Source organism: Dreissena polymorpha, chromosome 2 (assembly GCF_020536995.1).
Source record: "Dreissena polymorpha isolate Duluth1 chromosome 2, UMN_Dpol_1.0, whole genome shotgun sequence".
In the NCBI taxonomy this organism is placed as follows: Eukaryota; Metazoa; Mollusca; class Bivalvia; order Myida; family Dreissenidae; genus Dreissena; species Dreissena polymorpha.
In genome coordinates this window covers 71,925,701-71,997,789 of record NC_068356.1, presented here as the reverse complement: position 1 = coordinate 71,997,789, position 72,089 = coordinate 71,925,701, and the positions used below count along the sequence as shown (strand labels likewise).

The 72,089-nt window shown below is 35.7% G+C and overlaps 2 protein-coding genes across 2 annotated transcripts; one reads left to right on the top strand and one right to left on the bottom strand.

Moving 5' to 3' along the window:
* The first annotated feature begins 28,718 nt into the window (after positions 1–28,718).
* LOC127867570 (macrophage mannose receptor 1-like) lies at positions 28,719–51,371 on the top strand. Its single transcript, XM_052408843.1, has 17 exons — positions 28,719–28,802; positions 28,897–28,985; positions 29,445–29,516; positions 30,308–30,425; positions 30,537–30,631; positions 31,852–31,926; positions 32,508–32,578; positions 33,795–33,964; positions 37,670–37,852; positions 38,195–38,280; positions 39,128–39,275; positions 39,746–39,846; positions 43,237–43,348; positions 44,862–44,990; positions 46,713–46,811; positions 48,918–49,109; positions 49,726–51,371. The coding sequence occupies exons 1-17, from the start codon at positions 28,748–28,750 to the stop codon at positions 49,947–49,949; spliced, it is 2,019 nt and encodes a 672-aa protein (XP_052264803.1). The 5' UTR covers positions 28,719–28,747; the 3' UTR covers positions 49,950–51,371.
* Positions 51,372–58,385: 7,014 nt separating this feature from the next.
* Positions 58,386–61,038, bottom strand: LOC127869804 (uncharacterized). The gene has a single exon (XM_052412463.1). It carries the CDS (start codon positions 61,036–61,038, stop codon positions 59,008–59,010), a length of 2,031 nt encoding a protein of 676 aa, XP_052268423.1. The 3' UTR covers positions 58,386–59,007.
* Between the last annotated feature and the right edge of the window lie 11,051 nt (positions 61,039–72,089).

Genomic DNA, 72,089 nt, shown 5'->3' with positions numbered 1-72,089 from the left:
TTCTCTTACCAAAACCATTCTGTCACCAGCTTCAGTGTTTTGACAGGAGAAAAGTTAACTTTACTGCCCTTCCATTACTTCGTTTAACTATACTAGGTAAGCATCAAACATGTGGCTAGATAATTAAACGATTTCCCTTCTTAAGTTCTATTACAGACACTATTCTATTTTGCTTGCTTTGTCTCGCAATGCCAGACAAATGGCAATTACCGTTAGGTTTTCATTAATTTCTTTCCCTATTATTCGTGTTATTTTATACCTTGAAAACAATACCATGTTATAAACATAAGGCGTTTTAATAGTATACATGTATATTGTCTTCCTCTGACGATTAGCAGACCCAGCACGGACCCTGAAAGTCTTTGGGATGAAATATATCTGTCATGCGTTATTGCGACTGAGCCAAAATGAACATGCAGAGAGTTGTCCACATTTCCCTACACGGATTTGTGTTTCATCCAATACTAAAAAGACACAGTGATGTTGCCAAATCAGCCAATGGAATATATGGAGTGTATTCATTCTGGTCTGCTGGCGTTATTTCAAGGCCATTTAAAGCGTTAAGCTGGGTTAAACAGCTACGCCAAAAAAATGTGGTAAGCAAGGGATATAATCAAAATCAAACAGCAGTAAACAAAATGCTTGAGTTAGCTCCCTTGAATTTGAGCAAAGTAAATACATGTTATTGAGTAAAGACACCGAAACGGATAAAACATTACCAAAATTTATTTCATAAATTATGTAAAACATTTTTTCAGTAAATTGTCCACATATTCTTCTGCAAGCAGCATATCCGGAAACAAGGAGATGCTTCAATTGACATTAGAAAACTGCTTATAACCTGAAAACAGAAAAGAAATGAATATATTGTATAATGAAAAGTTTTATTTACATTAATATAATTGGCTGTCCGGATGCACATTTGTTAATACAATGTACATGCTTTTTTGCTAGGCGACCAGGGTTCAATGTTCACTTCAAGTACTTGCTAGCTTGTTTGTGGTTGTATTGGGGTACCCCAGAAACTGGTACAGCTAAAAACCACACCAAAATTGAAAACCTCTCACTTAACACTACAAAGCTAGAACTTGCAGCCATAAGTAAAAAAACAGTGGCCCAACTTTCCATGACCTCTACCTAATTAAACAACTAGACTCACCATATTTGGGACAAATTTTGAATAAAACTGCAATATCCAGCTGTTAACTTGTTACTGAAAGATTCTCAGTGTTAGTCTTGTGGAGGGGAAGCTGAATAATGCGTATTCGGTAAGGTGTCCATAAACTAAACTTAAATGCCTCCAGGAATTGGGTTTGAACCCAGATCGCAAAAACAACAAGAAATGTGTTTGTCGGAAACACTATGTCCCCTTTTGCGCCGCTTTGAAATATATTTTTTTGACCTTTGACCTTGAAGGATGACCTTGACCTTGAACTTCACCACTCAAAATGTGCAGCTTCATGAGAACGCCGCTTTGAAAAAACAAGAGGGCCATGATGGCCGTGCATCGCTCCACTGTTTTTTCTTTGCGAAAAAAACGTGTAATGCGCATGGGTTGAAATGTACTCAAGCGAATTGTGACTTTCTCTTTCTATCCCTCGTCCCACTGGGCGCTTAAAGTTGGAAGGATGAGCATTTTTATATATGGAAAAAGTTACTACCGTGTTAACTAAACAGACAAAAAAGCCTGGGAATTGTTGCACAGGTCCTTTGCTTATAACGTAGGTACATTAATCTCTCCAAAATATATTGTCGTTCTTTCTATTTCACATATTTTTAGATGCTGAAGATCAAATCTACGCATTTGATTTAAAACAGATTCACAAGACCCATAGGAATCAAAATTCCTTAACCCTTTACCAAACAACACATTTTGGACTTTCCCAATTTGAAAGAGGTTGCAGACGTCAATTGAATTAAAATGGAATATGAAGGAAATGATCAGGTAGGGTAGAAATAATTGTGATAAAAGGAGAAATTGCTCATCAACCCACACATCCCTAAGACCAACAAGCCTGAGAATATTATGATAATCTAAAGATTATTTCTTTATATTTATAAATGTATTTAATTAAGTAATACATTTGACTTCTAAGATCAATTCATAACTAATATTAAGAAAATTATAAAATGGTTAGAAAGATATATGGATTGTTGAGCAATTGACAATCATTTCATCAATTCATGATCAGTCACGATTCACAAATGGAACAATGAATCATTAGTTATTAAAAAGCAGCATATACGATAGTTAAGACATTGCACTTCATTAATTTCAACACCTTCTCTTCGATACAAAGTTTGAGTTTACCGTGCAGTATCATATATTGACTTTCCTTGAAATAATTATGTTCATGGAAGCTGTGTTTTTAAAATCAATAATATATTATTAAACTGGTTTTAACACTAAAAAAAAAGACATGAAATTAACATGTCATCCAAAATATTTTCATCCGGATATATGGTCACTTTCGACATATTTAAATAAAACCCGACTTTTTTCAGTTTATAAGAAAAACATTCATAACACATGTTCTTACTTCAATGCCTTTGTAAGCAGTCACCATCTGACCTAAAATGGCACTAAATGACAGGGTTTTATCTCATGTTTACAAGATGTTGATGTTGTTGTTGGTCACAGCCAAACAGCCGCAGTAATCTCCACTGGTAAACGTCATATGTTCAGTTTTGTGACCCCCGGGGCCGGGTCAAATTTGAGCCCAGGGGAAAAATTTGAACAAATTTGGTAGAGGACTATAAGATATCACTACATACCAAATTTAGTAGCCCTAAGCTCTATAATTAAGAACAAGAAGATTTTTAAAGTTTGCACAAAAAAGGCCTTATTTAAGCATATGTTCATTTTTGTGACCCCTGGGACAAGGTCAAATTTGTTCCTAGGGGCATAATTTGAACAAACTAAGTAGAGAACTATAAGATGTCACTACCTACCGAATTTGGTAGAAATAGGCCCAATGGTTATGGACAAGAAGATTTTTATAGTTTGCACAAAATGGGCCCGATATAAGCATATGTTCAATTTTGTGACCCCTGGGGAACGGTCAAATTTGATCCCAGGGGCTTAATTTGAACAAACTTGGTAGAGGACTATAAGATGTCAGTACATACCAAATTTGGTAGCCCTATGCCATACGGTTATGGACAAGAAGATTTTTAAAGTTTGCACAAAATAGGCCTTATATAAGCAAATTTTTGATTTTTTGACCCCCCAGGGCAGGGTCAAATCTGACCCCAGGGGCATAATTTGAACAAACTTGGTAGAGGACTATTAGATGCCACTACATACCAAATTTGGTAGCCCTAGGCCCAATGGTAATGGGCGAGAAGATTTGTAAAGTTTTCACAAAATAGGCCTTATATAAGCAAATTTTCAATTTTTTGACCCCCCGGGGCAGGGTCAAATTTGACCCCAGGGGCATAATTTGAACAAACTTGGTAGAGGACTATAAGATGTCACTACATACCAAATTTGGTAGCCCTTGGCCCAATGGTTATGGACAAGAAGATTTTTAAAGTCTTCACAAAATAGGCCCGATATAAGCAAATGTTCAATTTTTTGACCCCCCGGGGCAGGGTCAAATTTGACCCCAGGGGCATAATTTGAACAAACTTGATATAGGACTATAAGATGTCACTACATACAAAATTTGGTAGCCCTAGGCCCAATGGCTATGGACAAGAAGATTTTTAAAGTTTGCACAAAATAGGCCTTATATAAGCCAATTTTTAATTTTTTAAACCCCCGGGGCAGGGTCAAATTTGACCCCAGGGGCATAATTTGAACAAACTTGGTAAAGGACTATAAGATGTCACTATATAGCAAATTTGGTAGCCCTAGGCCAATTGGTTATTGACAAGAAGATTTTTAAAGTTTGCACAAAATAGGCCTTATATAAGCAAATTTTCAATTTTTTAACCCCCCGGGGCAGGGTCAAATTTAACCCCAGGGGCATAATTTGAACAAACTTGGTAGAGGACTATAAGATGTCACTACATGGCAAATTTGGTAGCCCTAGACCCAATGGTAATGGACAAGAAGATTTTTAAAGTTTGCAGAAAATAGGCCTTACATAAGCAAATTTTCAATTTTTTAACCCCCCGGGGCAGGGTCAAATTTGACCCCTGGGGCATTATTTGTACAAACTTGGTAGAGGACAATAAGATGTCACTACATACCAAATTTGGTAGCCCTATGCCATACGGTTATGGACAAGAAGATTTTTAAAGTTTGCACAAAATAGGCCTTATATAAGCAAATTTTCAATGTTTTGACCCCCCGGGGCAGGGTCAAATTTAACCCCAGGGGCATAATTTGAACAAACTTGGTAGAGGACTATAAGATGTCACTACATACCAAATTTGGTAGCCCTTGGCCCAATGGTTATGGACAAGAAGATTTTTAAAGTTTTCACAAAATAGGCCTTATATGAGCAAATTTTCAATTTTTTGACCCCCCCAGGGCAGGGTCAAATTTGACCCCAGGGGCATAATTTGAACAAACTTGGTAGATGTCAATACATACCAAATTTGGTAGCCCTAGGCCTAATGGTTATGGACAAGAAGATTTATAAAGTTTGCACAAAATAGGCCTTATATAAGCAAATTTTCAATTTTTTGAATCCCCGGGGCAGGGTCAAATTTGACCCCAGGGGCATAATTTGAACAAATTTGAAAGAGGTTCACCACAGGAACATTCCTGAGAAATTTCAGATTTGGACCAGTAGTTTAGGTGAAGATGTTTAAAGAAAAAGTTAACGCATGCACGCACGCACGCACGCACGGACGCACACACGACGGACACAGGACCATGACATAAGCCCCGCTGGCCTTTGGCCAGTGGAGCTAATGAGTGTTTTTTTTAACTTTGACCTTGAAGGATGACCTTAACCTTGAAGGATGACCTTGACCTTCCACCACTCAAAATGTGCAGCTTCATGAGAAAGCTGCTTTGAATATTTTTTTACCTTTGACCTTGAAGGATGACCTTGACCTTGAAGGATGACCTTGACCTTGAACTTCAACCCATCAAAATGTGCAGCTTCATGAGAAAGCTGCTTTGATTTATTTTTTACCTTTGACCCTGACCTTGAAGGATGACCTTGACCTTGAAGGATAACCTTGACCTTGAACTTCCATCACTCAAAATGTTTATCTTTATGAGAATTCGCTTTGAATTTTTTATTTTTTTGCCCTTTGACCTTGAAGGATGACTTTGACCTTGAAAGATGACATTGACCTTCCACCACTCAAAATGTGCAGCTTCATGAGAACGCCGCTTTGAATTTTTTTTTTGACCTTTGACCTTGAAGGATGACCTTGAATGATGATCTTGACCTTGAACTTCACCACTCAAAATGTGCAGCTTCATAAGAACGCAGCTTTGATATATTTTTTTTACCTTTGACCTTGAAGGATGACCTTGAAGGATAACCTGACCTTCCATCACTCAAAATGTGCAGCTTCAAGAGAACACCGCTTTGAATATTTTTTTTGACCTTTGACCTTGAAGGATGACTTTGAAGGATGACCTTGACCTTGAAGGATGACCTTGACCTTAAACTTCCACCACTCAAAATGTGCAGCTTCATGAGAACGCTGCTTTGATATATTTTTTTTACCTTTGACCTTGAAGGATGACCTTGACCTTGAAGAATGACCTTGACCTTGAAGGATGACCTTGACCTTTCACCACTCAAAATGTTCGGCTCCATGAGATACAAATGCATGCCAAATATCAAGTTGCTATCTTCAATATTGCAAAAGAAGTCATAAAATGAGCTATTTTGGCCACATATATTTGACCTCTGACCTTGAAGGATGACCTTGACCTTGCACCACTCAAAATGTGCAGCTCTATGAGATACACATGCATGCCAAATATCAAGTTGCTATCTTGAATATTGAAAACGTCATTGCAAACGTTTAAGTTGGAGCAAACAGACCAGGGAAAAACAATATGTGCCCCACTATAGTGGGTGGGGGACGTAAAAAGCATGTGTACTTCTCAAATCCACTAGGTACATGTACATGTACTTGTTTTATGTGTCTATTTCTTTTTATAACGTGACCTACGCTCCAGGAGTGAAATAAATTAATGCTCAATTTTGTTTATTACACGGGTGTTATTACACCAGTTATATAACTCTGAAATGACGTCCTTTTGTTGACGAAATGACGTCATTATTCCAGTTAATTCAGTTAAACTCTTTTTTACAATGTGAACAAACGGTGTAAATAGCATACCGTATATGTCCTTATTGACGCTCATGCCCTTATAGATGCGCAGGCTGTCTTATCTGGGGTTCAACGGAATTTATCTGAACCATAAGACTTATGTAGCCCGTAATCCATTAACGAGTGGCACATAACATCTAACAAGATGTGTTTGTGAAACACAATGTCCCCCTATATGATGTTTGACATTGTAGGATGACCTTGACCTTGTGAATGATGACCTTGACCTTTCACCACTCAAAATGTGCAGCTCCATGAGATACACATGCATGCCAAATATCAAGTTGCTATCTTCAATATTGCAAAAGTATTCATAAAATGAGCGATTTTGGCCACATATATTTGACCTCTGACCTTGAAGGATGACCTTGACCTTGTCCTTTCACCACTCAAAATGTGCAGCTTCATGAGATACACATGCATGCCAAATATGAAGTTGCTATCTTCAATATAGCAAAAGTTATTGCAAAATGTTAAAGTTGGCGCAAACAGACAGACAGACCAACAGACAGACAGGGCAAAAACAATATGTCCCCCACTACTATAGTGGGGGACATAAAAACATCGTTTTTGGGGCCATTTTGTTTGCAACAGGGTGACACCGTAAATATGCTACCATGCAAATATATTACATAGAATACAAACCAACAATAAGTAGTGCGTAGTATCAAAACTTGGTGATCGTGATCGCGTACATTGTTCATTATTGATTATATATTTTGTTGATGTATATTCCTTGAGGACTCGTGTAACTCTGGTGCTAGGCAGCAGTGAAAGGGCGTTATCATGGGTGACAAGTGTGCTTTATGCCAATGACGCCAACTGTATGGTATTGAGCGTTCGGGTGTATTGTTTGTCACACTATCAATACTTATCAACTAGATGCAGTGAGGGCGCGAAATACCGGGTCAAACTGGATTTAATGGTGAGCATCTCTTAATAGGGAAATATTTTAATTGATGAAAAATAAAATTTAATTCACAGCCGATGTGCATTAAATTGGACATCGCAATGTTGAAGGTCTGCAGCAGACTATGTCATATGATTGGATTAAACAATGTTGTGAGCGGCAGGTAATGAAAATGTTACACTGTTTAAATGTGAGGAATAGGTAATAGTGGTTCGAATTAAACGCGCAGGTGACTTGAAAAAACACGCGCAGTGCGCGTCAATAAGGACATATACGGTATTAAAATAAAAAGAAAATTTGTTGGTCATGTTATAAATAGAATCTTAGATTCGTGTTCGTTTTGTATTAAATTTATTAAGCTCGTCATCTTTTGTTATTATTATTATTATTATTAAGATGACTCGTTAAGTAAATTCAATACAAAACTACCACTCTTGCAAGATCTTATATTTATAAAATTTAAGTTGATGTTAAAGTCACTATTAACAGATTTTAAAGCATACTAGTAAAAAATGTAAGTGGTGGAAGAGGAAAATTTATCAATGTTCATTTATTTGTTAATCACAGTCACTGTGCAGTCTGCACAGGCTAATCAGGGACGACTTTTTTCACATGTATGGTATTCTTATTAAACAAACTGCCTATTCTTTGCAGAAATCCAGTTGCGGGAGAAAGTGTCATGCCTGATTAGACTGTGCCAACTGCACAGGCCAATCTGGGATGCCACTTTACCACCACGCATTAAACCCCCTTTTCACAGAGCGCGGCCCATATAAATAAGTGTGCAACTTAGTAAATCATGAGAAAGAGGCATGACCTGCTTTTGTATGCTGCTTGCTGAAATCTAAAGCGGCCCATCCACAATCAAAATAATTGTCAATTTTATTGTCAATAATAAAGATTGACAATAAAATTGATAGTTAATGGATGATATTGAAGATTGAGTCAATGTATTGAAGAAAATCAGAGATCTCAAATATTTATTGACGGATTGTCAATTGTATTGACGAGTGTTTTGCACCCTTCAATAATATTTAATCAATATTTATACATTTCTATATGTAGTCTCGTCAAAATTTCCATACAGTCAACATGGCTAAAGGACAAAAAATATTCTGTCAATATTATTGAGTCAGTGAAATTGACAATTATATTGTGTGTGGATGGGCCGCTTTAAAGGGCAAAAAATATTCTTTCAATATTTTTGAGACAATAAAATTGACAATGATATTGTGTGTGGATGGGCCGCTTAACAGCCATCTAAAAAAAACTTCCCATAGCTTTATCAAGATTGAATGACCAGAGGGAGAAAATGTCAATTGAATTAACTCAATTCAACAAAACTGTACGTGTTGTTGAAGTACGAGAACCCAAATGTCCCAATGACACAAAAAAGAAACAATTAAGACAGAAGTTGATTCTATAATACTAAATCTTAATTGAGGGTCACCCAAGGAGCATTTAATTAAATTTTCAAATTGGTGGGCTGCCTCAGATACAACAAATGTAAGATTTTGAGTTTCTGATACAAGAACCACATCATAAATTTATATTAAACTATTATAGCTGTACTGCCCCAAGAAGCCATGATTGTTATGAATCCAAATGCCTTCATTTTATTGCATCATTCTTTTCTATTTTCTTAATACAAAGAGTGACAGAATCTTATATTGCTTAACCTCTTTTTTTAAGTCTCTATAACGCTCAAAATCAACGAAAATTTCGTAAAGTATTTCGTAAAATAAAGTTAACACCTAAACAATCAGTGTTCCTTATAGCAATAGCAACAATTTCAACGCTAGATTGGTATGATTACATGTACATAGATTTTTATAGATACAAAATGCTCGTTTTTATTTATTTGTGACCACAATAAATTCCATGCTAATTTCCTGCGAATATATCTATTCATACGACACACGAACACTAAAATGGTACCATGTTAAAACCATAATAAAAACGAGCATTTTGTATCCACAAACATCTATTTTACCAGACCACATCTGGTGTTGAATTTTCTGCAATTGCCACAAGGAACAGTGATTTTTAAATGTTTAACTTTATTTTACAAAATATTGTAAGAAATTTTCGTTGATTTTGAGTAGTTATGTTACTTTAAAGAAAATCTTACAGCATCATGTTCACACTCCACAAAGCAGTTTTTGTCTAGCAAAATCTGTCAATGTTTAACCTGTCCATTCATGCTCGGGGACTTAAAGTAAAACTAACTCTCGTTACAAATGTATTACTTTGGGCATATGATTTTTACTTATTGGGCATATAATTTTGGCCTATTTTTAGAGGACATACACTTGAAATTCAACTTTAGCCGGCAGCTCGTGCTCGCTCCATCTTGACTTTGCAGATGTAGAATGGCATGCCAAGACCAGTCCCGCAGAAGATTCCAAACGTCACAGCAAATTTCAAGGGGCTGCTGGTGTCGTACATCTGGTTCTGTAAGCATACAAGTAGCAACCAATGCAGTGTCCATTTGTTATTGTTTGAACTAGCCTTACTGTGTTCAGATATGTGTCAAAAATATATTATTTTCCTTACAATGCTACTTACATTGCTAAAAGTAAGTTAGGTTAAAAACTCCAGAAAAAATTAAAACGAGACCCAAGAGGGCTGTAAGGCCCACTTCCGAGTCCAAGGCCGCCTGAAGCTCCTTGAAGATGGCTTAAAACAACAATACCTGAACTATTTTAGCAGTGTACTTGATAGTGATGTAAAATTCTTATAAAAGCCACTAGCCCTGCAGTGCTACCAGCTGACACAAGTCAGGTTGCAAATAATCTTATTGTTATCGCGTAGAGTTTCAAGTTCGTCACAGTCCCTCCTACCATAAAACAATTTTTATTCAAATAAAGTGTTAATATCAAGCTGGCTGGAACTTATCTGGAAACAAGAGATGTGTTTGTCAGAAACAAAATGCCCCCTAATGCGCCACTTTGAAATTTTATTTTTTGACCTTTGACCTTGAAGGATGACCTTGACCTTTCACCACTCAAAATGTGCAGCTCCTTGAGCACATGCATGCCAAATATCAAGTTGCTATCATCAATATTGCAAAAGTTAGGACCAACTTGAAGGTTAAAGTTTTGGGACACATACAATGACACAGACAGACAGACAGACAGACAGACAGACAGACAGACAGACAGACAGACAGACAGACAGACAAACAGACAGACAGACAGACACATACAATGACAGACAGACATACGGGCCAAAAACAATATACCCTTGATCATTCGATCCGGGGGCATAAAAAACACTAAAAATTATCCTAACGTGTACTGAACTTAGCTGCTTTAATGTTACAAACGTTATAATGGACACTATACACAGTATCAAACATTAACACAGTCTTATGACGTCTCTTCATGGAGCTGGCTTATCTGAAAAGGGGGTTGCTTGACTGTTTGAGTTCTTCTGATGTATTTGCCTGTAGCAAAATCTTAGTTGCAAATGTGAGCAAGCAGTTGTAAAGCCCTTTAAAAGTAAACTTAAGTTTACTTTGCATATGCTTGATCTTCATCTATTTTTAAAATTAAAACAACAACAAGAACAACCTGGGTCTGTTTTAAAAGCAATCTTACTTTTGGGTAAAAGTAATAATTCCAATAGTAAACCTTCATGAAGGCTGGATGATATCAATATGACATTTTTGCGGGTTATTGTCCGAGTTAAAAAAGTACATATTTGTTCTTCTATAATAACCATTGTTATTTCCCTTTTAATGTAGGCTTTATTTTGGACAAAATGTTTACTATATTTCGACAAAAAGTTTAATACACTATAGAAAGTATCCAGCACTTTGGATCATATTAAGTTTAATACACTATAGAAAGAATCCAGCACTTTGGATCATATTAAGTTTAATACACTATAGAAAGTATCCAGCACTTTGGATCATATTAAGTTTAATACACTATAGAAAGAATCCAGCACTTTGGATCATATTAAGTTTAATACACTAGAAAGTATCAAGCACTTTGGTTCATATTAAGTATAATACACTATAGAAAGAATCCAGCACTTTGGATCATATTAAGTTTAATACACTATAGAAAGAATCCAGCACTTTGGATTATATTAAGTTTAATACACTAGAAAGTATCCAGCACTTTGGTTCATATTAAGTATAATACACTAGAAAGTATCCAGCACTTTGGATCATATTAAGTTTAATACACTATAGAAAGAATCCAGCACTTTGGATCATATTAAGTTTAATACACTAGAAAGTATCCAGCACTTTGGTTCATATTAAGTATAATACACTAGAAAGTATCCAGCACTTTGGATCATATTAAGTATAATACACTAGAAAGTATCCAGCACTTTGGATCATATTAAGTTTAATACACTATAGAAAGAATCCAGCACTTTGGATCATATTAAGTTTAATACACTAGAAAGTATCCAGCACTTTGGTTCATATTAAGTATAATACACTATAGAAAGTATCCAGCACTTTGGATCATATTAAGTATAATACACTATAGAAAGTATCCAGCACTTTGGATCATATTCTTATTTAACAACTGTTACCTAGCATTGCATTAATGCTTAGAAGTTTAGTAAAAAATAAACAATTGGTATAATGATATCAGCAAGTTCTTAAAATTTGCAGGGGTGTGGGTCAGTCCTCCATTCATTTTCAATCAAACAGAGTTTGTTTAACATAGCATTTAAATCTGTTCTGGGACCAAACATTTGTACTCGTATTAATAATGAAAGCAATAACTCCGAAATGGGCTATCGGAAAACCCTACTTATCTGTACATACAGAGACCAGCATTCAAAATCTTTTCAACATCACACCAGGGTTTTTTCCAGCCATTTTGGGAAAAAGGAGTCTGGTCAAATTGGGATTTTTTTAATAGATAAGTGGTAAATTTTGGAATTTTTGATGGACAAAAAGGACAAAATTGGGATTATTTTATCAACTAATATTCAATTAATGACACAACAGGTCTTTTCCTGGCCATTTTGGACAAAAATCATATTAATTATGGTTATATATTTTGTAGGTTGTTTAAAAAAAATTGAGATATAGAGTCTTACAATCATATAAAGTCATAAGACACTTGTTTGTAAAATAAAAAAAATAAAATATATATTTTTTAATTTGGATTTTTGTTATAATTTCGGTTTGGGATCAGGTCCGTTAGCTTTGGGATTGGGTCCGTTTTACTGCCTTTTTAACATATCAGAAGAAACCCTGCAAACTGATAGTTACCGTTTTTATTTGAAGAAACTGAAATTGGTGACGTTTTGGTAACAAAACAATTTTTTTTATTTCGGTTTCCAAAATTACAATAGGTTTATGTATAACTAAATGCTAAATGAACAAAAACACTGAAAAAATCGATGTTTTAATGTTATCAAAAGCTGTCTGCTACAGGAATATGAAACGTCACCTGTATTTAGGAAAGGGTAAAATCAACCCACAGTTCACTCGGTCTAATTAAAATTTCGGACTCTTCGTGCCTTTGCTGCTGCATAAATATCAAATCGTCTATGAAAGTTACATTTATCCATGTTAATGGTCAGCATCATGAGGGTGTTTCTTCAAATAAAAATGGTTACTATCAGTGTGCAGGTTTTTTTCTGATATGTTAAAAAGGCCGTAAAACAGACCCGATCCCAAAGCAAACAGTTCACAGTTAACATGTAAAGTCTGTTATTTGGGTTATTTTTATCTTAATGTATCAGGGAAAAACTGTGATTGCAGTCAGCACTTAACACTGGTAAAACCAAAATACACTTATGCGTCCTGGACTCACAAAATCCTCTGGGGATGATAAGTTTCGAATTATGTGAGTTCCAAAAAAGCATTGAAATTTCTCATTAAATAATATCATTCAATATTTGGACTCATTCTTCCAATTCGGGGACTCATAAATTTGCAAGCTATCGAATCCAGGACTCAGATGAGTAAACTAGTAAAAATATCACTGATGGTCGGTGGTTAGCACTTGTTTTCACAATCGTCTAGCTTTATCTTGTCACAGTCTGAAGTCCATATATTTTAAAGAACGGCACCCTCACAAATCTCGCAGAACTTCTGCTGGCTGTTTGAATCGGATGAATGGAAACTTATTTTTCCATTTGACTTGAACCTGCAATCTGATGGCGTGGTTAGCGTAGATGGTAGTTCTATGGTTGGTCGTATTGGTGTATATAAGAGAAAACACCCAAACTCCAATCAAAGCAAAGGTATTTACACATGCACACTCACTGCAACTCCAATATCACGTGTTATAAACAGATTCGCGTTATAAATTCTGAGCTCATTCAGTGATTTCAATTGAAGCAGAATCCCGCATTTTGATGCAAGCAAGTTGAAATTTTCTCATTTTTGTCTCCTGCAAAAAAATAGCCTTGCATCATTTTAACACATTTGTTTTCCACAAACCAACTTGAAAAAAGGACCAGAAGTGATCATTTTTAATATGGAAATAATAAAGCTTTTGTGAAAATTTTGCATTCATTATTATGATAAATAATTAAGCTATTAAAAAACCTTAAAGTGATATTATGCGCATCTAACAGCATGTGCTCTGTTTATAGGTGTCTATCGCAACTGTTGTTTTTTTGTGTATTTTCACTTCATATACACTTATCTTTGTAAGTGCAGCATCAACATACTAAAACAATATTCTCGAAATAGAAAAATAATGCATTTGAATATAAACCGTTCTTTTGTTTTGACAACTGATGACAGAAATGATACGATGTACGATGTGAGTCTAAATTTAGTTTTAGTGCAGAGTCGTTCATACGACACACGAACACTAACTCCGATTCTAATAAAAAGACAGTTCCGCTCGGCTTAGAGGACTGAACAGTCATGTAAAATATCGAATATAATATATACCCGTATTTTTTTTATATAAACAACTGGTAGCAAGATGAGTTGCAGATAATTGGTCAGTTACCACATTTTAACTAACTCTTTTGATCTGTTAATTCTTTTCAGCTCCATTCATCAGTGAAAAATGCGCATAAAATCACATTTAAACATGCATTTAGGAACATTTCAAGTTACAGGTACTTCAGTATTTTGACTATTATCCTTTTTATTTTGACCCCTCATTATTTAAGAAATAATATTTTTCTATCATGGTTTGTTGTGGAATAACACACAGTAAGGAGTATAGATGCGTAGGAATTAAATAACGAGTGCGAAGCACGAGTGATTTGATAACATGCATCTATACAACTTACTGTGGGTTATTCGACAACTAACCATCATAGAAAAATATTATTTCGATTCTAACACGACTCTAATTGATTTGGTTCAAGTTTTAGGACGTGAACTGTATTTTTCATTACTCCGCCCTTCTTAGTACAAAGTTCACTATTTAGTGACGTCATTGAATTGTACAAACATATGACGTCATTTTCATTTACAAATATTTTGCAAGTGACGTCACTTTCATTGAAAACAACAATCGTAGAAACTTAATGACGTCACGTTTATTGATGCTACTGAAAAGCTGACATGCTATAAATGTTTTCTGAAATACGTTTCCTAACAAATAAAATTCTCTGTAGGCGTGGTTATGCCAATACTCACCAAATATACAATTAGTTGTTTCATTGCACTTATATACATGCTACATTTATTACATTTCTTTAGGAGCGGGTTTTAGCACGTGCATTTTACAGCAATATTTTCTTTATTTATTCGGAACTATTTTCGAAACATTAAGCTCCGCCCATAAGTTATTGCAGAATAACCCACGCTTGATTTCCTTCTTTGTCTATAGAAAACAAGTCACGTGCCGTGTTAGAATTTGAGACCTTGGGTCAATTTCACTCCTGGGTGTGTATTTACACTAGCGCAAATGTCTGCCCCTTTTTGCAATTATGAGGAGAAATATTGAAGAGGACCAAAAGAGAAACAAAATTGGAATACAGATAAATACAGATTAAACAAGAACTTTGCTATAAATTCCATGGACATTTTTTTAAACTAAATTTTCCTTTAAAATACCTTTCAAGTTCCTGTGAATTTGGCTGTTTCTGTATTTATTTTCATGGGTAGTAATGTTGGTGAAACAAAATACTCGAGTGCATGCATGTTATGCCATCACAAGAGCTGTGTTCTTTACGTAAATAATGATCTATATCAGGGAATGCTTGATATCAAGGAATCCTACCATACTTTTCCCACTTGACTCTTGCAGTCTTTGGCAAAAGAAGCACTGACTACTCTGTCTCAGCATTTATGATCACTGGGAGCAAAATATAATTTTGATCGCATATAAAACAAGAGCACCGCCTTGCGGGTGCAGACCGCTCATCTATTTTCTTTTTAAAGGTGAAGGGACTCTCATTTTCAATCACAAAGGAGGGAGGAGTGGAGTGAAGAGGGGTGTATAGTGTGAGGGTGTGGTGATAATTTGTGAGATGATCTTAAAAAAAATCAAAAAAAAAAAAAAAAATCAAAAAAAAAATTTGGGGGGGGGGGGGGTGGGGGGGGTGGGGTGGGGGTATAGTGTGAGGGTGTGGTGGTCATTTGTGAGATGATCTTATAAAAAAAAAAAAAAAAAAAAAAAAATTAGGGGGGGGGGGGGGAGGGGGGGAGGGGGGGGGGGAGGGCACGGGGGATGGTTTGGGTGAAGTCTATTGTGGTATGTCAGGTAAGAGTAGTTTCATCAAAGTATCAATCAAATCTAATCATAAATAAAGAAGTTATGGCAATTTTAGCAAAATTTAATAATTTGACCTTGAGAGTCAAGGTCATTCAAAGGTCAAAGTAAAATTCAAGTTGCCAGGTACAGTAACCTCATGATAGCATGTAAGTATTTGAAGTTTGAAAGCAATAGCCTTGATACTTCGAGTGGATCGAAACACAAAATTTAACCATATATTAAAAGTTACTAAGTCAAAAAAGGGCCATAATTCCGTAACAATGACAACCAGAGTTATGCAACTTGTCCTTTTACTGTACCCTTATGATAGTTTGTGAGTGTTCCAAGTATGAAAGCAATATCTATGATACTTTAGGGGTAAAGTGACCAAAACATAAATCTTAACCAAATTTTCAATTTTCTAAGTATAAAGGGCCCATAATTCCGTCCAAATGCCAGTCAGAGTTACATAACTTTGCCTGCACCGTCCCCTTATGATAGTTCATAAATCTTGCAAGTATGAAAGCAATAGCTTTGATACTGTAGGAATAAAGTGGACCTAAACACAAAACTTAATCAAATTTTCAATTTTCTAAGTATAAAAAGGGCACATAATTCTGTCAAAATGCCAGTCAGAGTTACATTACTTTGCCTGCACAGTCCCCTTATGATAGTTAGTAAGTGTTGCAAGTATGAAAGCAATAGCTTTGATGCTTAAGGAATAAAATGGACCTAAACACAAAACTTAACCAAAATTGTCAATTTTCTAAGTATAAAAAGGGCACATAATTCTGTCAAAATGCATGCCAGAGTTATCTAACTTTGCCTGCCCAGTCCCCTCATGATAGTAAGTAAGTGTACCAAGTTTGAATGCAATAGCATTGATACTTACTGAGAAAAGTGGAACTAAACGCAAAACTTAACCAAAATTTGCAATTTTTTAAGTATAAAAAGGGCACATAATTCTGTCAAAATGCACGCCAGAGTTATCTAACTTTGCCTGCCTAGTCCCCTCATGATAGTAAGTAAGTGTACCAAGTTTGAATGCAATAGCATTGATACTTTCTGAGAAAAGTGGACCTAAACGCAAAACTTAACCGGACGCCGACGCCAACGCCAACGCCGACGCCGACGTGATGACAATAGCTCATAATTTTTTTTCAAAAAATAGATGAGCTAATAACGATAAAAACTATGAATTTTGAAAGCCTTTGAAAATGCCTTATTGTGTACAATATACAAGGAAGAAAAAGGGGGGGGGGGGGGGGTAACTTCCCGAATTTTAGGGTAGGGGTGTCCCACTGAGACTTCTGAAATGTGACCTATTTTTATACCGGAACTCTGACAAAGTTGACCCATTTTGATACAAGATTTTTGATAAAGCAGACCCATTTGTATACGATACCATTGAGGAAGCGGACACATTTCAATACAAGATTTTTGATAAACTGGACCCATTTCCATACTAGAAAATGGAAAAGTGGACAAAATTCATACTAGAATTTTAATCTCTATCATATCAATACAGTATACTTATTGAATTTGCTATTATATGTTTATTTAAAAAATTTCATATATGCATCATACAACTTTGCCATTTCAAAACCATACCCATTTTGATACTGATACTTTCAAATCTATATGCATTTATATACAAGCAAATTTCTGATTTCAATACCCATATCTATACTTAGATGCTCAAAACCATACACACATCTATAATTTTTGTTGAAAACACCAGTGCCCCAGATAATTATTTGGGAAATAGGGTTTTCACCCATTGATTTTGAAAAATAGGGTGATTTCATTCTTGAATAGGGGAAAAAATGAATACATTAAAATCATTGCTGCTTTACTTCTGTTGAAGCTGAACACTTGTATTGATTCAACAAAACTGATAACTATCATAATTAACATCTTTAATCCTTGAAACTGTTCATAATATAAACTTTAAACTTAAAAACCCCTGATATTACTGACATCTTTGTAACTGTCAATCATATCGACTGATATTTTTGTGCTACAATTGCGGACGTCTTTCTACATCTCTTACACATTTTTAGTTCGCATCGTAATAGAAACTGAAAGTACAGACGCTTTACAAATACACGCACAATGAGCGACAAATTAAGTCAGATTGAAAACGCATGTATGTCGTTGTAAATAATTTGGTCAGTAGAGCTGCAACGATTCACCAACAGCTCGATTCGATTTCGATTTCAGACACTCCGACACCCATTTTTTCTATTCGATTCATCTTCAAACCTAGTTTTATCATATATTCACTCTTATGCCTCAAAATTAAGATTTCTGTTCAAATGTGATTTCAATAAAACACATAAAAAAGAATAGAAAATTAGGACTCAAGTTTAATATAAAAACTTCTGACTAGAAGATTGTGTTGATTACACCATAATATAACAAATAAATAAATAATCATAAGAACGTATCTGGAATCAGTTGAATGGTAGTACTATCACTATTACACCTTTACCCAAAACCGCTATAAGCATGTCTACCACTGTGCCATGACAGGATCACCTGTTACCTGTAGGACAAATCACATTCTCTAATAAACTTGACAAAACTCCAACAGAAATAGAACTACTTTTCTGGCTGGCGACTTGAGTAGTTGCACTTGTGCGACTTCTTTGTCTTGCTAAATCAACGTTATGTTTGCGTTTGACATATTGCATTAAATTAGATTAGTGGTTGAGCCGGACTTAGCGTACGCCACATCCGTGAAGCACAGTTTACACTTTGCTTTATTGGTAGGGCAACCATCCCGAAACCCAAAATACTGCCACACTTTTGATTTTAGCTTCTTAGGAGCATCTGATAATTTCAATTTGTAGGCAACAACTTGTTCAGCCATTTTGACGCTTTTTCCGAAAGTAGACCGTAACGGGCTTATTGATTGGATGACTAAAGTAATCAGGCTTTTTCCGCCCTATGCCACGGGTCCGAAATTTGGCCCCATTCCCAATGCAAATCTGGTTGTTTTTTTCCCAATTGAAAAAAAAATTCCCAATTGAAAAAAAAAAAAAAAAAAAAAAAAAATTTTTTTTTTTTTTTTTTTTTTACCCTTTAAATATATAAGTTGACCTGATCTGGTGTAGAAAATAGAAAGTATTGCATGATTAAATTATCTGTTGCCTTGAATTTGTTTTAAGAACTGTAAAATATGTTAATGATTATTTAAGACTTAACTTTTTATCCTCAAAATCCAGCGCTTCCCGCGATTTTTTTCACCTAAAAAAGGCCAAGCCTTTTCCCCAAATTCAGATTAAAAAACCTGCACTAATCACACATGTTCATAATATTTTGTAAAATTTTAATAATAAGTTATCAAAATAGTCGTTATTTACCAGTTAACGGCTTCTTTGAAATATAAGAAACACTGTTTTAAATAATTTACATGCGATAATTTTTCCCAATTGAGCCAATTTTGCGATTAATTTTTTTCCCAAAATGGGGGTTTTCACGACGCGAAATTCCCAAAATTCCAGTGTGGCGTTTTCCCAAAATGGAGCGGAAAAAGCCTGGTAATAAGCAACCAATCGCGCGCGTAGTAATTACAGGTAAAGATAAAACCTACACCTTCCTGTATCTATAGTCAGAATACAGCGCGCTTTACGTACCTATGTATATATGTTAAAGAATCAAATCGAATTTGGTAGGTTTGGTATCGTTATCGAATCGAAGCATTTCGAATCGATTTTCGATGAATCGGATCGAATCGTTGCAGCTCTATTGGTCAGACGCTTTATTTAACTAGTAGTCTACTAAACCTAGTTCGCAGAGCGCTTGAATAACTTTGACTGTTGTCTTAAGCCTTCATCCAGGCGCTTGCTGAATGAAACCGTCGCCGTGTTACGATAATAATTCCAAAGAGAATATACCGAAAATGAGCAAAGCATTTTCGATCGAAGCTATTGCATTGTACACATTGAAGTTGACGAATTGGCGTGAAAGTCGAATTGGTTGCGTTTTGAATACGCACGATATTGTATTTCTTTGCGTTTTTAATCATTTTAATAAGGTGAAAGACGCTGATACGCAGCTTATCTGGGGCACTGAAACACACCCCATATTTTCGGCACATCCCTATATACCCGTATAGACGAGTTAATTGTTATTGTTTACATTTGGGATTTTCCGCGCATGCGCACTGACTGGTTGGCAAAAACACTGGTTACAGTAACGTAAAACATGTATAAAGGGCTTTTGTTTAGGCAATAAATTGATAATAAATACGAAATAAACATTAAAACTCTTTAAAAAAAAGTGCAAATATAGCATATTTAGTACCAAATAAATGTATATTCACAAATAAAATTTCCTCTTCATAAAAATACGAAGTAGTTATTAGCATAGAGTAAACGTGATCGGAAGACTTAATACTGACAATTCCACAAAACAAAACAATAAATTAGCCGTATTCTTTCTGATAATAAGACTTGAATAAATTATATTTAAACACTAATAAAACATATTTTAATTGTATTATAATTTTAAGTGGTGTGGATAGTGTTTTATTTCATCAGCGATCAATAGAGTCAGAGGTGCATTTAATCAATTATAAAAAAAGCCCTAAAAAGCGGAATACAGTACTATTTTTAAATATTGTGGTAATTTTCTTTTACATTGAATGAATTTACGTTTCGTTTACATTGAATGAATATAAATTCAATTTACCATACAAACGGAAAAACCCTGCATATTAATTACCCAAATGTCTTTGCATGTATATTGAAATCTCTATTAGTAATAAGGAGTGATAAAAATATAGCATTTTATGATAGATGCATATATTTAATTTATCTAACGGCCCCTTTTGTGACTGCTTATGTTCATGATCGTGTTTCGGACCCTGCAGTAATGTACAATCTTTACACATAATAGCGGAGTTAACTTTTGCCGGTACCCGTTAAATACCTTAATTGCATAGCAGTAAAATTGCACAATATTTAAATGTATAGTTATTAAACAATGTATTATTAAGTTTAACTGGCTAATAAATATATACACTCGTTCCCGTTAATACATTTCCGACAAATGTCTTCATTTTTGTTAAAATATTTCATAAAATATTAACTTATCAGTATTTTTAGCTTTAAAATGTGGCTTAAATGATTGCTCAATATGCCAAGAGATGACATAGAGGTATCGTGACTTATGTTTACTGACCAGACACTCGTCTGCAACATGTGGTTTATGCAGGGGTCCAAGTGTAGGTCCCTGGGTTTATGACACCATGTTTTCTTTGTAATTGTCTGGACAGTATCCGATCATAACGAGATAATCGGTTTGTGATAACAAAGGTGTAATTATACACCGGGATATAAATGCTGCAACAAAGAGTGCCAAAATTAGTGTGAACAATAAAATAAAACAATTACATTAAATAAAAGAATTTATTGAATGTGTAAGAAGGTAAGTTTTTCCAGACACATAAAGGTTCAAATCAGTTACCCTATGTCGCGTACATACAATTGACCTATTCGTTGTTTGTTTTTATCCTTATTTGTTTTCGTTCATTAAATTTAATTCATTCTGAAAGAATTTCAATTTCTGAGAAGTTTTTAACTAAAAATGGTCGCGATGAAGTGCCAAGTAGAGAGATTTTTGTTTAACCACATACCGAGCTCTTAGATTGTGTTCCACTCCCGAGTTCGTTGTCAGTAAAAACAAATAATAATAAAAACAATAAAATCGTTCCAAAGATGCATTTCCTTGCATGCTAATGTTTTATTCAGACATAATTAGTAAAATTATATTCGATATTGTGCATGATTATCATTAAAAACGAAGATTTCGTCAACCTTCTCTATATGCGCTTATATAAATTGCACCTCTTTTGCCAACCAGTGGGCGGAGTCTAAACTTTGCAGGTGCGTGTGACGTCACGCGTCAACTCGTTCATATAGGAAGTTCCCCCCACCCACGCCCCACCATCCCCCGCTGCACCTAACCTTCTAACTCGTCTTTCGCATGAGACGTTAAACCGAGGTGCAGTGTACTAGGTGCTATACACCGGGCACTAAAAGACCCAGGGTCACCTCTGGAACTGGGTGTCTCCTGTATCTTGCACTATCCCCCGTAACCAAATAACACGTCTTTCTGGGGGCGATGGCCATATGGGAGACAATCCCGGTGCACTCGATAAAAATCAAAAACAACAACACAACAACAACCCACGCCCCACCACCCCCGGAAGAAAAAGACCTCGTTTTAAGGGGTCGCCGCGAAATCATATGGTGATTACCTTCACTGGAATCATTTCATCCATGGGGTTTGCGTCCCCTGTGCCATTCCTCCACCTCGCCACAAACGACTTTATTTCTTTAACATCTTTCATTGACTTTGCTTCAGGCAAGTTTCCAATCCCCTTTAGAGAATTATAAGTCCGAAGTATTGTGGACCTAGCAAAAGCCATTTTTGCGATGAATTTGCCAAGGTCGACTATGGTCTGCTTGATGGGAATCTTTTATCAGGTGGGGGTTAACATCTGAATCGATTGGTTGTCTGGTACGTACAGAACGATAGTGTGTTATGCAGTATTGAAATGTTTAATTCGTATGGTATATCATAATAATTAATTCTGCTGAAGATATACTTAATCCAGGTTTAACTACAAAATGGAAAAAAAACAACGAGCAATTTACAAAACTAAAAGGTTACAATCAACTAAACAAGCACAGCTTTGTTATATGGTTACGGTTATGTTAAGAACGAGGTTCCCATGAGAATAAAGGTGCTACCTAATTAATAGGCACACACGTTGTGTTTTTTTATAGCCGTGTAAGGTTTTTGATGTAAAGAATGTTTAAATTGTTTTAAACTTTTCTTTAAAATAATATGCATCACCATTTAAACATTTTGGAACATATTGAAAAGTGTTTCCACCTGATGAATACATATTTTGAGTGTTTTTATTATTACGAAAAGTTGCCTATAAATAAGATGAATAAACCACAATGTGGAGGCTATAGTGCTATGGATATAGGGAACTATGAAGTCATCAGCGAGTTCAATTATTAACTGGTTCGATCAGATTTCTTAGCGTTTATCTTCCAAAAACGAGTCCATGTATTGTTTCTATCCAGGAAACTGATTCCAAAGATTTCTCAATACACATTTGATGCAACGAATCTTTGCTTAATAAAATAGTTTAAGTAATATAGCTTGGACGTAGCTTGTGTTCTGTTGTATTGATCATTATATAGTCTGTATAAAGGTTCTCTATTAGATATATCAAAATGTTTTAGCTTATCTTCCAAGTCATTCAATCACAAAAAATTGGCTCAACTTCACGCACCACTTATATAGATACTGTTAAACCATTTACATTCGTCGCCATGGAACGGTTTTTGTAAAAAGACTATTTCGAGGACACGTACTCGAACAGAAGGGGCTGACATTCAATAAGTATCAATGGAAATTGCAACGTGTTGTCGGGTATATCTTTATTATTTCTTTTTAAACACCCGTATTGATTTATACGGGTATGCGTTGTTATGATTCTTTCGTGACGATATTACGGAATAAGCAGTGATAGATGATGTATCGTTATGAATTTAACATACATATTTACCGTATGAACACATGCGAGTTACTAACTTCGGCGTGTACAATTTCTACAACACAGCAGTCAGAGTAAATACACATCTGCATATACAATTTTCGGTTGAATTTAAGTTTAATTGAATTCAAACAAATTTATATTGCTAAACATATTGCAACGAAGAAAACGCAGGAACAGCGAAATCTTGTTATATGTAATTAGAATTCTGAAATATTCTTATCCCATTTCCAGCTGCAGTTTAAAACACGTAAATATTGCTTAACTGTAATAATATTAAGTTTTCAAGCAACCTGTTTGGTTCCCTGAGACGGCTATAACCGATTACGGTACTGAGGAATCGGATTTTGTACTCTTTTTACATTAACCAGCACCAAAGATATTACCGGGACCGCTTATCACGGGATCGATCCCCGGTTCGGCTACATAATTCATGATTTCTTTGCCATTCTTTCCTTTATCCTTGACTCAAGAAGGGCAGGTGTTAGTAAGTGGAATAAGTATTCTTATGCGCACAACATCCGCGCAGAGATTTGACTTGAACCAGCATATATAGCTGGATCAAATTGTATGTGAGAGCAAAGAACGACAACTCTGCGTTGAGATTGGTATTAATTGATTTATAATTGACCGACGTGATATGACTAAATACTGTTGAAAAAGCGAAACATCAAGCTAAAAACAAAAGCAAAATTGTGTTTATGCGCAAATGACCAGGATTCAGTCAAATATTGCCGAAATATCCAGGCATATATTCTGTGAAAATATTGAGCACGATTCTCAAATAAATAATGGTGTCATTTGTGTTGGAAGAATGGTCGCGAAAAAGATAATTCCTGGAAAAATCAAGTTGCATAGTTATAGTTAAATCTATGTATGTTTACGCTATAACATCAAAAGCCGAAGGTTTTCTTAAACGCTGTCTAGTCGCTTTCCTGGCTAGAACCAGTACTGAGCATCTATGGAGATCCGAGGAACATTCCCACATTGGAAGATGCATAGAAATGTCACAAACCATGTACATCCTTTGTCATTTTAAATATCACCCAATCTCTCAGTTCCCCGTCGCAAAACAATCACTCGCTTTATACACGGTGTAGATGCATATCGGTGGCCTCTCTGTCAAAATGCTGCCTCTCTGTTCATTATCGGCTGCCTATCTGTAATAAACATGAAACATGGATGATCATAATTCACAAAACAGATAAGAAAATCTAAAATTAAAACCCGTAAACACATTTTTTGCATAAAAAGAGGTGTTCCATGAGTTGAATATTTATATTTAATACGTTATTGTTTATGTTGTATTGACTTGGGTTTAGAAGATGAATACCATTTTATATGTATATGCCGTTGTTACACGGATTTAATAAAAAAAATATATAAACCGTATATTTTATATTAACCCATCAGTATATAAATTCCAAAAATTATTAGTTTCATGTGAAAGATCAGTTGTTTACAATGTGTGTAAATATATCAAAGAAGCTCTTGTTATTAGAAATACGATTTTAAATAATACTGTTCAATAAATTTCATTACCGCCTTGATAGTTTAATTGTATTTGTACTCGTAAATGTGTATTTTATGCTATTTAATGTTATGTTGTTATACCTCGTTACGTGACAGAAAATAATGTGTATACTTTAGCATGAAGACGATGTACTTGTGTATAAATCTGAATAAACTGTCTGTCTGTCTGTTTGCCTGTCTATAATATTCGATACTGATTTCCGATACCTCATACCATTAGCAAGGCCTTATTAAAAGTGAGGTAACTTGTACGCGAAACAAGGAAGCTTATCACGATCACTCCCCATGGCATAATGTTCTGAGAAAACTGGGCATAATGCATGTGCGTACAGTGTCGTCCCAGATTAGCCTGTGCAGTCCGCACAGGCTAATCAGAGACGACACTTTCCGCCTAAATTGGATTTTTGCTAAGAAGTGACTTCATTTAAACAAAAATGTCATAAAAGCGGACAGTGTCGTCCCTGATTAGCCTTTGCGGACTGCACAGACTAATCTGGGACGACACTTTACACACATGCATTAAGCCCAGTATTCATAGAACAAGGTTCAGATCATCGCTGAGAATTGTCAGTTGCTCTCTGTGTTTGTGTGTGTATTTCAAATTGTAAGACTTTCTTCTGCGACTGAGGTTGCAGCATTTGACGCCCCTGTATTCCTACCTTTTTTAACGTACCAGACTCACGAAAGTTATGACGAATTTTGAAATTTAGCTTCAAATTCCACCTTTTTAGTGATTACTGAAAGCTTTTCATTTGTTGTGGTCTTGTTTTTTGGTGGATGCCTGAAGTACCCGATGACCACCCCCTGTTCGATATGGTGACCACCAACCAAACCCATATACTTCCGGGAACGGGATCGAATCCGGGTCACCTAAATGAAAAACGCATGTACTAACCACTGAGCCGCCGGATCCACCGACTACCAAGGTTGGTGCATTTACGTTTTTCAGAATAAAGACGTGTATGTTCAATTGCTTCACTTATTGAGCCGCACTCTGTTAAAACCGGATGTAATGCATTTGCGAACAGTGTCATCTTAGATAAGATTGGCAGTCCGCACAAGAAGAGACTTACTTCAAACGAAACATACCATAAAAGCGGAAAGTGCACATGCATTAAGCTCCATTTTTTTCCAGAGTGAGGCGCAATTTCATTAATTAACTTCTTTTCGATTTATAAAGGTTTCATCTCAACTGTTTTCATTAATCGAATAATAAATACATATGTATTAATCATTGATAGATCTTTCGATTTACGAATCTCAACTAACTTACGACGGTCTTCTGTGTTGTAAAGCCCGTTGGTTACCGCATATACCTATCAATAAGCAGTGTGGGGACGAGTAACTTACTCGGGGAAACGAGTAACTCAAACGCGGTAACTAAGGTCACGAATATATATAACCGTAATTTACTCCTAATTATTAAGATTTATATTGTATATTATGTATGATACCACCAATCAAATAGCATCACAATTGATGCGTGTCCTAGTGACTTCTTTCTGACGTGTAGGGACAATGGGCCTCAACGCATGGAAGACCACGTGGTTCGTAAGTTCATGTCAACATGACGTATTTATTCGTAATAAACATATCTTGTTCACCCAATAAAACATGTTCCGCGCGTTTTTATTGTTCGTAAGGTTTTGAAAGCAGAATTCATCAACGCTCAGTAATTTGCAATTACTTTAAACATTTTCTTACGGTACTTACACGCGCAAGTGGAAAAAATGTAATTTGATTGAAACCAATAAAGATTTTTGTGCCCACTTATATCTGTAAACAAATACGGTAGGTAGGTCGGTAAAGCTTTTTATCTCATTTTCATCTTTTACTATAGATAACCACACGTTTTTCCCACTTAAGAAATTATTTTCAATTACATGTAAATAAAACTTTCAAATCTCGCTGGAACATATCAGCAATCCAACCACTATCTCGCAATACTGGACAATACGAATTGCCTGATTATTATACAACGGTTAACCTTTGCAGCACACATACTATGTGGGCATTCAGGCCCGTAGCCAGGGTTTTGAAAAGGGAGGGGGGGGGGGGGCGGTGCGAATTTTAGCCATCGACGATTGTTATTGAGCAACTAAGTGGCGAAGGGAGTATGTGCGGGAAGGGATGTCCCCCTCCTGCAATCGGGGGCTTTGGAGTACCTTCCCCTAGACAATTTTGAAAATGAATCATAAACTCCTGCATTCTGGTCCATTTTACACTGTATTTAGAGACTGAAGTTATAGAGCATTTTTATATGAAATTTCACTTTCATTGACCATACTCAGTGACTGATCGACATGAATATGATATAACATACATGTATTCCCCACCACGTTTTTCAATATTTGCCATTTAACGCGAGATTGTATTTTGGTAGCACGTACGTTATCACATAAAAGTTTCATAAAGGTAACTCTTATTGCCATAACTCTTACCCGACCAATATGGACCCAAGTTCCCGTCTTATGGCTTTGGTTCATAAATTATGTAAACTTAAATCAAATAAGACCTAATCTAATTACTTTGAAAATCATACACTTATGATATACAATTATTTGTGTTAATTGAACAATCAATACGTCAATCACAATAACAATATCAAAAGTATAAATGAGTCGCGTTCTGAGAAAATTGGGCTGAATTCATGTGCGTAAAGTGTCGTCCCAGATTAGCCTGTGCAGTCCGCACCGGCTAATCAGGGACGACACTTTCCGGTTTTATGACATTTTTCGCTTAAATGAAGTCTATTCTTAGCAAAAGTCCATTGAGGCGGAAAGTGTCGTCCCTGATTAGCCTATGCGGACTGCACAGGCTAATCTGGGAGAACACATTTCGCACATGCATTATGCGCAGTTTTCTCAGAACGCGACTCAAATGATGCGGTCGTTTAATATGTTTTGTATTTAAGTATAAGAGTTCGAAACATATCCACATACAATGTTAAAGGTACTTCAACTGTTAAACGTCTAACGACAAATTAAGACATTTGGTTCCTTATTGAACATTCATCAACTGAACAATATCATGCCGCTATATAGGAAATCCCAGCCGACACATCATCAGCCTTGTTATCGATTTCTTTTAGAAACGGCAAGTTCTACAGAAGTCGATATCTGAATTGCGAAAAGGCTCTATTGGTTTTAGTTTTGTGGGAAACATTGAACTACGAAAAATCATTAAATTGACTAGAGCGGCAATTTTAGTGCTTAATTTTATAAGAACGCGCAAAAAGGTAACTATAGTATATATGTTATTTGTGTTAGCTCTATAAGAAACTCTTTGAGGGAAGATAAATGCTTATTAAATATACGCGTACTGCTCCTATCAAATTTAAACTATGTTACGCTCTGTGACAAATACCACGAGGCCACTGTAAACTTGTTTAAACTCCTTATCTTTGTTAAGATCTCTTACTTACTTGTAGTTGTAAGGCCCAACAAGCAAGTGGTTTGTTTCCACTAACATCTTAAAAAACAACGGTTGGTCGGCATTAAACTATGTTTTATTAAGAATGTTCAATGAAGAAAAGCTTCAAACCTTTTCGCAGAATATCTTTCCTTATTAATACATATTGACTGTGCAAATACTATCGAATGGAACAACTGATACCCCCCCACCCCATCAGTCAAGGTTCGGCACAAACAACTTGTCTCGGTCGGGTGAGGGGAAACAAACAGCTTAGTGTATGCCTCATCTCCTAAACATTGAACTCTGCGCGTGTTCAAGTGGTTTTCAGTGCGTTCTGTTTATTCTAAATACTGTCTTATCAATGTAAGCATAGCCGTTTGTGAAAATAATCGTTGGAAAATGTTGCGATTCTGCTATGTATTTATTTTAATACAAACTATATGTGCTTGTTTAGGTATATTTTATTATGTGACACTTTTTTTGTTTTGGATTAATTGCTCTTACATAATTTATGTTGCTGCAGTGATGGTGTATCTATTGTGTTACAGGGTCAACAGATGGACCATATTGTATGTCCTGCGACCGAATACCCATCCCAAGCGATTGTAACCATGTATCTAAGTGTGGACAACACGAGGCAAGTTCAGTTGTAATATTTTAAACTAAAATCGTCTTTATGGCTATGGCGCGTCTGCTTCGATTGCCGCTAAAATGACAACATAGCAAAACGAAGTGACGACCCATGTCACAATCTAAAATTGTCTTTCTCGTGTGGTGTCGTTTGTGCGTTCTTCAAACCACCGAAACGCAAGAAAAAGAAAGAAAGACAAAGGTCATTATTGACCTTCTAGTATGTGTTGGCGCCCTTCAACCACGACTACTCGCATGAAAGAACGACACACGTCATACTCGTCGTATCGGCGCTTGTATTTGTCTCTCTGGCGTGATGTCGTGCTGGCGCCCTTCAAGCGCACTTACACGCCATAACGATATGGCAGAAATGAGCTTCTATATAAAATGATAGTGAAATTTATTTTGTTAAGTATAAGTACAAATGCATATCCATTACAGTTTGAGTTGTTCCAATTTCTTCCAGATGTGTGCCGTGCAACAAATTGTATCTGACTCGGGACACTTGTTTTATGATGTCGGTTGTTCCTCAGCAGAGGTATGCAATTATTAAAGTGACATTAGACGCATCTAACAGTATATGCTATGTTTATAGGTATCTATCGCAACTCTTGTTCAATTTTGGTATTTTCACTTTATATACATTTATATTTGTTAATGCAGCATCAACATACTAAAACAACATCCCGGAAAGAGAAAAATAATACGTCATACGACACACGAACACTTACTCCGATCCTAATAAAAAGAGGACTGGGGCAGTCATGTAAAATATCGAATATAATGTTTATATTTGTATAAACAACTGTTAGAAAGATGAGTTGCAGATAATTGGTCTGTTACCACATTTTGACTATCTCTTTTGACCTGTTAATTCTTCTCAGCTCAATTCAACACTGAACAATGCCCATAACATCATTTTCGTGTATAGGGAAATATAAGTGACTGAAAAAAGTGAAAATTGGAAAATAAACATGAACATTATCGATAACGATTCTGCGAAACGAAGTCACTATTTTGAGGTTTTGACGCCATTATTTAAGCAAAATCTGCAGTTTTACCTATTGAAATGTGAACAAATGTTTGAAACGGATTAAGAAAAAGAAAATGTTTAGATTATTTAATTAATCGATTTTATGTACGCGTTACCAAAGACAGTAAATATTTTCAATCGTGAAAAATTGATCACTCGTAAAGTAAAATCGACTATCCACAAAAACCATCTAATATCATCTATACTTTTATGATTGTCAATAAATAAAATCATAAATAACAATAATGTCGATGTTCCTTTCTATACCTTTAAAAATCAAAAGCTGTTTTTTTTAGAAATGCTCACACAAACGATCAGCTTTCTCCAACGCTGACAACGTTGCTGGTGACGTCATCATTTGTAGTGAATGTTGCTCGGGGAATTTTTGCAATATGCAGGGATGCGGCACAAAATGTACGTACTTTATATTTGAAAAATATAATAATATAAAACAATTTAATATAGCCAGTCTGTTCCAAAGTTCTTTCATAAAACTACATTTCAAAGGCTTGCTTTTTTCCACAGATCTGAATGCTCAAAGAGGACCAATCTGTTTCGCATGTGTAATTCAGGCCACTTTTGACTCGTGCGAACTGATCACATCATGCGGCAAAGATCAGGTGGGAAATATTGATATTGATTATAAATATGGGCTGCGTTCTGAGAAAAGGGGGTTTAATACGTGCGCGTTAAGTTTCCTCTCAGATTAGCATGTGCGGACTGCACAGGCTTATCAGGAACGACCCATTCCGTCTAAACAAGATTTTTTTGTTAACAAGAGACATTCTTGAAACGAATCGAAAAGTATTGTCCCTGATTAGCCTGTGCGGTCTGCACATGCTAATCTGGGGCGGTCTGCACATGCTAATCTGGGACAACACTTTTCGCACCTGCATTAAACCCCCTTTTCACAGAGCACGGCTTATACATTATAGATTGTTTAATGTAATATATTGTAGGTCGTACTTTGTTTTACCACTAACACGATCGACCCTATTTTTGGCGCCGACTCCTAAAGGGGCCTTTTCACAAATTTTGGCTTGTTTTAAAGTTTGACATTAACTGCTTAATATTTATAAATGTTAACATTGGATCTAAACAGCTCAAGTAAAAAAAAACAAGAATACTATTAAAAAAAAGTAACCGTCAACTGGGCTCGAACCATTGACCCCTGGAGTCCTGAAGTTAAAGTATGTCGCTTAGACCACTCGGCTATCCGTGCTCATACAATGAGGAATGAATTTTATACAATATAAGCAATCCTCGTAGTTTCACAAAATATAACGACAACAACAGAACTTTCCAAATTGTTCAATCGTTGCAACGCTTTATAATTGTCAGGGTTTTAGATCGTCAAAAGATGCATATAATGGCTATTTTAGAGCATGGTAAATGTTCAGTATTTCTGTTTCCTCGCAAATATCATAACTACAACGAAAATTTGCGAATCTGAAATAACTTTTTGAATTTTGTTAATTTACCAAAACGTGAAAAGGCCCCTTTAATGTTCTTTTTAGAATCCTAAGTTCAGCCGTCGATCTGTTTTGATATATTCGATCATTAACTACTGATTTTTTTTCGACGACTTTGCTACATTCGTTCATATTCGCTAAATTAACTTAAAATTTAAAAAAATATAACATTTAAGAAAAGACCGTTAAATATAGATTCTGCACGTCGTTGCATATTCATATTAAAATGTGAAACAAATCTTACGCCGAACAACTAACTTAAAAAAGCTACACTACTTGTTTCTTGATGTTTATGGAAACACAACAATATTTTTGTATCCCAATGATGTAACAATGTGTCAAGCAAACACATCTTTTATTTGTTTAAGGTTTGTTTTGTGAGCAAGTTTGTCAACCAGTTGAACAGTTTGCAGAGATATTCAAGTGGCTGCACATATCAGCAAGTAAGGAACGACATCTGTGTATTGTTTCATTTATTAGTTTTAAATAAAATTCCCTTTAGTTAACCCATTTATGCCTAGCGTCCTGAAAAAAAGAACTTTGCAAACAGCGTAGACCCAGATGAGACGCCGCATGATTCGGCGTCTCATCCGGGTCTACGCTGTTTGCTCATAGGAATGTCTGTAAGAAATATTCTAAATATAGAAATAAGTTTACTAGACATCCCTTATTTTGGCAATAAATTGATCCAATTTAGAAGGATGGGAGAGTCCACTGGGCATAAATGGGTTAAATCGGCCTCGTTCTGGGAAAACCAGGCATGGCTCATGTGCGTAAAGTGTCATCCCAGATACGCCTGTGTAGACCGCACAGGATTATCAAGAATGACATTTTCCGCCTAAACTGGTTTTCGCTAAGAAGCGAAATATTCGTACGAAAAATATCATTCAAGCGGAACGTGTCGTCACTGATTAGCCTGTGTGGACCTCACAGGCGATTCTGAGATGACACTTTACGAACATGCTTTGTGCTCAGTTTTTCCAGAACAAGGCTCAATTGGTTTTAAACGTTTTATATTCCACAGCAATGTACCGTCGAAGCTACAAATCACTCGAACTCTGGCATGCAGTGCTGTTCCGATGACTTCTGCAACAAGTAAATGGGATTTATATTTTTGTATTTTGGTTAATAAAAAGGTTTATGCATTTAAAGTAACTGATTGTGTACTGGGAGTATATTTTTGTATTTCTTGTGGTAAATAAATTTAAACACTTTGTTTAGACCAATTTATCTTAGCTCGAGTGCATACAAAACTAATGCTTATTATACGAATTTAGAGTTCGTTTCCTGGGTAGAACCAGTACTTTGTAACGGAGGAGAAGATCCTTAGTATGCTACGCGAGCGAGAATCGAATCCATGACGTTCGTATCGCTAGGAGGATACCATATCCACCGCGTCATTACAGCTCGTCTTGTTAACCCTTTGCATGCTGGGAAATTTGTTGTCTGCTAAAATGTCGTCTGCTGAATTTCTAAAATGAGCATTTTCTTTGATTTTTTTTCAAAGTATACTATCAGAATAGCAAACAGTTTGGATCCAGATGAGACGCCACGTTTTGTGGCGTCTCATCTGGATCCAAACTGTTTGCAAAGGCCTTCAAAATTCGGTTCCCGCACTGAAAGAGTTAATTTACTTTTCTCCCAAATATTCCCAAATATGGCATACGGCCTATTTTCGCATTACGCGGCTCATACAATGACAACCGTTGTTCGTCTATCGATGTTGATAATGTAAAATGATTAAATGACACTCATCTTCTTCAATACATACACACATTGAGAAATCCTAAATAATTGTTTACACTTGTTTCGCAAGGTTTCAAGATAAAGTGTAATCAGAACATCAACAAAAGTAGAGTTTTATAGAGGGATGGGCTATATTTAGTATCGAGATTAGTAAATATGATGTCTTTTAGAGAACGTCTTTAACAATAAATCACTAAACTGATCGAAATTATATTCGTCTTGTATGTTTAAACAACAAATATTATTTACTTTGATCTTGTTGTAACTCATGTCAAGATGAGTTAATACACATTAACAGTTTGCACAAAAATATCAGCAAATACATACATTTGGACCGCAACAAACGTGTATTTCGTCATTATTGATCATTTATCAGTAACTCATGTTCGTGATTTATCACCGAACATTTTGATTACTGATTCCAGCTCAAAGTTTTATACAATTTCAACCAATACTTTTTGTTTAATCCGTCGACAAACACATGCGAACTTTTGGGAAATCACCTATATTCATTGCGGATTATCAAGTCAAATTGCAAATCGTATATACTTGCTGTTACTTTCAGTGAATATGAAGAGACACCCACATCGACGCCCTTACACACGGTAACTCCTACGACCGCAGCAACAGTAGCACCGACAGCAGCTTTAAAGAGTACAACAACATTTAGAGCACCAACCACAACAACAACACATAGTGTTTATGTGAGACCAACATTGACTGTGCAAGAGAAAGGTGGTACATAATTTGAGTATATTTGTTTTTGAAAGTGCGTTTCCAGTAAAATCGTGGATCACATTACAAATAAAAAGAGACGTTCAAAATTATATTAATATAGGTTTATGAACAAATTTCACATGACGTCGTCGTTTTTTAGATGGGCGCTTTAGCGCCCGTCTAAAGTGCTTAGTGTGAAATTCAGGTCGATACGACTAGGTATGATTAACCCAATACCCGCTTGCGTATCGGCGCAAGAAAGAGTTGTATAATTTATGCAAGAGGTTTGAGTTCTCCAATTATGTGTATTCACAAATGGCAACATTATATAAATATCGTGTTACATTCAATATTTTCGAACGGTGTTTTATAGAAAAGAATCAATGAACAATGATCGTATTGTACGTGTCGCGGAGGAGATTGTTTATGAATGATTAAAATAGTCCACTTTCTGCTGCGTGTGCGTGACGTAGTATTTTCGCTCAGCTCATTCATAAATCTGAGGCTGGCGATAAACAAAGGGGAGTCCGTGTGAGAATAACGCAGTAGTATAAGGTTACGCTTGTTTATATTCACAGGTCTCAATTAATAATACGTTGACCACGAGTTCAACAATTATTTCAGGGATACGATAGACAACATAAAAAAATGTTTCATTATCGCTGAAACTGTTAAAAAAAAACATTTAAATATAACAATAATATTCTCTCAAAAATGTAGTCTTGCTGTTTTGAAATAAGGTTTGGAATTTTGTTTTCTAAATAACTTAATTCAAAACAAAAGTTTAATTATAGTGTTTTTTACTTGTTAGTCGCATATTTACCGCATTATAATGTGTGTTATAATAGGCAAACCATACATTAGTAAATTCAATCTGCCTTCGCACATAGAAGGAATGGGTCAATTAGGTGCTGCGTTTCCTTTGCTTACTTCAGTTAGAGGTCAATTATTTAAGTAATAGCAATCACAAGGCTCCGACTTCAAAGGAATTGCGGAGCTTTCTTACATAATAAAAGTCGTAGTCGCATGGTATTTGCGTTTTGCGTCCTATTTGGTCACGTGGTTCTTTTCCCCGGTTGTTTTGGCATTCATGATATATGAGGCTATTAATAGATGCGTCTGTCGATAAACAAAGGAAAGTTTACGGGTTATAACAACGCAATAGGTTACGCTCTCGCATACAACTCAATGACGTAGTACAGGTCGTAAAATGAGAGATTCGGGAAAAAGTTGACGCTTATTTATATCAAAGACCCATATTATCTATAGGTCTTTGTTTATATTCTCAATTTATAAAACGTTGAACATAAGTTCAACAATAACTTCAGCGATACGATAGACAAAAAAAAGTTTCATAATTGCTAAACCCGAATATAACAAACACTTTATAATAATAATACGAATGCAATAGCAGAAGGTTAGTAGAAGGTTAAGCTTGTTTATATTCACAGTTCTCAATACATAGACAGTTGGATATGAGTTCATGAATTACTACAGGCATACTATAGGCAACCTCGAAAATGCTTTTTAATCGCTAAAACCGAAAACAACCTAATATATTATATTAAATATATTTATAACAATAAATGTCTTTTAAAAATGTAGTCGGCGTATACGCTGACTTTGAAATAAAATTAGCAATTTACTTTTCTAAATAATTAAATACAATTAAACAAAAGTGTAACTATTGTGTTGTGTTTTTCACTTGTAAGCTGCATATTCACCGCATGAAATGTGTGTTAGCATTGTCAAACCACACATAAGTGTGAGTAAAATAAAAAATATACTACGGGAGAGCACTTCATATGTGTCCTCATATGCCTTGTTATGAGTATCTTTCTTCACTATCGAAATATATCGTATGTTTATATTTGATTTAAACGCAGTTTTCTTTCGACACATTTAAATCACACGTCAATAGCGCCGTCATGCGAAAATGGGTCTTATGCGTTTCGGCAAGCGTTTGTTAAACCCAACATGTGCTTTTGCGCAGTCAGGCCATAGGCGATGCTGTTCGCTTTAAAATCACTCAATATGTTATGTTTCTCCTTACCAGAAGGAGTGATAGCTGAGTGGGCTATTTATATGATGGGCGCATATGGAATAAGACCCATTTTCACATGACGAGGGTCATTACAAATCTCATTGCGAATTGAAAATGCCACATTTAAGAACAATGCTTTTTGATACAAAATTGAATTGAAAATAGCAAACTTGTTAATAATGGCAGCCTATCCACACATTAAGGAATGATTTCCAGACGTGCTGACCAAGTACGGCAAACATTGTGGTATGATAATTAAACGATTTTCTCTTATCGTGACACTATACTATTTCGCTAATGATTGTTTTCTCATCTTGGAGGCGAAAGTGAAATTCTGCGAGATGGATTGTAACGCGTAATTGTAACAGGGCCACAATTTGTGTCGTTTGAGCATACAGAGAGTAGTCTGGAATTCCTTACACTGAACAGTGCTACATCCTTTGAATTGAGCACATACGCAGTGATGTAGCAAAAATTCAGAGGTTGTATCTCGAATCAGCTTATTAAATATTCGAAAATATTCATGCGTGTCTGTTGGCGTTATGTAAAAGTCACTAAGATGAAAACTGAAACAGCTACGCCTAAAAGCGCATGAGTGCTCTATACCTATGTTTATGTTATCGTTGTTGACACCGTGTGAACTGCTTGGGTAATAAGTAAAGCATAAACAGCAATGTTTATATACTTTTATTCCTCCATATACAAGATACGAAGATTGTTGTATATTTTGAATTGTATATGGTGTCAAAAATCAAAAGTTTTGTACACGGAACTTTCATTATGAATTTATATTCTTGGTGAGATAGTCATTTGATATAAGAAAAAAATATTCCTTTAATATGGTGACTGCAAATTTTCTTTATATTAAGTTATCATTACCATTTTCATCATACTTTCTATGCTTTCAGAACTTCCAAAAAGCATTATGTTTTTATTTTGTCTTAGTTATTTCTATGAAATAATAAGGATGATAAAAAGTGCACACAAAACTCGACCCGTGCGCTATGACACACACTTTATAAAGTTGAATGGCGTGTGTTTATTTCAAACTTGCGATTGATTTTCAAAAATGAATTGCGTGTTGAATTATGCAATAGCGAACATCTTCAGTGCCTTCAGCGCTTTGATTCTAATTGCAGTTTGTTGTCGATAAGCATTGTCATTGTGTTGGAATTTGTTTTCATGATCAATTCGTGTTATTATATACAATTTTATGTGCTATCGTTTAAGCATGGATCAATCAGGCCTTATGTGATTTTAAAGTCACGATTTCATTTGAGACGTTCTCGGTAATTATTTAATGACATGCGAGTTCGACCTCATGTTGGTTATCTATCATTAATACATGTTAAGGCTATACATCAATTTCTCTTAATAAAAAAGAAATGTTTTCACCAATAGCATGCTTTGCGAACACTTTCTCGATACACGCGTTAGACAAAAAGTATGAACATATTTACTGAATTCACGCTTTAAATGATGCTTTCTATTCTAGGTCATCGCGCGGATCAATAAATCAACATGTTTACGTAATGTTTATTGTGAGATTTTTTTCGAGCCACTAACAGTAATTCCCATATAATCGTTTCAAAGTATCATAGTTTGTTGTAATATTTGATAAAAAGTTGTTTTATGTGAGTTTATTGCGATGATGCGTTAACCGTACCGTATTTTTTCAGTTCGACTATGTTCTTTATTGGGATACATGTTTTATGAGGACATAGACATGTGTATAAGAGTGGACGAGGATGAGAAGACGTGGTCACAAGCTCGCCAAGTTTGTATGCAGGATGGAGGAGACTTGGCAATGTTCATTCATGTAACGCCTCCTCAGCTGGAACGATGGAGCAATGGGCATCTGAGTATGTAAAATGATTTTTTCAATCATCCCTTATCTTTCAGGAGGTCGGTCAGTCGTATTGTCAGTCCGTAGAGCATTTGTTTTCGCATGATATCTTGAGAACGCATTGGCCCACATTCATGATCACCGTACAAGTGAAAGTGTTGTAAAATTATTAAAAAACGGTTAAAAACTCTTACAAAACTGACGCTTCTATAGGAAGCGCTGACAGGCGACATCTAAAGAAGCGAACGTTAGGATTGAGTTTTAAATTACGGTAATGCGATTTTCGAAAAAACTAACATGCAAAATATTTATGTATTCGCTTATATCGACATAATATTTATCTATTTCACTGGGCAAGAACCGGGACAGTACGCGCTGCAGTACCTTGTGGGCGCCACTGATATGAACCATGAGGGCAACTGGACGTGGTTGGATGGTACACAGGTGAATGGCTGGTGAATCAGATGTTTGTGTCGCGCTCTGTACATTTCCGCATGGACTAATTTGGATTAGAAGAGACTTACCGGTACTCGAAACGAATAATGCCATTAACGCGGAAAGCCCGGTTTTTCGCAGACCGCGGCTCAATTAAATTAAGAACGTTTGTTTTTTTCGACGAGTTTGTCAAGTTTTTTGAGAGTACTTTATTTGTAACGCTTTCTAATCTCGACCCTTTGAAAAATCGACGTTAAATTGATTTTGACGTATGCGTCTGTCGGTTAACCCATTTATGCCTTGTGGACACTCCCATCCTTCTAAATTACATCAATTTATTGCCAAAAATAGGGGTGTCTAGTATACCTAGTCTTACAGAAATACATTTAAGCAAACAGTGCAGACCCTGATGAGATGCCGCAATATGCGGCGTCTCATCTGGGTCTACGCTGTTTGCACATGCTTTTTTTCTAGACGCTGGGCATAAATGGTTAATTTGTCGGTTTGGCCATTTTATTTCCTTACGATATCTAGAAAACTCTTAGACCTACCATATTGGAATAGGTATGGCTTGGAAAAAATAAGCCGCCTATCGATTTTAATGTCAAATGAAAGTCATTACTGCATGAATCATAAGAACGCATTGACCTACCATCATAGATATCTGTATTATGATAACTTACAAAACTTAAAGTTTTAAGGTCAGAAGATTTAAAGTTAATGTCACAGAAACATCTATTATTAACACAAATCTTTAAACGATTTAACGTATTGAACACGTAGCTATGAATCGATAAGTCGGCGGTGAGAGGGGGGGGGGTATACATGTTTTGCAAACATTTCTTTTTAATTCTAGGTTGATCATCTGCTGTTCCTGTCCGGGGAGCCCAACCATCAAAATGAAGAAAATTGTGCGAGCATTTTCCAACGGAATGGACACACACTTCTTAATGACGACGTGTGTGAGACTGCCATGCCGTTCATCTGTTCAATAAATCTGCAGGGTAACAAACCTTTTATCAAGATGACATGCCCTTTTCTTCACACTAGTTAGAATATCTTACCCTTTCCCAAAGCAAAATTTAGCTACTTTTTCTTATAAAAAATCCAAATACATATACATTTTGTAAAATAGTGATAATACATGTATATTAATTGCACTATATTTGTTTAAATGTAATTTCTGTAGTGTTTGATGCATTTTTAGCAAACGTATCATTTTGACATAAAATGATACATCAAAGCTGCTCTTATATACACATGTATCATAATTATTTACCAAACATGACATACTTAAGATATTTTCAGATGAAGCTAAAAACTGCCTCCCTCACCCAAAAAGCGTTAGAAGATGATCAAATCTGATGATCTTAAATTGTTCACATAATTACATGTGCTCTGATAAAAAAGTTAAACATTTTATTTAAATGCAGTCAAACATTTCAGAAAAATAGCAGTTTCTCTTTGTTTCTAGCAATGGCGGACGTCTTTGTTAAACCGGTTAATAGACTGTGTAGAAACGATGGATACACACCAATTCCGTCCATGGGACTATGTTACAAAATATACAATCAGGTACTGTATATGTTTATTTTCTAAATCTGTCTTATAATACACTTTTTCATAAAAAGAAACGTGTTTGACAAGTATCTTTTATTACAATATCTAGCAAATACATAAATAATAACACAGTGAAACATCAGGTGCACCTTCGACGGTGGCACATTTGTTATATGTGATATTTATGTGATTGTTTTTATTTGTGTCGTTACTATGATTTAGTCATTTGTCCAACGGTCTAGTAAGTCGTGAGCACAAATAAATAACGTTTTGCAACGTGTTAGTAAGTTGCGGGGACGAGTTATTACGAGTTGGGAACGAAATCGCTAAACTATTTAGAATTTTCCGGGAACAACAAAGCTGATGCATTGAAACTAGTAATTTGTGGGAATGACCTAATAACTCCTGAAAACAGGATAACTTATTCTTGTTATTGCCATTGGCATTCAACCAGACAACACAGAGAAAAGAATAGTAAAGCGCGATTCTGTCCAATTAATATCGTCCAATATTTTGTAAGCCTCACTTTTTATGCCATTTTCAAAAATTTGTTTAACAATATTGGTTTGTTAATTATGTCGTTACCATGAGTTAGTTTTCTCGTTCTCACGACTTATCAAGTTATGTGAACGAGAGTTTTTTTTATATCAGGAGTAAAATGACAGTCTTGGGGACGATACACGTTTGATTGTTTTGCTTTAAAAATCACACACATCTCTACGTTTTTACTATTATTAAGACCCATAGAGCTGTAAGAGATAAAATGTAGATTATCCATTTATATACAGGTTAGATGAAAAATGTATCATAACATATATATAAATTACTTAACAGGTTGACAGTATACATTATTTATATTAAAATTGTGCATAAAATGATGGAAGAAATTCAACAAATTAAATTCAAATAGAAAAATTAACAAGAACAAACTGTACAAAAGATGTTCAATGTAGATCTAATTATTTACATCAAAATACATGAATTTACAAAAGATACTTTTTTACGTACAATTGTTTCAATAATATATCATCATGGGAACGAGCTACTAATTAATGTAACAAGTAACTAACACGTGTAAAAGACATACATTGAAAAAAAAAATCGCCAAACATTGTGTAACAGAACACAAACAATAAACCCAACAAACACTCACGCAATTAACAATAAAACAAGAAAATGGGATGGAAGAATACGTTACACACGAGTGTTATGAAATCAAACGAGTGAACAGCAAACACACACACATGATTGATTTCAGATTATTTCAACATGTTAGAAAATTTAATGTTCTGGTCATGTCATTATAACTACAGTATGTATTTCAATAAACCGTTATGTTTTGTTTGTAAATGTCATACCTAAAAAAATCCAAATTATTAAGCAATAGGCCGTATTGGAACTAGACGAATCACTATGTAGAAACAACTGTTAACTATAACATGCACTTGAGTCGCATGAATTTTCACAAATTAACAAAGGATAAGATATCATTGCATGTTAGGTAACAATCACAATTCGTTAGGTTTTTTCGATTTTACTTTCACGGAACTGAGTTTGGAATAACAACTATTTTAGGAACGGTGTTCTTTGGGCTCCGATGAATAACTATATAAGGAATGGTGTTCAATGGGCTCCGAATAACATCTATTTTAGGAACGGTGTTCTTTGGGCTCCGATGAATAACTATATAAGGAATGGTGTTCAATGGGCTCCGAATAACAACTATTTTAGAAACGGTGTTCTTTGGGCTCCGATGAATAACTATATAAGGAATGGTGTTCAATGTGCTCCGAATAACAACTATTTAAGGAACGGTGTTCTTTGGGCTCCGATGAATAACTATATAAGGAATGGTGTTTAATGGGCTCCGAATAACAACTTTTTTAGGAACGGTGTTCTTTGGGCTCCGATGAATAACTATATAAGGAATGGTGTTCAATGGGCTCCGAATAACAAATATTTTAGGAACGGTGTTCTTTGGGCTCCGATGAATAACTATATATGGAATGGTGTTCAATGGGCTCCGAATAACAACTATTTTAGGAACGTTGTTCTTTTGGCTCCGATGAATAACTATATAAGGAATGGTGTTCAATGGGCTCCAAATAACAACTAGTTTAGGAACGGTGTTTTTTGGGCTCCGATGAATAACTATATAAGGAATGGTGTTCAATGGGCTCCGAATAACAACTATTTTAGGAACGGTGTTCTTTGGGCTCCGATGAATAACTATATAAGAAATGGTGTTCAATTGGCTCCGAATAACAACTATTTTAGGAACGGTGTTCTTTGGGCTCCGATGAATAACTATATAAGGAATTGTGTTCAATGGGCTCCGAATAACAACTATTTTAGGAACGGTGTTTTTTTGGCTCCGATGAATAACTATATAAGGAATGGTGTTCAATGGGCTCCGAATAACAACTATTTTAGGAACGGTGTTCTTTGGGCTCCGATGAATAACTATATAAGGAATGGTGTTCAATGGGTTTCGAATAACAACTATTTTAGGAACGGTGTTCTTTGGGCTCCGATGAATAACTATATAAGGAATGGTGTTCAATGGGCTCCGAATAAAAACTATTTTAGGAACAGTGTTCTTTGGGCTCCGATGAATAACAATATAAGGAATGGTGTTCAATGGGCTCCGAATAACAACTATTTTAGGAACGGTGTTCTTTTGGCTCCGATGAATAACTATATAAGGAATGGTGTTCAATGGGATCCGAATAACAACTATTTTAGGAACGGTGTTCTTTGGGCTCCGATGAATAACTATATAAGGAATGATGTTCAATGGGCTCCGAATAACAACTATTTTAGGAACGGTGTTCTTTGGGCTCCGATGAATAACTATATAAGGAATGATGTTCAATGGGCTCCGAATAACAACTATTTTAGGAACGGTGTTCTTTGGGCTCCGATGAATAACTATATAAGGAATGGTGTTCAATGGGCTCCGAATAACAACTATTTTAGGAACGTTGTTCTTTTGGCTCCGATGAATAACTATATAAGGAATGGTGTTCAATGGGCTCCGAATAACAACTATTTTAGGAACGGTGTTCTTTGGGCTCCGATGTATAACTATATAAGGAATGGTGTTCAATGGGCTCCGAATAACAACTATTTTAGGAACGGTGTTCTTTGGGCTCCGATGAATAACTATATAAGGAATGGTGTACAATGGGCTCCAAATAACATCTACTTTAGGAACGATGTTCTTTGGGCTCCGATGAATAACTATATAAGGAATGGCGTTCAATGGGCTCCGAATAACATCTACTTTAGGAACGGTGTTCTGTGGGCTCCGAATAACAACTGTTTTAGAAAGGATGTTATATGGGCTCCCATAATCAACAATTTTAGAAACGGTGTTCAATGGGCTCCAAATTACTATTTCAGGAACGCCGGTCGCAGGGTGATGCCCGTGCCATGTGCCTGCATGGAGGGGCAGATCTGCTGCAGATACAGTCAAGAGAAGAGGAAAAATACTTCCAGGGTTTGAACTATGAACGTAAGTTGTAAGACCTAAACAAACTACATGTAGTTGTGTTTAACAGACCACCCGAGTTTTGCGTGAGGGGGCTCGAAACGTTTTGTTTTGGTATTCCAGGTTGATGTTTGCTATCATCGATGACATTGTTTCAATTATTATTTCATTTATTTACATTTACAAAATAAAGACACTTATATAAGATTTTTTCAAGATTTATGTCTTCGAAAATCCTCACTTAAGTTGAAGATATTTCACGTTTCGAACAAAAAGCGCACACATCAGTGTTTTCCTATCTACACAACCCTTTTGTTGCGATGTTAGTGGAAACCAAGAACATATATGTTTGGACTTATGTATCTATATCACACTATTCAATATCACACCTATTTCCATTGACACACATGTTGCAGGTCAGGAACATGGCCTGAATATTCGATACAACAACGACTTACTTAATTTAGAAAATAAATCACTGACAGCCAAATCGAACGCATTCTCTTGTTTTGGAAACAATATTTTAAAAATAAGATAGTTGTTTCCAATTTCATCTTATAAATGGGGGAGGTAGATCGATCTAATTTTCTATTCTGCTTTAATTTGTTTGTACTATGCATAATTTATTTTTCTGTTTAATAAGGGTGTTCACTGATATAAATCTTCGCAATCGCTTTGCAACATATCTCTCTTGATATGGAAAGGTTAATTGTGCAAAATATTAAATAAAACAAAAGATCGAAACAAAAAAGAAAGTCTATTAGTACACCACTTAAAATACACGCATACTAATTCGAGACAAAAGCATTATAATGCGAAATAAAGGCGAAATAAAAACTAAAAAAAACGTCATTGTAACTCTTTTCTTAATCTATAAAGATATTCACATTTTTTTAAATTATAAAATCAATGGGAAAGAATGCGATATCGGATTAGTTTTGATTGGCTGGCGAGAAAATGCCGAACAGAGTGAATACTTCATTACATCTTAGCTGAACATATGACAGAATGGTATGTGTCATTTTTGACAATTTTTTTCCCGAAATGTAGGTAACCGGGCCACAATCAAAGTCAATATGTCAGTTTTAATCAGCCTTTATTTGAAAGTGATAAGTCAAAAACAATACATGTTTTAACCTTTGTTTCGCATCAATATGCCTTTGTAAGGTTTTATTTCTTCTGTACGTTCTGTAAGAACGCGTATATGTTGCGTTGTAACGCGTTTATTTTAGCAATCGCGTTATTACGAATTTATTGTGCGTTATGACACGTTTATTAGAGTTATACTGAATTTATTAGAATTATTTGTAATTAATTACGCTTTTATGTGGTAGAAATGCCTTTTCACGTAAAAGGGACGTCAGCCTTATTTATTTATACATGTATTTTAAATACTGCTAATATCAATTAGATTTCATAAAAACTCAACATTTACTACCGAAACAAAGTTTGGGTCGAAACCTACATTAATGATGAGCTGGGATACTGGAAACCAACAACTTTTAAGGCTTGCTAGGCTCATCTTGATTCACAACAGATAAGGATGGGGACTTGTATCGATACTGGCTGGGTGCACAAAGGTCAGGAGATCAATTCTACTGGTTTAACGGTCACGTGGTCGGTGGCGATTTGCAGTGGGACGACGGAGAACCAAACAACTACAAAGGTACATAAGATCAGTAGTCTCCTTTTTCAAATCAATTTGGCTTGTTCATATATTTGGTTTTCTGTAAAGTGAGACATTAAATGCCTAAATTGGCTTGAAATAAGCAAAGAAGATCGAGTGTAATAAGTAGAATGGACTTTATGAAAGAACATCTTTAGGGTCACCGGGGCTCGAACCACTGTCAATGTTACTTATGGTATTTCGTCTTAAAGGGGCCGTTCAATGAATGTTGGCATGTATTCAAGCTTGTCATTAAATGCTTTAAATTGATACATTTAAACATTTGAACTAAAAATCTCCAGTAAAAAAACAACAAGAATACAATTTAATAAAAGGAAAAAAAGTAACCCTCAACAGGGCTCGAACCACTGACCCCTGGAGTCCTGGATTAAAAAGTCTCCCTTATAGTCCATTCGACCATCCATGCTCATGCTAAGAGCGGATGTATTTTTTTATCTTTTATATAAGCAATCCTCGTAGTATCCCAAAATAAAACGACAACAAGAGAACTTTCAAAATTATTCAATCGTTTCGCGTCGCACGATGCTTTATAATTTTCAGGTTTTCAAATCATCAAAATATGCATATTATAGATATTTAAGAGCATGGTAAATGGTCAGTATTACTATTTCCTCAAAAAATATCATAACTAAACCTAAAATTTGCGAATCTAAAACAACATTTTTTAAATTTTTGACAATTTACCAAAACGTGAAATCTGTTGGACGGCCCGTTTAACTACTCAGCTATGATATCCCTATTGTACTTTATTTTATTTTTGTATTATTTTAAGTTGTGATTGAATGTTGGAAAATTACTCAGAAATCTTTGAACAAGTCCCTTTAAATTGGTTAAAAAGGCATCATGTTTACATTGATAAGTTTATCTCTCTTTAAATTTTGCCAAATTGTCAAGAGAAAAATATATTACATTTTTGTTTGACAACTTTAATCTGGTTCAATTCTAACGGATTTGATAGATGCATGTGGATAGAAATAAATGATTTCAAATTCAACCGTCATTCATCGGCAACAATCGTTAATCATCGGGTCGTGCGGAAAACATTTTCGTCAGCAATTGTTGTTATTACAATATTCGAGCGTTTAGTAACATAATTATCAGACTGTTCTTTAATACAGTGGTTAGTGTAGACGCTTCTCACACAGGCGACGGCGTTCAATCTCGCTCTGTGAGTTGGATTTATGGGCACCTTACCGGACCAGTTACCACCGGGTACTCCGGTCAAAGGACACGAGCACACTTATATTATATGCTTTAATAAAACAATGATAAGCTTAAAAGTGCTGATTTGTATAAAAGTCCCATTTTTAGTCTCGGTAATCAAAACATGCAACCTCAGGGACAGAAGGACCTCATAAACTAAGAAATACACACACGTTTTCATTCAAATCAGGGGGATGCATCTACAGAGGCTGAGCGTGTTAAATTGAGGTTATTTGTATTTTTAATCGACTGATAAAATTGCATCTAATGACGAATTTGTTCTCCCAAATAAGCCACTTTATGTCTTAATTCTTATAATTAAATACGCCAATTTCGGCTTAACGACACATGAATATTAAGAAAATCTATCGTGGCATGAAGGCAAAATATGAATCTTTTAATGTTGAAACAGTTTCAAATTAATATATATATTATAAACACGAATATATGTATATTTTTAAACGACTGTAACTGTTGATATTCTCACTGTTGTTACAGGTCTCGAAAATTGTTTGAACTTTCGATACGCCAGTGAGATCCGGAATATTGGATTAAATGACGACAACTGCAACACGGGATACTTCTTCATATGTGAAGGTTTTGTTGTCCGTTTTTAATATGTCTTTGATAGTTTGAATTAATATATCACAACAGAACATAACTTCCGTCATAGCGGTCTGATGTGTTGGCGGGTTTGACAGCGGCCGGCACGACAGAACGACAAAAGAAGCAAAATGCGGCCTAATTATTTTATTGGCGCTACTGTTTTTGTTCTGGTGCGTTAATTTGTGTTTCGCTTGTGTAAGCGTTTTCGAAGAGGTGCCCCCCCCCCCCCTCCTCCTCGACATCACGCCAGAATGGCAGATGTACCAAGAAGGAGGACTAAAAGAATAATATTTTTATGACCCTCTTTGAAGAAGACCCTCTTTGTTTTGCACCTGTCGGTCGATACGTCGGTCCGTCGGTCCGTCCGTCGGTCGGTCGGTCCACCAGGTGGTTTCCGGATGATAACTCAAGAAGGCGTATGCCTAGGATCATGAAACTTCATAGGTACATTGATCATGACTGGCAAATGACCCCTATTGATTTTCAGGTCACTAGGTCAAAGGTCAAGGTCACAGTGACTCTAAATAGTTAAATGGTTTCCGGATGAACACTCAAGAATGCTTAGGCCTAGGATCATGAAACTTCATAGGTACATTGACCATGACTGGCGGATGAGCCCTATTGATTTTTAGATCACTAGGTCAAAGGTCAAGGTCACAGTGACTCGAAACAGTAAAATGATTTCCGGATGATAACTCAAGAATGCTTACGCCTAGGATCATGAAACTTCATAGGAACATTGATCATGACTGGCAGATGGCCCCTATTGATTTTCAGGTCACTAGGTCAAAGGTCAAGGTCACAGCGACTCAAAATAGTAAAATGATTTCCGGATGATAACTCAAGAATGCTTACGCCTAGGATCATGAAACTTCATATGTAAATTGATCATGACTGGCAGATGACCCCTATTAATTTTCAGGTCACTAGGTCAAAGGTCAAGCTCACAGTAAATCGAAACAGTAAAATGGTTTCCTGATGATAACTCAAGAATAATTAGGCCTAGGATCATGAAACTTCATAGGTACATTGATCATGACTGGCAGATTGATTTACAGGTCACTAGGTCAAAGGTCAAGGTCACAGCGACTAAAAACGTATTTACACAATGGCTTCCACTACAACTGAGAGCCCATATTGGGGGCATGCATGTTTTACAAACATCATTTGTTTATAATTGTCATATCGACATGTCGTTCTTGCGAGTTTATGTGTCGTTCTCTCGTGTAGCTCGTTGACGACCCTCTTTAAACCGGCAATACACATGAATGATGTGGCAGTAAAAAGCTACCATGCACCACAGGACAAGAAATGAGCCGTTTTCTGAGAAAACTGGGCATAATGCTTTTGCGTAAAGTGTCGTCCCAGATTAGCCTGTGCAGTCCGCACATGCTAATCAGGGACGACATTTTCCGCTTTTATGGTATTTTTAGTTTCAAGGAAGTCGCTACTTACCGAAAATCAAGTTTAGGCGGAAAGTGTCGTCCCTGAGTAGCCTGTGCGGACTGCACGGGTTAATCTGAGATGACACTTTACACACATGCATTAAGCCCAGTTTTCTCAGAACGCGACTCATATCTATTTATTTCGACTTTAACATAGTCAATCGTCACTCTTCAGCAGATTATATTACAAATGAGCCTCGCTCTGGAGAAACGGGTCTTAATGCATATAGGATTTTGGTCGCCATCTTATAACAAAATTCAGCTAAGAAGAGACTTCCTTTCATCGCTAAATACCATATAAGCGGAAGGTGTCGTCCATATTTGGCTGGTGCCGACTGCTCGGGCTATCTGGGACGACACTTTACGCACATGCATTAAGACCTATTTTCCGAGAGCGAGTCTCATATATATTGAAAGGTGTTGGTAACATGTTTTGCTCATAAACTTATAAATATTGTTCATTGTTATCTTACATAATTAATTAATGGTTGTGGTTTGAAGCAATTAATGTACAAACTATTTATGTGAAATGGTGGCAATCGGAATAATAATCTTACACATAACATCAGAACTATGGTTTTGGACGTATCGGAATTAAATCAGGAGCAACAATGGTTTTACTGAACGAATCTCGATTCTAAATACATTTCAGAGAAATGTCCGAATACCTCATACCGGTATTTCCAAAGGTCTAGCCTTCAGCTTTGTTTTCATGCCGTGTATGAAAACTTAACATGGACAGAGGCACGTGCATATTGTCAGAATGAACACTCAACGTTGCTTGAACCGGAAACACCGCAATATGTGGAGTTCTTCCAACTTTACATGCATTCTGCACATCATGGTGAGTCAATAATAACTATGGAATTTTAATGTTAAGAACTGAAGATGATTTAATTTCTATTTCAATATTACATTGTGTTTTCAATAAACAACACCAGTACACATGTATGAAATAATCCATAAAATATGACACCGCAAAATGTAGAGTTCTTCCAATTGCACATGCATTCTGCATATAATGGTGAGCCAATGATACATATGACATTTAAACTTCAATAACCGAAAATGAGTTATCTAAGTGTGATGTTTTGTATTGTATTTAAGTATGTTTTTATTAACATCATCTATACGCATGAATGAAATAATCTATACAAATATTCATTTCGATCAACATATTGAAACGTTTTTTATAGAAAAATTGATATCTTCGGAATAATTAGAGCCGTGCTCATGAAACTTTGGGATTAATGTATATATTAGCATGTGGAGTCCAAACAGGCTTAAAAGGGATGACACTTTCCGCCTAGATTTGATTTTCATTTTAAAGAGACTTCATTTAAACGCACAATTTCATACACGCGAAAGTGTCGCCCTGATTAGTTTAAGTGGACGCACGTGCAATAAGCCTTGATTTCCCAGAACGCGGTTCATTGTTTCTTTTTTGTTTTGTTTTGTAGAAACGCAGTTTTGGGTTGGAGCAGAGTTTAGGAGCGCCCAGCAGAAGTATTATTGGTTAACGCATGGCCGTCCCATCTCTAACGACATGTGGCAAAGCGGAACAACCATCTCCAACCAGACCGCTTGCGTTGCAATGTCGAGATCCTATGTGGACGGGTCATGGGGACTTCGCACTCAGTTGTGCACAGCGCGAAATGCGTTCATTTGTCAATATCTATGGTGATTTAATAAAACAAGTCGTGATTCGTTGTTTAAAAAAAAAAAACAACAATAAGAAAGAAATTGTTGTGTTACGTCATATTCCAAAATGTCAATACAAATGTTGTTGAGGTTGTCAGGTGTGAATTTCGAGCGCTCTTTTGTCCATGTCTATTTTGATTTAATAGAAAACAATCACTATATTTTGTTCTAAAACAAATAACAATAATGACGAAAGTGTTGAGTTACGTAATATTAAAAAAATGTCAATACAAATGTTGGTGAGAGTTTTGCAATATAATGCATTTGCGGTTAAATTTGTTTACGAGCCTGTTTACATATTAGCTAACAACTTTGAACTTTGCTACACTTAAACCATCGTGTGGTAAATTATATAAGTGGTAATTGATTTCTCTTGTCGTTCAGATAATGCTATATTGTACATATTTAAGATTTTAAACTGACGCATTTGATGGTATGATGGAACGATTTATATGTGGTGACCCAGCCAAGCATACATTGAACGCATACTCACGGATTGCGGTCACAACGCACCTGGTGCGATCCGCTCAAAACTTGAACGGCAAATTTACCCATTTATGCCTAGTGGACTCTCCCATCCTTCTAAATTGGATCAATTTATTTCCAAAATTAGGGATATCTAGTATATTTATTTCTATATTTAGACTATTTCTTACAGAAATTCATTTAAGCAAACAGCGCATACACTGATGAGACGCCGCATCATGCGGCGTCTCATCTGGGTCTACGCTGTTTGCCAATGCCTTTTTTCTAGACGCTAGGCATAAATGGGTTAAGCAAAGAACAGTTACATTTTGGATAAAGTTATTTATGTAGAGTAACCATGTTGCCTTGCATTTATTTGTATCATGTAAACAAATATGCATTTTTTTAATGCCAACATATTTGATAACCATGTTGCCACTTTAATGATTTTTGCCTGTCGTATATTAAGTTAGTTTAACTCGATAATAAAAATTTTGAGCAAGCGGGACCTGGTAAAAATGTAGCAGTTGTAGAAAACTCATTTTATCAAATAACGCCTAAAGGAGCTGGAAATTTTCAGCCAATATGAATGTTGTATCAGGTAATGAGTTATGTTTTAATACTATCACCATGGGTGGAGACCATCTCACGCTGCATTTCCATTTAAGGCTTTAATAACGGAGATAATGCCCAATTGATTTGTGGTGACCTTAACCGCATGTATTGTGTCTACACAATATTTATTTCATTTGTGGTGACCTTAACCGCATGTATTGTGTCTACACAATATTTATTTCATTTGTGGTGACCTTAACCGCATGTATTGTGTCTACACAATATTTATTTCCGACTGTATGAACATGTTGACTTCAGATTGTGCATCCATATTCGGCGCTAGCAAACATATAGATTTAATAAAGATTGTTTTACAGAAAGATTGTATTTCATCGTTTTGTAATTTTTCATGATGTGATGTCTCGATGTTTCAAGTTGTGGAATTGTTTCATTTAAGCGAACAAAAACTACTAAAACATAGACTGCTATATAAAGCTGTCATTAAGTTCGTAAATTGAATACCTGTATATAAAGTAAGAGTGATTTATCTTGGCAAGTGTACGCGTGTTGACTTTTTATTAATTTTGGAAATGAATAATGACATTGATATATGTATGGTAACACATATCCTGTTGGGAAAGCGTTGGTTACTAAAATTGTCAAAGTAATTTGAAAATATAAATCAATCAATTTCACCTTGAAACCCACATTGTGAAAGAATTCCCGGAACGGCCACAGTGATTCAGTTTGCGAAAATGAAAGCATGACTCCAAATCAAACGAACATGTTTTGCCAATAAGGTGTCATCGAGATAATTTCGTTTTTTTCCTCATTTCTGCATTGTCAACTGTAACAAGGCACGTCATGATGAAGCAGTTAACGAAATTGATTTGCGGTAACTAAAGGAACTATTTAAATGAAACATCTGGGTTTTGAGCAACAAGTTGTGTTTTTATACATGGGCCATATATCATTTTATACTGAATCCAATTTTGACATCGTTGTCAATGTGCGGTATTAAAGGTACTCTTTCGGCAGTTATCAAAGCTTTTTCGGAACAATATACAGTAGAATTGCAATAACTCGAGCTGGCGATTTCTCGAAAACTGGCGATTACTCGAGCATTAAAGAAAGTCCCTAGCATTTTCCTTTAATGTCTGTATAAAAATACCCCGCGATAACTCAAACATGCGATTTTCGATAACTCGAGGTCGTGTGCCGGTCCCTGAAAGGCATTTCACACCTAATTAATTCGAGGACGCTTTCTCGTCTGGTCGGTGTTAAAAATATTCGAGTTGTGAAAACAGCGCAATCAAGCAGACAAAAGGTGCTCGATAAGGTGTGAAGGTAGTTGCAGTTTGAGAAACACTGCAAATTGTCATCCTTTGAGAAGCAGATCAAAGCTACACATTTTTAATGATAATTAAATAATTACCAGCAATCGATAATTATCGCGAAACATCTTCCGTCATCAGTTCCGGGAAGCTAATGGGTTGCGACAATCTTCAATCCTTGACTTTGAAGAAAATGCAAAGTGTGTAGGGATGATGTTGTTTTTAGTGTGTGTGTTTTTTCATGCGCATGTACGTACCTTGTGTGCTTTTTTTAAATAATTATGCTACATGTACAGTGAATATTGATGAGATATTTTTGATTATATATATGTTTTGTGTGTATGTTGAAATAATTAAATGAATTTACGATCATCTGAATTGTTTTGTTTATTATACTGTTACCGTAAGGGATTTTTACAAAGCCTTTTCTTTCTCTAGCACCATCTTAAATGTAAATAAAGCGTTTGCGGTCAGAATTTAGCATTATCAACCGAGACAGTGAAGACAAATAATACCATGGATTACTCGAAACCTTCGATTACTCGAGCATCGATGTCGGTCCCGTGCTTCCTCGAGTTATCGCAGTTTTACTGTAAATCAAAAGACGAATGCACTAATTTCTCGACCACAGCATTTGTTAATTTGCAAACGCGTATGTTTGGACTACTTTCCAAAGACAATATCTTTCATAAGGTTTTTGATAAAATCGAGTCGCTATTCGTACTTTCAACACATATCACTATTGTTATTTCGATACTTTATTATACAGTCACTGGTTTTTAATATATGTAATTAAGTTTACACACGCGTTAACCTGTGAAAAATGTATCGGATTCGGTGTGCTACTTGGGGGAAAAGCTAGTTATTATTTAGAAAACTGAGGACATTTCGAAAACATTTGGCAAATACAGTGCAAAACAATATTTATTTTCACTATTTTTCCGCAACATTCGCGCCGGGTTAAAGTTTCACTACCAACAACTACTATAAACAGCAGTAGAATTAGCCGGTCAAGATGTTTTATTGTCAAACGTATGTCTGTTTAAAAACAGTATCTTTCTTAGAGCGAGATAAAACGATTTTGTCAAATATTTATTAATTTATATAAAATGTGCAAAAAACTTATTAACCATATATTTAAATGTCAATTAAAATAAAAGTTAAGAAGAACATGTGTCGAAAAATGCGAAATAAGCCAGATATTTAATTCTGAAATCGAAAAAGGCTATACAGTCGAATTCGCCAGCATGTAAATCATGCATGTACGATGTGAATCTAAATTTAACTTAACGGTTCATTTAAATTCCTGCAACGATATATATTCATACGACACACGAACACTAACTAAAAAGACGAATGTTTCGGTTATTGTAGGAAAATATATACGAAATATCTTCGTCACAATCGGCTCGGGGCGCTAATTTGTCTTTGCTGCATTTTATGAAATTCGTCTTCAATGTATAATTTTTCTTGCCTATTTTGTGTTATTGTAACATATTTATCAATATATTACAATTTAATACATATAAAAAATCGTATAATCTCGTTTTAACTTATATCCATCAATATACCGATGAAACAAACATGAAGTCCTGATCATATCGCCATCTGGTCACAATGTATTTACAGAACTTCTAACAGAAATAATTCTTTTTCGAGACACAACTGATTAACAGTCCATTCGTAAAATTTCATTGATAACAATGTATTCAAGAATATTGATATGTGTTAATACATAATAATTTATGTTCCTTTTATATTAAAGTCTCTATAACGCTCAAAATCTACGAAAATTTCGTAAAGTATTTCGTAAAATAAAGTTTACACTTAAACAATCAGTGTTCCTTATAGCAATAGCCACAATTTCAACGCTAGATGTGGTATGATTACATAGATTTTTGTACATACAAAATGCTCGTTTTTGTTTTTTTGTGACCACAATAAATTCCATGTTAAAGGGATCTTTTCACGCTTTGGTAAATTGACAAAATTGAAAAAAGTTGTTTCAGATTCGCAAATTTTCGTTTTAGTTATGATATTTGTGAGGAAACAGTAATACTGAACATTTACCATGGTCTAATATAGCCATTATATGCATCTTTTGACGATTTTAAAACCTAAAAATTATAAAGCGTTGCAACGCGAAACGATTGAATAATTTGGAGAGTTCTGTTTTTGTCGTTAAATTTTGTGAAACTACGAAGATTGCTTATATAAGGTATAAAATACTTTATGTATATGTACTCGGCGGAATAGCTCAGTAGGCTAAAGCGTTTTTACTTCAGGACTCTGGCAGGACTCCAGGGGTCACTGGTTCGAAACCTGGTCCGGGCAATGTTCTTTTCCTTTTTTTAATTTTATTCTTGATTTTTTACTGGAGCTTTTACGATCCAATGTTTACATTTATCAATATAAAGCATTTAATGAATTGGTTAAAAAATGCCAAAATCTGTGAAAAGGCCCCTTTAAGGGGTGTTGCGGCAGTTTATTTAACCGAGGATATATTTATAGCAACACCGATGATGCTATTATCACAACTCAATATTTTTGTTATAAGTATCATCAGAAATGACCGAGTTGGTTCATAATACAATTGTCAGTGGTTCGATCCCAGGCGGGGTTAACCTTTTTTTACTTTTTTTTTCTTTCTTTAATTTCATACTAGTTTTATACTGGAGCTCTTTAGTCCTGTTGATTACATTTATCAATTTAAAGCATTTAAACACAAACTTCAAAACATGCCGAAATCTGTGAACATGTAAGTTAAGTATTAATGATTAAGGTCGAGTTTGATACTGTTTGGTGTTATGTTTGTGATTAAATATTGTTTTTATGTCCCCCACTATAGTAGTGGGGGACATATTGTTTTTGCCCTGTCTGTTGGTCTGTTGGTTTGCGCCAACTTTTCCCCCACTATAGTAGTGGGGGACATATTGTTTTTGCCCTGTCTGTTGGTCTGTTGGTTTGCGCCAACTTTAACATTTGCAATAACTTTTGCAATATTGAAGATAGCAACTTGATATTTGGCATGCATATGTATTTCATGGATCTGCACATTTTGGGTGGTGAAAGGTCAAGGTCAAGGTCATCCTTCAAGGTCAAAGGTCAAATATATGGGTCAAAATCGCTCATTTAATGTACACTTTTGCAATATTTCAATATTTAAGATAGCAACTTGATATTTGGCATGCATGTGTATCTCATAGAGCTGCACATTTTGAGTGGTGAAAGGTCAAGGTCAAGGTCATCCTTCAAGGTCAGAGGTCAAATATATGTGGCCGAAATCGCTCATTTTATGTGTACTTTTGCAATATTGAAGATAGCAACTTGATATTTGGCATGCATGTGTATCTCATGGAGCTGCACAGTTTGAGTGGTGAAAGGTCAAGGTCAAGGTCATCCTTCAAGGTCAAATATATGGGTCAAAATTGCTCATGTAATGTCACTTCTGCAATATTGAAGCTTGCAATTTTATATTTGACATGCATGTGTATCTCATGGAGCTGCACATTTTGAATGGTGAAGGGTCAAGGTCAAGGTCATCCTTCAAGGTCAAACGTCATATACGGGGACATAGTGTTTCACAAACACATCTTGTTTATTAATGTCTTTTGGTAAGCTGTTGTGATCCCAGTTAAGATTGTAAACAATTTCTAATGTTTGTGCATATTTCTGACAATCTATGTACCGGTACTTGGGTTTTGTCTTATTGCTGTTTTTTTAAATGAAATTTGACGTCTAGACGGTAGGGGTAATTAAAACAAAAAATCTCTGTTTAAAGTGCGGTGACCCCCTTTTTTATTTGTGTTTTATGATGACAATACGTAGATGAACACATTTGAGCAGTTTCGCAGAATTCTATTTGGCAGAATTTTTTTTAAATTCCATTTATGTGGTTAAAATAGTCAAAACATGATGTTTTTTTGGGTGACATATAAATAAAAAAAAATAATTTCTTAAAATTTAACTTGTGTACTCCATTTTATTGGTAGTGTGTGGTTTAATTAAATGGTATATGATGTATCTGAGCTTAAATAATATCTACATGTTGCTAATTTTATAGGTTATTAATTATTTTTACTTAATTAGAGATATGTCAGTTTTATTGAAAAAGTACATGTTATATAATGGTAAATAAAATCAAAACAAGGCCGGTGACCCTATGTTTTTATTTCATTTTTCATATAGTATTTGTATGTATATCTTAAATATAAATTTTTGACAGAATCTATTTGATGGAAAAAAATCAGCAAAACTGCAGCAACACCCCTTAATTTCCTGCGAATATATCTATTGATACGACACACAAACACTTAAATGGTACAATGGTACAATGTTAAAACCATAATAATAACGAGCATTTTGTATCCACAAACATCTATTTTACCAGACCACATCTGGCGTTGAAATTTCGACAATGGCCATACGGGACAATGATTTTTAATTGTTTAGCTTTATTTTACGAAATATTGTAAGAAATTTTCGTTGATTTTGAGTAGTAATGTTACTCAATCTTTATCTTATCCTCAATTTTGATCGATAATGGCAGCGGGCTGCATTGAAAGTTGGGTATGGTATGGGAAGCGGACAACGACAACAAGCGAGGCATGGTATTGTAATGCGCAAGGGCGGGTTAGAGGCTTAGGGTAAGGGTTAGGGTTAGGTTTAGGGGTCGGGTTTGGGTGAGGGTTAGCCTTAACCCATACCTTAACCCTAACCCGACCCCTAACCCTAACCTAACCACAACACAGGGTTATCTCCCCTATACCATGCCTCGCTCGTTGTAATTGTCCTCTTCCCAATACATTGCCAGTTTTTTTTGTCTAAGCATTCCGAAAAGAGACTCGTCATTTTATTTGACATTATAAACAACATAAACAAATAAATATATATTATATAATGTCAATGATTTAATCAAGCAATACTTGAGTCGTAAATGAGTCGTGCTCTGTGAAAAAGGGATTTAATGCATGTTCGTAAAGTCAGGGACGACACTTTCCGCCTAAACTGGATTTTTGCTAAAAAGAGACTCTGTAAACGAAATAAATCATTGCAGCGGAAAATGTCGTTCCTGATTAGCCTGTATGGACTGCACAGACTAATCTGGGACGACGCTGAACGCACATGCATTGACCCATTTATGCCTAGCGGTTAGAAAAAAGGCATTGGCAAACAGCGTAGACCCAGATAAGACGCCGCATCATCAGGTTCTGCGCTGTCTGCTTAAAGGAATTTCTGTAAGAAATATTCTAAATATAGAAATATGTATACTTTGCATCCCTAATTTTGGAAATAAATTCATCCAATTTAGAAGGATGAAAGAGTCCACTAGGAATAGATGGGTTAAATCCTGTTTACACAGAGCACGGCCTAAATGTCATATTTTGAAAATAATTGGGTTCATTATAGTAAGATTGAAACTCTGCTTAAACAAAGCGAACTAGGCTGTGTGTTTTAAATATGCATCAGTTCGGAAAATGAAACAAATACTGAAAATAATGTTGCACTATCAAAAATTAAAACAGCAACACAATCTACACATGCAGTATCGAGAAAAATGGTTTGCACAAAATTGATCGAGGCATTTAAAATTTTTTGTCTGTGAGGAAAATGTTACTAACACAAATAAGTGAATGCAGGCACACAGTTTGTAAGTAAGCTAAATCTTTACGAATATTTTAAAAAAATCACATTTCTTATGCTAAGTGAAAAAATATGTACTGTTAATTGTAACCATTTTTTTTTGCGAAACTGGAAAAGAGCACGCGATTGTTGGCATGAGTAGAGGAAAATTACATACAGCTTTTTTTTTGTATTATCAATATAATACTATAAAATACAATAATGCATAATTGTAACATCACAAGGAACCATTGCGCATTGGGCTAGCGTCAATAAAATAGCAATTTAGAAAACATATAGTGAACAAGAGCTGTGTTTGTGAAACACAATGCCAACTGCGCTTTGAAGCCGCACGGCAGCTTTCTTTTAGAAAAACAAGACATTGACCTTGAAGGATGACATTGACATTGACCTTTCACCACTCAAAATATGCAGTCTATGAGATACACATGCATGCCAAATATCAAGTTGCTATCTTCAATATTGCAAAAGTTATGACCATCCTTAAAGTTTTGGGAAAGACACACACTTACAATGACAGACAGACAGACAGGCCAAAAAACAGTATATCCCCGATCATTCGATCCGGGGGCGTAAAAAGTCGTATCGAATGTTCACTTTACGATGCATAAATCAAAATGCGTTGCGAATTTCACATTTATAATTTGTTCTTAATAGTTTTGCTTTAGAGACGCTCTTATAAAACAACATAGTAAATACTAAGCTCAAGGGTCCTGTTCACACTGTATGACGAGGACCAATCTTCCCCAGGATTCACAGTTTAACCACATGTTCAGATAACACGACATACCATCGCTGACAACACGCCGCTGAAAAATCCACTTCCGGCGGCTTACATTCAAGTATCACACCCTAAAACACTGCATTAACACCAGTATTAAAATCACCGTCTTTATATTGCAGCAACTACATGACAACAAAACATTTCAACCACCGTAGCCAAATAATGATCTTAATAATGCAGCAATTACCAACAATGAAAACTTCCTCTTAACTATGCATCAATAACAACAAAATCGGCACTGTATGAGTGCCGTGGTAGGTTTATCTTCGCATTACACTGGGCACAACGTCCACCAGATTGTATGGCGGGTTAGGATTAAGTTCTACCGTCCCAGCGGCTACGTTTCCGCCTGTCGAAGGCGCCATTGTTGACAATGGCGATTGATTCACGACGGGAGGCAACTGCGAAGGGCGCAGTAGGCCAATGTCTTTGTTCACGTTAAAAAGGTTAGTGTCACTTACGAATGGATTTAAAACACCGCGGTTGCCAATATGGGGTCCCGCGATCCGCGGAGGTGGCGGAATACGGGGCGATTCGAAGAGGCTGAATAAACCCGACCCTAAATCCGGAAACAAACCCGTAAACAAATCGTTTATCTTTGCATTATTTTGGTTATTGGAGGGGTTCTGTGAAACGTCGTTAATCGCCTGTTGATTCAGAGAAGCAATATTTGGGACGCTTCCGGAATTGCCGGAATGCTGGACGATGCCACTTGAAGCCGCCGTTTTTGAAACATTGTCACCACTTCCGGTCACCATTTTCGAAACAATGGCACCCTTTTCGGCTTTAGGACCAACAGCCGGCGGCGCTGTAGTCGTCTGCGCCACAGCGGGTCCCGTAGGCGTTTGAAGAAGAGCGTTTGTCACGAGCGCCTCCGTGAGTGACGGCGACTTATCTATAAGACCAAGATCAGCTGCGACGCTCGTAAGGGCCACGGCATCCTGGAAACTCGCATCGGGACTCTGCGTTGCGACGGTTGTGCTGGGGTTCGGGTCGGATATGATCATAGAAGCCATTGTCGTAGTAAACATTTCCTCCGGCTCTATCTCCATATCCGCCGGGTTAATTGTGCTCGACTGTGGTTTAGGCTTCACCGGGTTTATGAGAAACTGGATCTTTCCGTCTGGCTTTACGATGCGCTCGATTTGCACAGGACCATTGGCGCGTAACACCACTGGCTGCCCTTGACCGTCATTCAGGGTTATGATCGACTCTCCGTTCTTCTGGCGCTTGACCGTAATGGAACCGACGGGAAGATTTGACTCGGGTGCGATAAGAGATGCATCGTTACCAGAAGAGTTTGCGCCTATTTTGCTGTTGGCCTTCGCTGCAATGTCCGCGATCGACGAACTGTTGAGCTCTTTTCCCTCAGCCTTTCCCTGAGCTACAGCCTGCGCTATTTCCGCCTGCGACGCAGCCGCCGCGGCAACGTCAGCGGCTGTCCCGCCTTTTACAACTGTGGTGACTTTGATCGATGTTGTTTTTACTGATTTGGTGCTTGTTGTGTTCGTGGTGCTGTTGGTATTCGCCGATGACTTGGCCATTGTTGCTGATGCATCCAAGACGGCAACAGGGCTGGATGCATCATGCGCATGTGCGTGAACATCAATTCCAGGATTGACCGCCGGCGATATTTCTGCTGCGACGCCTGAGTTGGATGATGAGGAAGACGATGATGATGATGCTGAAGAGGAAGCAGCAGCCGACGCGTCCGCCACTACCGACGAGGCGAAAGGCGCTTGAGTAGTCAGACTATTCAAACGTGCGCTCAGGGCGTCTATCGATCCAATATTAAATCGATCAAACAGACTCTGTATATCAGCGGGAAGCGATGACGAGGGTGTGGCACTCATATGGCCATGATCATGACCATGGCCATGACCATGGCCATGGGAATGAGCCGTGTCTGTAAACGTGCGCAAGTTTGAACCCGTTTTTCCCCTCTGTTCCTGACCGCCGGAAAACTGGAAATCGGCGTTCATCCTCAGCAGGTCATTGTTACCAACAGCCGGTCGCTGCGTATCTATCGCTTGTCCTTTACCGTCCCAAGTTTCCGGGGGAACCAGGGCCGCCGAAGCTGGTCTCTCGCGACCGGGCGTGTCTCTTTGACCGAAGTGCGTATGGTTGGGTTCATGGCTATGATCGGGTGCTCGAACTCCGGACAGGTCGATCATTCCACCGTGGAAGGGGGAACGCTCCAGCGGTAGTTGTCCGTCCCATAGATCTGTCGCCTGCCCGTGAGCTGAAAACGAGTAAGAACCGCTGTATTCATATTCTTGTAAATAAACCATTCCTTATGAATCCTGTCCGTATGTCGTACATGACACATATGTAAATATATACATGTATTTTAATGTTGTATTTGTTTTTTTTTTTGTTTTTTTTTTACAAAATTGAATAGTTTATAGATGGTGGTATGTTTTCTAAGTTTATTTCTTTGTCCTGGAATGCCATGTATTCACCTAACAATAATCGTGAAATTCGATTTTTTTCAACGTCGCCACTGATGTCACTCAAACAGGTTTGAACGTGAACTGAATCGTAAACGATTCCGAAAGCTGCTATAAACCGGTACACGCAGAATGTTTTGTACGGTGGCATAATGGGACATTCACTCCTTTTTAATTTAATGGACTCCTCTTTTTTGTATCTCGTGGCCTCGACTTAGTAACTCGAGGCCACGACATAGCTAACTCGTGGCCACGAGATAGTAAGCCGTGGTCACGAGATACAAAAAAGAGGAGTGCAATTAAAAAAAGAGGAGTGAATGTCTCCTCTATGCCACCATAGTTTTGGAACTGAATCGCGAATCTTATGAGTAAAAATATTTTGATCATCGACGGACAAGTTTGACAGAGTTTTTGTGTGTGTAGTAGTTGGACCTAAAACAGAGTTTAAAAAAGAAAGGTTGTAGCCTGACACGCATTTAAGTGAATATTTTTTATCAATAGATATCTCCATGAAGTTGAAGAGATGAAAGTAATTGTAGAATAATAATTTAACGAATAAGAAAAAGTTGTTATAGAAGAAGAAGATGATGTAATAGCATATAATGAATATTCAGAAGTTAATTATGACACAAAAGTAGAGGAAAAACAAGAAGAAGAAAGTTTTGAAGAAGAGGTAAAGAACGAAAACATTATGTAAAAGCAAAAAAAAGACGAAGACGGCGATGGCTAATGAGAAAAAAGTTTTGAAGAAGAAATAGAAGTTTAGGCGAAGAAGTAGAAGAATTATACGAAAAATACGTAGAAAAAAGAGAATAATTAATAATGAATTAAGAAAGAAAAAGAAGAAAAGGTGTTACGATTGAAGAAAGAAATCAAATCAAAAGAAGAAAAACGCAAGAAGAAGCATCCGAAGTAATAATTGAAGATGAACTAAAGATAAAAATCGGCTGACTATGACTAAGAAGAAGAAGCGAAATTTTATGTTAAAGAAAGCACAGTATTTTACCTGTAGTGGTGGGTCGGTCCCGCACGTTGCTCGGGACACGTGCACGTTCCTGTAGTCTACGTAGAGCCGCCTCTAGGATAGGTGGTATGTTCAACTCGCCGAATCTGCGGAGAAAGGGAAACAGTGGACGTCATTTCTTCGCGTAACATGCATAATTGCAAACAGCAATTATTATTTTTATTTAGACAATCGTTATTGAACACTATGAACAAGTGAGGCATTACGATCACATTCGAAACATGTTTTCTTTAGGTAAGCACGTGCGAATCGAAATTGAAATACTAAAAAATGAACGAATTATATAGAGTTCAATTAAATAAATTTCCTCGTGGAATAGGTTGATGACTTGCAGTAGAGCATTTGAACACAAAATATTTCAGATGTTTCATCTGTGCCTCGGTTATGTACAGTGCCGACTTATTTTTTATTGATACTTCTGTGTTTAAGCATCTCTAGCATATGGTTGCATTTGATAATTGCACACACGTAAAAACCATGGATACATTACTTTATACAAACAGAAAGACGGAAGGCCATTGATTTTGCCTGAGACAAATACTGACAACTCGGACGGGATTGATTATATAGTACACACATACAAACGCTTCAAAAAACTTCATTCTGTTCCACAAACCTCTTTTCTGTGGGTTGAATAGGCGGAACAGCCCTGGGGACGGTGGGAGAGAGACCCACGATGTTTGAGCTCGGTTGCTGCGTGCGCTGACTTCGTCTCCCCTCTATTAATTCCCGCAGGCTTCTAGTTCCGGTGCTGTTATTTGCGTTCCTTTGTGGCTGACTTGTCGATCTCGCCGCTGTCGCCGCCGCGGCTGCTGCTGCTGCTTCCCGTATTGCGGACTGAGGATGTCCACCTAGCGGGCAATGCAAAGAACAGGCTACTATACGAATAATTGTATTTGCGTAAAATGTGATAAAATACAAATTCAATTTTCATAAAACAACCATGTAGATTATTATATTTTTCAGTGAGGAATTTGAAAGCTAGCGAAGATCGTGTATTGAGACTTTGTTAGTTTTTATCAGCGTAGCCAAATCTATTACCATTCAATGACATATGACATGGTCATAAATGCTTGAAGCCTCCGCGAGGCAAAGACGCATACAAAACATGTATCTGTACGTATACTTGACTTAGTATATACATATATGTTTTATTTAATTATGTTGGCCTACCGAAATCCGATACATATATTATCATAATTTACTTTATTCAGAATACACATACGTGTTTTATTTGGTATAATATATTTTCTATACATAATTATTATTTCTGTATATGTATGTATGTGATCCAATTGCGTAACTAAACCTACCGAAATTCCTATCGAAATCTGCCGTGTGAGCAGCTAAGGATTGAACAGCGCCGGCGAGCTTTGCCACAGTACTGGAAGTGTTAGCTGTCTTGGACGGATCTTTTGGCGGTGGAGTGTTTTCGGTGCGCTGCGGCGTCGACAGAACGATAATTCGGTTGGGCTGACCGCTCCCTTCAGGAGCGCGGATGACGAGCACCCGGGATCGCGCGCCTGTGCCTGCAGCTGCGGGTGGTTGCCTTGTCGCCGCCTGTGAAGACAAGCACGTGACCGTATTTTAATTTGGAATAAATGTTCCATCAATGTGGCTTTTAGAGTGTTCAAAATGGAAATTATGTTTAAATATTTTTCTTAAACTAAACACACCTTTTTTAAAACTGATTTAATAGTAGGATGTTCAGGGACAGAAACCTTCCCGATTTAATACAAACATCTTAATTTTGCGAGTATGGTTGACTGTAGAATTAATTCATCATTTAAAACGCAACCTGGAATTCCATAAATAAAGTTTAGAAAATTGAAAGAAAACACATATGTTTAAAAAACCTAGGAATTTTTTTATTAAGTAATTGCCTAATATAAATGTACATAATAATGTCGTCGAGTAATTATAAACTCTAATGACATCCTTAGACAGCCATGCAATTCATAACATAGGTTATACAACAAAATACATTTAAATTGCTATTAGAGTACTTAACAGTGGCTATTAGTACGGTATCAATATGATCGCTTTTAATTATTTCTTTATCATACATGTATGATACAATAGCAACACGGAGGCTTAGGCTTGTTAGAAAAGTACTTTATTGTTTTAACAAATAATACGTATTATTTCTTTAAGCGAGATTATACGATTTTGTATATGTGTTAAATTGTAATCTATTGATAAAATATGTTACAATAACACAAACTAGGCAAGACAAATTATACATTGAGGACGAATTTTATAAAATGCAGCAAAGACAAATATGCGCCCCGAGCCGATTGCGACGAAGATATTTCGTACATATTTTCCTACAATAACCGAAGCATTCGTCTTTTTAGTAAATGTTCGTGTGTCGTATGAAAAGATATTGTTGCAGGAATTTAAAATGAACCGTTAAACTATATTTAGATTCACATCGTTCATGCATGATTTACATGCTGGCGAATTCGAATGTACAGACATGTTCGATTTCAGAATTAAATATCCGGCTTATTTCGCATTTTTCGACACATGTTCTTCTTAACTTTTAACTTATTTTACTTCGTATTGAAATATATGTTGAATAAGTTTTTTTTAAACATTTTATATAAATTAATAAATATTTGACAAAATCGTATAATCTCGTTTTAATGAGCGCACAGAAAAAACATTGGTTGAGACTGGGCAAGAGTCTATATAAACACTAAATTATTTATTACATATTAATATTTTATTTTGTACTAGATTCCTGTATGTGTATATTTACATGGTGCAGCCAAATACGAATGTTGACGTAGGTTTTAAGTGTAAAATTTAATACGTATGCATGTGATTGATCATTGAAACGAGAATCCTTCTTCTTATTCATACTTTAAATATTAAGTTCAAATTTATATGACTAAACCATGATCTTGTTTAATTTGTTTAATTTGTTTATTTAAACGAATGCGCTGTCTTTCAGTATGAATTTCTAACCCTTATTGAGCGTATTTTCAACCGCATCAATGCCCATATATTCACTACAAACTGTAAATACATCTGTTTTAAGAGAGACTTGCATTTTCAATTAATTAAACATTTGTTATAAATACGTAATCACATTTTAATCGTGACAATTATGACATTTATTTCACTTTTAAATCCAATACTTGAATACATGTATGCAAAAAACGTACTTCCGCTTATGGGAAAAGTCACATTGTTATAAAAAATCCTAAGGTTGGGCAATAATTAACTAATATCTTCACATTCTTTCAGACATAAAATGCGCCGTTTCAATTACTATATTTTGCAGCTTTATTATGTATTGGATATAACAACCAACATTTGTTAACGTTTATTTTGACGCATTGATATCCAATAATTTTATTATGAGTGTTGATTAGGTTACAACCAATTAAAATTGTGTTAGAAAGTACGTTGATCTTTTGTCGGCATATCCAGCGTATGACGACACATGGCAAGAAAAACAAATACTACAAAAATATGCAAGACTTACTGATTAAACTCTCCGAAAACAAAGTAAAATTAAATTTGCGAAAAACAACACAATTTATTCAAACATTGACGTCCATAGTATCTTAACAAATTTGCTTGCCGTACGGGACATATTTGTACAACTAAACAGACTTAAAAGTCCGGGAATTGTTGCACAGGTCCTTTGCTTTAAACGTAGGTACATTTATCTCTCCAAAAGATATTGTCGTTCTTTCTATTTCACATATTTTTAGATGCTGATGATCAAATCTACGCATTTGATTTGAAACAGATTCACAAGACCCATAGAAATCAAAATGCCTTAACCCTTTACCAAACGACACATTTTGGACTTTCCCAATTTGAAAGAGGTTGCAGACGTCAATTAAATTAAAATGAAATATGAAGGAAATGATCAGGTAGGGTAGAAATAATTGTGATAAAAGGAGAAATTGCTCATCAACCCACACATCCCAAAGACCAACAGGCCTGAGAATATTATGATAATCTAAAGATTATTTCTTTATATTTATAAATGTATTTAATTAAGTAATACATTTGACCTTCTAAGATCAATTCATAACTTATATTAAGAAAATTATAAAATGGTCAGAAATATATATGGATTGTTGAGCAATTGACAATCATATTCACAATTCGTGAATCAAGATTCAAAAATGGAACAATGAATCATTAGTTATTAAAAAGCAGCATATACGATAGTTAAGAACATTGCACTTCATTAATTTCAACAACTTCTCTTGGATACAAAGTTTGAGTTTACCGTGAAGTATCATATATTGACATTTCTTGAAATAATTATGTTCATGGAAGTTGTGTTTTTAAAATCAATAATATATTATTTAACTGCGTTAAACACTACAAAAAAGACATGAAATTAACATGTCATCCAAAATATTTTCATCCGGATATATGGTCACTTTCGACATATTTAAATAATACCCGACTTTTTCAGTTTGTAACAAAAACATTCATAACAAATGTTCTTACTTCAATGCCTTTGTAAGCAGTCACCATCTGACCTAAAATGGCACTAAATGACAGGGTTTTATCTCATGTTTACAAGATGTTGATGTTGCTGTTGGTCACAGCCACACGGCCGCAGTAATCTCCACTGGTAAACGTCATATGTTCAGTTTTGTGACCCCCGATGCCGGGTCAAATTTGAGCCCAGGGGAATAATTTGAACAAATTGGGTAGAGGACTATTAGATATCACTACATACCAAATTTAGTAGCCCTAGGCTCTATAATTTAGAAAAAAAGAAGATGTTTAAAGTTTGCACACAATGGGCCTTATTTAAGCATATGTTCATTTTTGTGACCCCTGGGACAAGGTCAAATTTGTTCCCAGGGGCATAATTTGAACAAAACTTGGTAGAGGACTATTATATGTCACTACCTACTGAATTTGGTAGAAATAGGCCCAATGGTTATGGACAAGAAGATTTTTTATAGTTTGCACAAAATGGGCCCAATATAAGCATATGTTAAATTTTGTGACCACTGGGGAACAGTCAAATTTGATCCCACGGGCTTAATTTGAACAAAATTGGTAGAGGACTATAAGATGTCATTACATACCAAATTTGGTAGCCCTATGCCATGCGGTTATGGACAAGATGATTTTTAAAGTTTGCACAAAATAGGCCTTATATAAGGAAATTTTCAATTTTTTGACCCCCCAGGGCAGGGTCAAATTTGACCCCAGGGGCATAATTTGAACAAACTTGGTAAGGACTATAAGATGTCAATACATACCAAATTTGGTAGCCCTAGGCCCAATGGTTATGGACGTAAAGATTTTTCAAGTTTTCACAAAATATGCCTTATATAAGCAAATTTTCAATTATTTGACCCCCCGGGGCAGGGTCAAATTTAACCCAAGGGGCATAATTTGAACAAACTTGGTAGAGGACTATAAGATGTCACTACATAGCAAATTTGGTAGCCCTAGGCCCAATGGTTATGGACAATAAGATTTTTTAAGGTTTGCACAAAATAAGCCTTATACAAGCAAATTTCAATTTTTTTACCCCCGGTGCAGGGTCAAATTTGACCACAGGGGCATAATTTTAACAAACTTGGTAGAGGACTATAAGATGTCGCTACATACTAAATTTGGTAGCCCTAGGCCCAATGGTTATGGACAAGAAGATTTATAAAGTTTGCACAAAATAGGCCTTATATAAGCAAATTTTCAATTTTTTGACCCCCCGGGGCAGGGTCAAATCTGACCCCAGGGGCATAATTTGAACAAATTTGAAAGAGGTTTACCACATGAACATTCCTGCGAAATTTCATCAGAATTGGACCATTAGTTAAGGAGAAGAAGATGTTTAAAGAAAAAGTTAACGCACGGACGCACTGACGCACACACGACGGACACAGGACCATGACATAAGCCCCGCTGGCCTTTGGCCAGTGGAGCTAAAAAACAGTTTCTGCTAAAAAAACGGCATATTTTCTTTAAAACGTCTTGCGTTTAATTACTTCCGTCAAGATAATGTTAAAAGCCCACGCTGTGAGTATTTTACATATCTTAACATTCTTGTATTTCAATTGTTTAGATTTAAACATAATTTCCTAAATAATATGATATGTATGTAATATTTTGCATCGTTATTCCCATCTTATGTGGAAAGGGTTTGTTTATTTCGCGTATAGAGGTATATAACAGGTATACTATTTAAACTATATTTTGTTATCAATATTTAGAATGTCTTTACTTTGTATTTTTTCAGTAATTTACCACACATCTGTCATAACATCTATCGAAATAAAAGCAAAAGATGGATATATTGACTTCTTTACTTGCATCCTTCTTGTAAAAGACTGAACAAGCCGGATGATTGAGTGGTGTGTAGCGAGCAAAGACAACAGCGGTTCAGGTCACACATGTGTAAACCGGAACTCATGAGATATAGGTTACATACTGTCAGTCTGATAATATGCACTTATGGTGGTAATGCATACTGTTGATAAAATACAATTTTAGTGATAGTGATGAAAGTGTATTGCAATATATTTGAAATTGGCATAGTCATTTTGAAAACTACCCTCATGCATATTTTACAAAAAACAAAGAAGGAATTAGTTTGCGCATGCGTTAAATTCTAGAGACTCCGCTTCATGAAATAATTCTCTCGAAGGCAAAAACAGCCTGCGTTATAAGTGTTTTCTTTTTTATATTCTATTCATTAGGTAATGCTTCTAAATGGTAGTAATATAAAGCGAATTACTCCGAGCAAATAGTCTTTCATCATGCTGACCTATTAATTAATAGATTCAACCACGGGATGGTTATAAAATTGATACATTATGATTGTACACATCACTTATAAAGGCCAAAGTTCAATTACAGGCTTGTGAAAGGTAAATGTACATGTTGATTATTAATTAAAAGAATAGCAATACTTTTAAATGGTTATGCATAATTGCCTGTAATTAAACTTGGTCCTCAAGCATTAGAGGTTTATCTTTAATATATGTACGCGCTAACTGTCACATAGTCACACAGCTGCAGACGCATTAAATAATTTAAAATATATGATACGACTTGTATTATTTCACCTCAAATTTATACCATTTTGGGTTAGATCTCCTTTTGTTTGGGTGCAATTGCTGTTGATTTACGAGGCATAAAACCACGGACATCTCTTAAAATAGTAACGGTAAGCTTTTAGTTATCATTTGAAGAGTCAATTACAAATTCTTTCATATCTATTATCATGACGGATGTGAACGCATATACGATGAGGTCGACCTATCCCCATTTTTGAACGTGATTTGCAATAAAAGTGTCAACGCACATTTTGCATTTAAAATCAACGATAAAGGTTTAGCATGCTGGCTGTTGCATTCATTTGCACAATGTATAGCCCCAGTCGTCAAATACTTTGAAAAAAAAATGCACTGTGGAGGAATTGTTTCTTCTTATCGCATTGTATGGATATCTTTATGTATAAAATACAAAATTGCATTAACATCGTTAACCTACAAACAAGTTGGTAAAAGTTAAGCGCACTATTTCTCGGCAATTGTTTTTACTAAGGATTCAATGAAGAATAATTACATGTATATTTAATTTGTCACCGTGGCTTGCGAACAATGTGTTTCGTGCAATCTTATTTGTGTTCAATGCACTAATGTCTATGTTATTTCATTAGGATGCATGTTTCAACAAATTTGTTGTATATATATATATATATATATATATATATATATATATATATATATATATATATATATATATATATATATATATATATATATATATATATATATATATATATATAGTGTATATATATACACTAAAATAAATGGATTGAAGGCGAGAACAAACGATTTTAAAAATATGTCATTCGAACCAAACGCTGCTTGACGGTGGCATTGCAATCAATTCAGTACTTTTTTCCGATCTAATACTCAATCAATAATACAATTGATGATGTCGTTAAATATGATTTGTTTTTGTATAAAACAAATAGAAAACAAGTATTAATAAATCGCACTGTTATTAGATTCATTTAGAATGTCGACCAACGCCTTACTGCACTGAATGTATGAGGAAATGATTTAACGGGCCATGACATTGACACCAAAGTAACAGGTTAATGATGTTTCAAGACGTATATAATATACTGAAATCTGGATACGTCAACTTAATTATGTGTGGCCGAAATTTCGAGGAACAAAGATTTCACTTTCTTGATTTGAAAACAATTGATTACAAGAAAACCACATGAAAAGACTAATTTGCAAGAGTAACGTAACAGTAACAGTTTTTTTAAACAAAGCAAATAATAAATTGCCAGTAAGTCATGTATTTGTGTGTGTGTAAAATATACCCTTTTCCTAGAAACATACAAGTCGACATTCGTATTTATATCATTTTAATACTTATTTTCCCGTTGATCAAGTGTTTGTTAATCAGTGTGCTACTAAGTCATTTATGAGCAACTTCCACTGTTCTTTTGAAATGAAATAACTCTTTAAAATCATGTTCACCAACTCTTGGGTGAGAAAAATATTAATGATTGACATAGTAAAAAAGCATGGACAATATCTGAGAGACGAGTGAATGACCAAAATTTGAGATTGTGCGTGATATTGCGAGAGTATGTCTGACAATGAGAATTTTCGCGAGATGTTTGGTAAAGAGCGATGATGCGAGAATGTGATTAAGTATAATGGTATATGCGAGAATGTGCGCTATAAAGCGAGGGTATGCGTAGCAATGCGAGAGATTTCGTGAAATAGCGAGAGCATGCGTGAGAAATGCAAGAGTGTGAGTGAGCATCATGGAAGAATAAATATATGTTCCTTGCGTATATAAACCACAATGCGACCAGAAACTTTGCTAAAATGCACCTGCATTAATGATTATGTCTAAAAAGTAATATTCAATTTCCACACATGTTAAGAATTGACAAATATTTGTCACAGATATAGAAATATGATCGCTTAAACACGTTTCCTTCTTTCAACGTTTGTTTCTGATGACTATGGTTGACGTCAGAGATTGCGCAGGTCCTTGTATTATTATATAGATGTTGATGAATGGCATTTTTACATCTGTCATTAAGACGCGTGACTAACAGCACGTAATAAGTTAAATTCGATTGTTCTATTGTCCTCATTTGTAATGGATGAGAAACATTTTGATAACTACAATATGTAATGACATTATAGTTAAGCATTTCTGGTACTAATTTAAATAAAAGTATTAGACTAAAGAATTCATGTTTTCAAATCACTATTTCGAGGCTGACTAACAACCGATTGTAAACATCAGTTTTAACTGAGAACTTATAATAAGTAGCAATTTTAAGTGTCAAAGATAATGCATCTGAAAAATCATGGTCTCGATAAAGGGAACTAAAAAGGTGTTAACATGTAGAAGAGTTTTAATTTATTTGGGACACAATTAATAAAAAACATGCTTCCATAAAATGTAAGTAATACCACTTTAATAAAGAAATCCTTCGTATGCTACCATCATGTTTAAATGATTAAGACTCAAACAATGTTGCAGCACGATTCTTTTAAACAAAGTTATTTCTTATACATCGAATAACAAACGTGATTAATGCAATCTACCGTCGTGATGGGATCGTTCACTTTATTGTCACCCACAAAACCTAAATGACAATTATGCTTTTGCTTATTTTAATTGCAATTGCTCTCATTGCTTTCAGCATTTGCAATATGTACTAAACAATTGTCAAAATAGTCGCACTGGACAAATGATATTTTTGTATTAAAATAAAATACTATACATTATAAATGTCACAGAAAAAAAGCTAAATACACGGTTGATGCCACTTGAACAAATTGTAATGTTGAGGCCAAGTGAACTAAGTGCAAGGTAG

What these genes read in the sequence shown, in the direction of transcription:
- LOC127869804 (XM_052412463.1), bottom strand. Translation starts at nt 61,038, where the DNA reads ATGGTTTATTTACAAGAATATGAATACAGCGGTTCTTACTCGTTTTCA.
- LOC127867570 (XM_052408843.1), top strand. Translation starts at nt 28,748, where the DNA reads ATGTTGCGATTCTGCTATGTATTTATTTTAATACAAACTATATGTGCT. An exon ending in ATTGACTGTGCAAGAGAAAG is followed by an intron (nt 33,965 to 37,669) that starts GTGGTACATAAT and finishes GTATTTTTTCAG; the next exon opens with TTCGACTATGTTCTTTATTG. An exon ending in ATGGAGCAATGGGCATCTGA is followed by an intron (nt 37,853 to 38,194) that starts GTATGTAAAATG and finishes TCACTGGGCAAG; the next exon opens with AACCGGGACAGTACGCGCTG.